Source organism: Gasterosteus aculeatus, chromosome 21 (assembly GCF_964276395.1).
Source record: "Gasterosteus aculeatus chromosome 21, fGasAcu3.hap1.1, whole genome shotgun sequence".
Classification (NCBI taxonomy): Eukaryota; Metazoa; Chordata; class Actinopteri; order Perciformes; family Gasterosteidae; genus Gasterosteus; species Gasterosteus aculeatus.
Window position 1 is genome coordinate 14,465,930 of NC_135708.1, and position 60,948 is coordinate 14,526,877.

The following is a 60,948-nucleotide window of genomic DNA, read 5'->3' on the forward strand; positions in this document are numbered from 1 at the left end:
TCATCTTAGTCAAAGCAGAATGATAATAAAGCACAGATGAAATGAAATTACGTTTTCACACAGACTGTGTGATTGTCCCGCTTGGGAAATTTGCAAGTCTACGCTTTTTGTTTTGCTTTTCTCTTGTATAAAAATGCATGGCATTCTGCACAGTGGGGAGTCGGCCCTGAGCCGAGGGCAGGTAAGCTGAACTGGTGCAAACTTTAAACCTGTGTATACAAATATAAAGCCACTGTGTGTGTTAATGCTGTGTGTCAATGAATTCAATACATATTGTACTGGTCCTAAGAACAAACAAACAAATAAGACAATATGGGATTTCCTTTTTCTTTATAATTAGTTTTATAAAACTGTCCTTTGGCTCCCAAACATGAGTTTTTGAGTTTTTTCTCTACAATCCATTTTTTTAAAATGAAATCCTCTCTGTCAGACTTGATCTGCTTCTCAAACAGTTTTTTTTAACATGGAGAAGGTGTAAAGAAATTATGAAAAGTAAGTGCTCTCATCCTTTCTGGCTTCGCAGCGGCTGGCGGTGCGCTCAAATACAGGCCACCCTGCAGGACCAGAAGGTTTTGCTTCTGGGGAAACCCCTTTTAAACACTGCCTTCATTTTTTCTCAGGATAATCAGCCCACCAGCCGCTGCGATCACAACATATTTGGTGCCAGAACGAGAGCGTGATCATCTTGCAGTCTGTGTGAAGGAGGGCGAGGATGCAGACACGGGTGTCAGCTGTTGTTGCCATTAAAAACAGAAACTCGTTGGATAAGAGTGAAGTTATTGGTTGCGTGTGAGGCAGGAACATTTACATCCAATCACAGTAATGAAGTAGACAAATAAATCTGACAATCCACAAGCCATATACCGATATCCTCGTTGTGAATTCTTGCCCGAGAAGATAAATGTGAAAAATGTGTTTATTTCAGAGACGAAAACTGAAAAAGGCCGATAAAGACTTCCTGCCTAGCGTTCTCCTTCAGCAGGCTGGATGTTTGCTGAATTGAGGGGTGGTCCTGAGTCCCATCAGGACGCCTACTCCGTGAGGCTTAAGAGGGAAAACAAAGCCATGGGAGGTTGAAATGCAAATGAGCAGGGAAAGACCGCAAGGGAGTTAAGGTTAATCGGGAGAGGTAAAGAGGGAGGCTGAGCGTGTGTGTGTTGGGGGGGGGGGGGGGTGTAGGGCGTCTGACACCGGCCCTACGGTCATAACAGCAAGGTCTGCGTAAGGGAGCAGCTGCCGTGCCCTCTGTTTTCCTCCCTGAAAAATATGGCCGGAATATTAATTGCGCTGCTGATTCTGCCTATCGCAGCTTTTCGTGACGCTCAGGTTGCCCGGCGAGGCCCGTGGCGCTCGCCTGTTAGCAACGATGGCCGTCTCTCTCAAGCGGCGGGTTGGACTAACTGGGAATCAAAGCGTTATCGGAATGCTTTATTGGATCAGACGGCACAACTGGCAACAGAACCAACAGCTTGTTATTTAAAAGGAGCATTCAACAGTTTGTTCCTCAGCTGCCTCCTCTCTGTGCGGACGTTATTACACAATAACGGAATAAAGGCTCTCGCTTTGATGCAATCTATTCTCTTTTCTAAGGCATCCCCTGCGTTTCTGTCTCAGCCATTCAGCCCATTGTCTGATTTGAGATCAGGTTTATTGGCTGTGATGTGGCACTTATACAAGAGTTGGGTTAATTTGAAGTAAACTCTGCACAAGTGGCTGAGTCGTTGTTTTGTGACCCTGTTTGTGTTGGATGAGCACACCGTGCCTCTCTCGGGAGAAGCCTGCAGGCATCCCACAGATCTGACACGCAGATCTGCACGCTCACAGGGAAAGAGAGAGGAAGGGAAAATGAAAAAAAAAGGAAAAAGATACAGTTCCCCAAGAATCCTCGCTGAATACATTACAGGGAAAATATAAAGTAACTTCATCAAGTTTTTTTTTTCTTCCAAAGCTGGGGTCAAAATAAGCAAAGATAAAGCAATATACTTGTGGCAAAAAATGTGTTTCCGATGGTAAATGCGCTATATATAAATAAAAGGCTGGTACGCTGCATTTTGAGTCTTCATACTGGAGTTAAATTTTAGGCCCTCTTCTCGGTGGCAACACAAGAGTATCTTTGTGGAATCAGAAAGTATTCAGGCCCTTTGTGGACGTATACATGAGGGCCCACAGGGATTTTTTTTGGGGGGGGGGGGGGGCTGCCCCCTCCCGCCACCGAGGCACCTCAGCCCTCAGCGGGACCTTTCAGATGACAGAAGGAGCGAAAATGTCAAAAGACAGTGCGAAGCAGAGGTGTTGGAGAAGAGAGGGGGGGTGGGAGGGGGGGCGGGGGGGGACCCCAGGGATCCTGGTGTAGGTGTATGCCGGGGGGAGGGGGAAGGGAGGTCAGAACCAGTGAGTGCCAGTTTAATCGGATAGGAGTTCATCCATGCAGAGGAGCTGGAGAACCATGCAGAGAAGCAACAGTGATCGCACAAATTATACACCGGTGAGAGCAGAAGACAGACAGGGGGGAAAATATATGGACGCGTGAGTGGAATGCAGATGATTCGTGACGGAGGAGGAAGGAACGGAAAAAAAGGAGGCATCACGGGGTGCTTTGAAAACATGACGGCTGGAGTCATGCACAGGTGAATGTGCGACGTACACCACCGCTGCTTAACAAACCCATTGAATGAGTAGCTTGGTATGTGACGGTGAGAGAGGAGGAAATATGTGACAGATGTGGACGAACGGTCACGTGATTTGTGATTACAAATACATACAGGTAGATCTACAGCCTCCACTACTCCTCCTTTCCTCCACCCTCAGCGAACAGTGAGGGTCACCCCTACTTTCCTATCTCCTTCCGCTCGACTGCCTCCCGCTCGTCATGCACTGTAATTAAAACCACAGGTGGGCCACGTAACACTGCCTGGCTGCTCCCAGCATGCAACAGGCACCATCTGGTTCAGAGGAGGGTTGTCCCCCCCCCACCCCCCCCCCCACTCCCTCCCTACAAACAGCCAGGGGTTAAAACATCAAAGGTTTGTATCTTTAATCGGACCTCAGTGGGGTCGACAGAAGAGGGAATAATATCTACTGTGTTTTAGACACAGAGCGTGAAACGCAAACACAAGCGTGAGTCTGTAATCCACCAGGTCAGCTACCCGCCATTCCGCAGGGACCTTTCCCCGTCATCTAAGCCCGCTTCCCTGGTATCGTGTCTTTCTAAGATGCCGGGCCTGCAAACCAGTTAGAGAGTATTCTCCAAAGACTCCTGATTACTTTCGCTGCAGTGCATGCTTTGCCAAAGCGAACATGCTCACCACCCCTTGAAACACGGCACGGCAAGTCATGAGAAAACATGACACTGACTAGGTCACAGCACATCACGGGGCTTTGGGATAGCATGAAATCCCTGGTGCATTTGTATGTTTTGCAGCTCGCCCTTTTCGGAAACTGCGAGATTCAACGTGAACTATTCTGTAAGGTAAGACAGCGCGGTAAGCTGTCTTTTTAAATCAATACTTCAGATGCAAAGTTATGAGAGAGGCAAAATCATCTTTCTCCAAGCCTTCGCTCTCCCAGTCAGTAATAGAGCCTTTAAACAAATCATTGTACGGCTGTCTCTAGACGCAAGGCGGCAACACTCATTTTTAATTATTTTCACTGACAGGGAAGTGTTACGGCGCAGGATGGGAACGCTCATTTGAGATCTGAACAGAGAAGGACAGAGTTTTACCTTGGCAGATTGCAGATGTCTGCCTCTGCTCACTCCGGTATGCAAAAGGTGCAAGCACTCACGGAGCGACTCCCGTGGTGGAGAGATTCACTTAAAGTTTGCTCCCTGCGGAACAATAAAGACGCCAAACAGCACTTCTAAATTTAGGCCCCGTCGATCTTGGGAGGTTGGTTCACCTCCTCTCCCCTCTCACTGATGTGGCAGACTGTTTCCGATGTGGTGACGCAATTTGCATTTGCATGTTGGTTTTACGTACCGGAAGGGTTACAGCAACAATAGCACCAGCCGCGGATGTGTGTGGACGCGTGTGCATGTGGGCGTGAATTAACTTAGTTGTGTCTTCGAGCATCTCTTGTAGAAAAGAGCCTAGCAGAGGTTGGTTTAAAGATGACTAGAGACAAAGGGAGGGAGCTCTGGTGCATTGTGTCCTTGTGAGAAGAACAATGTGAAGACCGCCTACAAAATAGACTGATGCACCATTAAAGCCACTTCTAATTATGCCTGTTTAAGCATCAATAGGAACATTTATCAATTGGTGGTGTGACCGGGTTTGAATCTCCAAACCCCACGAAGTGTAAGGAATGGTTAGTGTGTTTTCTTCTCTAACAATGCTGCACTCATTTTTTATTAGTTAATATTAAAAGGAAAACACAATCTATGTCCCCCTTGTGTAATTACGTAAACTAACAAGCTAAAAAGCGTTAACATTAAATCATTTTTTCAAACACCTTTTCTTATGATGCTAATGATATTAGCGTTTAAGCTACAATAACAAAAGCAAAGCAGTTCTGTGTCTTCTACATGGATCATCAGTGCCACAACTGACTTTTGTTTGAAAAATGACAAATTCTGATTAAATCTGTCACTGAAATTGTTATCCACGTTGTCTCGTAAGAATGAAAAGCTTCACCCGCACCACCTTACGTCTATGGCTACATGGCTGACCTGCGGTCATAACATCGCTGCACAGTGCACAAGGCCAGACTGAAATCCAAGCAAATACACCTTCGCAAAGTTCTTGTTAATACGGAGGTGAAATAAGTTGCAGTTCAGCCCAAGGAATTCTAAATTATGAAAGGCACGCTTCACCTGTGGGAAATCTGTGGAAATGATTTAGAAATAGCAAGCTTTTTCAGATTCACCGACCACTCACAGCTACGGCTGCTATATGAAAAGTGAGCGGTGCTGCTGCTTTCGATGTGATCACTGACCTTGATCGAGACCTCTTTGTGGAGAGGGACCTATTCTCTCTCCGGTATTTCCGGCTAAGCGTAAAAGTGAAGCCTACAATGGCACACTATCCATTAACACCTTGCACGACAGGGGGTGTTTTATATCAAAATGAGGCCCTTTTTTGGCCCTTTTTTGTTGGGATTCATGTCTCACAGTTCAGATATGATAATCCACTCTACTTGGACTTCAATTCACATCTCCTGTTGGCTTACAATTGATCCCACTACCTTCTCTCTTCGCCTGTTCTCCTTCCACACTTTCACTCACACTCACATCGTCCCCCATCGCTTTTTTTTTTCCCCCCACGTGTCATATTTCTCATCCCCCTCAAACACCACCTCCACCGCCCTCGTCTCGAGCCACGTTCCTGCTTCTCCCTTTCGCTCTCTACCGGCTCATCACCTCTCCTTCCGTGCCCAGCAAGACACTGCTGGAACTATCAGCTCCAGAATTCTGATTAGCCACTTTGTGGTCTTGGAAGGCTCGCCAAACTGCCTTTCCTGTTAATCAATAGTTCCATTGGCTGCGGTTAACACCTGTAACCTCTGCATTACATGGAGGGAAATGTTCAGTCCTGGAGCAGAATAGCAAACATCCAACTTATCCTGGCTTTAGCCAAATCCTGCTTATTGCCAAACATTCTACCCACTGAGCAGATAAGTCCTCTGGGATTACAAACATGGCGGCCTCTCGCTCAAGTTTATTTTTGAGAGAGCGAGGGATTGACGTAGGGAGTGAGTGAGTTTAGATGCTGATCAAAACAAACAAAAAAAGCCTATCCGTGGGCTGCTTTTGCGTCCGCTCCAGCCCTAAAGGTTGCCATATGGACGTGTAGGAGAAGTGAGGTACACTTAGATGCTGGGATAGAGGTAAATGAAATTCATACTCCAGTATCTAGGTCATTTGTAAAGGCCCAGAGCAACATCTCCTTCCCTGACTGCCTACCTTTTCCGTGTGTTGCTTGAGTCTGTGGAACATCAAGGAGATGAAAACACTCCGCGTCCTGTATATGCAACAGCTCACGCAAGAATTGTGTGCTGCATGCATATCAGCGTGGCCCTCAGAGTTTCTTTTGACAGTTTATGGATAGAATGAGATATTATTGTATCACTAAATGCTTCAATGTGTGTTTGGTGACATGATGCACATCGCTCACTGTCCTGATACACCGAAAGAGTGAAATCAGTCTCAATTCAGTATAAAAATGAATGACATAATAATAATGAAGTTATGAAATAAACTATAAGCAACCCTAATTTTTTCCATTGTGGTTGGGAAGGATGAACTAGATTAACCTCCTTAGTTTAACTTACATGATTTTTGGGACGCAATGGGACTGCAAATGAGCTGTGAACACATCACAATCATAACAATACCTCCGTGAGTTTATATAGCAAACCTTTAAGCAAACATCTCCATATCCAGCAGGTATTGAGCAGCATTAACATTCATTAGGACTTGCTTAGTATCGTTTTAGCTCTATTTTGGTCTCCACCAGCTCCTGGGGGAAATGTCTAGCTCTATAACGCACTAAATGCTCTACTGTTTTCACCAGATAGTTGCTAGGTTAGCAACCAGTATCTTGCTTAGTTAGCAACTAGCTGGGCATATAGTCTTGATATATATATATCTGAAAACGCTTGGCACAATGTGATTAAGTCTCTGTTTTCATCCAGTACGTTTATGCAAATATATTCAAGTATGGAACAAGGCAATGTTGCTGGAGCTCAATCAAGCTGTCAGCTCTGATGCATCAAGGCATTTCACTGCTGTTTGTCGCCTATGAGAGCGTTGTTCTTTTTTTAAATTAATCAATTTCTCTCTCTTCATCATGTGTTCCCTTTGGTGTCTTTATCAGTCCCTTTGGTGATAGATAGTTAGTTGAGGGGTACATAAAATCTAATGCAAACTGAAACTTGTCTAAGAGCCTTCTGTTGAAACCTTAAAGATGTGCCAGCTCACAGGGGGGTGTTGAACACTATTAAACAGCATGTTCAATGTAACTCTTAGTTTCCATTATTTTAAAATATTTTATTTCATCCTGTGGAGAACTGGCCAAAAATATTTCAAAGATATTCCACTAACTCTTCAGTAACTCAAGGGAAAGATTTTCATTTAATTTAGATCCAACGTCTGAGAGGGGAATTCATCAATCTTCCACTTAGACTGTAGTCCACTCTTCTTTACCGGCTCAATGGACCAGCTTGCATTGCTGCTACAACTATTATTTTCGAAAAGGTAATAATTTGGATGCCACTATTGATGGCCGGGCGCCCACAGAAATGACAGGGCCAATAAAAGGGTCCATTGGAGGCAGGGCTCCATTCTGGAAAGTTGCAAGAACGAGAAAGGAGCTAAAATGGTTCAGCCGTCACATATAAAACGACCCAGATCTTCATTAAAACCCAAGCCACTCTGTCTCCACTGACATGGAGGCCGTTCATCGGTACATGACTTTAGATTCGGGCTATTAGTGTATTTTACAGTTGCTGGTTTAAATCAGAAAGATACACGTGTTGATTAAGCTAAAAATGTGTTATTACATGTACATCTCTTTCCCAGTTTAAGTCAATGGGAAAGAGCATTTTTTGCATCACAAGTCGATGAATATAAAGACAATGAATCCGAGGGTTAAATTCTCTTTTACTGTCGGTGGCATCAACACTTCGGCTTTCATCCATTTAACAGATTCCATTTGCCTTTCTGCACGGCTCCCCAGCTCCTTCGCCGGGATGAACTCCAGTGAGATTAAATGGGGTCTCAGTGCTCCACCTTCTCTTCCTCCACGTCCTCACACCCGTCCTCCGTCCATCCCTCACTTCCGGTCTTTCGGCGCGTCTCCAGTTCCCAGGAGTTTATGCCTCACTCGGCCCTGACCCTCAAAGTATCATGGACCACCATTCCTTCGCAAACACACACACACACACACACGTCATAGGCACATAATACAAGCGCAAACCAGGACCATGAAGTTGTCTTTGGGGAGTCTCGACTGCACATAGTCACGCCTCAGCAGTATTGAGTCCTTGGTTGGTTAATTACGACGCAGGAAGGGTGACTTTAACGAAGGACGTGATGACCACAAGTAAAATACATCACTAAAGAATGAAGGTTTTATCATGTTTGTAGCACTTCCACTGCAGTGACTTTATTCCTTCTGAAATATCTCCCCTCTTCAGATATTTCAATTTTTTATTTGCATTCACCACAAAAAAAAGAACCACGGCCAAAACTTCACAATGCTTTTCATGTCCCAAACATACTTAACAAAAGCTTGGTAGCAGGCAATTCGGTCGAGCGCAGACACAGAAAGATGGTGTGAATAAAAACAGACTGTGGTCGTTGACGGGTTGAATGAAAAGTGGGTAGTTTCCTTGATGTCGAAAAAGGAGAAACAAGATCAAACTTTCAAATGACTTTTAATATTGAAACCCCAAAAACTGTTTCTGAAAGCTGTTCCTCGGCTTTCATTTTAACTGCTTACCTTGCTGAAAGGCCAAAAAACGGTGCGTAGCTTTAAACCGTGTGCACTTATAGTAGCTCTTCTGAACAAACATGAGAGAACACCTCACTGTAAAAAATAATTCATCTTCCTTTACGACTGTCAAGAAACACTAAGAATTACAGAAAAACACATAAGATGCTGACAGATTATTGACTTTGTGAGAGGGGTTTGGGGGGGGGGGGGGTCAGCATCAAGTGAAACATAACAACATTTACATTTTATCCTCATTAGACACATATTTTACCAAAACCTTGAGAATTAATTATTGGGCCCTGCTGCCAACCGACTCTGATTGATTTCCTATCTTTTCCCTGAAATTATATAAATTATATCACTCAAGCGTAAAGCAGTGGAATACAACTCTCGGCCGTGGTGGAATCGTAATGCATATTTTAGAAGAGCGTGTGCAGGTCTGAGAGGAGGAGCTTGGGGTGTGTGACAGGGAGATCAATTTGTTTTGTTTGTCTGCGGTTTACTTTCCGCCACTGTCAAATATCTGCGCTCGGTTTTGATCAGACGCCCAATGTTTTTACATTCGGAAATTCATAATCACTACACTTTGTGAATGATGAGTTTTCTCAAGTTAGAAACAGTTCACGATCCATCCATAATCAGTGTAAGAAAGTCCTGAAATAAATAGGATTAATGTGATTTATTAGTGATCTGTGCGAAGTCAAATGCAAATATAAATCGTAATGGAGACCAAATGTTTTGATTTAATGTGACAGGTCGGTGTGTCAATATTTCTAATTAAAGTGCAAGATCTTCGATCTTTGGTTTTATTCTTTGCTTCCATCAGTGCATCCTTTCCGGGTTTTTTCCTACTTCCTCTCACTGCTTTCCATTCAGAGTCGCAGGTGATATTCCCTCGTTTTCCCCGCTGGATTGTCATCAGCTGTCATCAACGGCAACAGACCTTGAACCAGACACAAGACGAGGGATTCCTCTGCCCTGTCTGAGCGCAGACCGACCGAGAGCCAGCCCGGTTCTGAGGAAGGGAGGCGCAGAGCGCCTTGTCTCAGGCCCACCAGGAGACCCTCGACAGCCAGCGCGCTGTGTCTTAAAATCTCTACCCCTCATGGTTCCACTCGCAGCACAAATCGCTCAAATGCTCCATTCATTTTTTTTGGGGGGGGTATATGTAAGCTTTGAGGCTTTTCTACAGAAAACTATGGATACCTCATGTGTTTGGGGTTCTAAAAACTGTCAACTCTCAGACATTTTAAAAACACATTTTATCAACTACTTCATGAATCCTTCTTTGAGAGTTAATTATAAACAAGAAGTTTAGTACAGGATATTGCCAATTGCTTCTACTGTATCTATATATACATATATTGTAAAATTTAGCAAATTATTTTGTGAACCGTTTTGACTGTACTTATAAACCAGAACCACAGTTAAAGATGGCAAATAAGTATATGTTAATTTATGTGATTGAAACACAGAGCCCTTGTAAAGGGTATATTTTTTCATAATTGAACGAAAGGGGACTTAATGAGGCCGATCAACAGGATAATGCTCTTTTTAATCGAGGGTGAAAAACTTAATTACAAATATATAATACAAAGAACTTGTTTGCATTGTAGTCACGTCCTTTTTAAGGACACATTTCATTTATCGCTGGTCCAGCGAGTTGAGTCACATGATTAGGTTTATCGGGATCCCTAAGAGGAAAAAGCCCCAACGAGATCTGCAAGGACGTAAGTAAAGCAGCGCAACAACCTCTTGGGTCAAAAGCACGAGGTGACGTCCTTTGTCCTGAAGGCGATGACAGATGTCTTGGACGTGTTCATCAGTGTCTGTGTTTTCACCGGCGGCTTCCTCTCCACCTTGAAGCCTCGTTTCTGTGCTCAGTTTGCTCCCTGAGCGCCGCACAGCCGTAGGTGTCGATGGTGACAGTTCGGCTAATAAGAGCAGCGCCTGTGCCTGTCTGAGGCTGCTGCAGGGAGCTTTTGGGGCGATGATTCATCAACGCACGCAGGCAGAAAGGACCCGAATGTTTGAACATGCATCCAGTGTGGCGGCTGCATAAAACGTGTTACTTTAGGCTCGATACGTCAATTGCATTGCAGGCCACAACTAGATTATTTAAGCAGATCACATTACAAAACTTATTTTCTAATGTGTACATTATATTGCTTAAAATGACAAACCAGTTTAAGTGGTGGGAATATATTTCAGTGTCATACATGACCTTGAATGTAGCAGCTTTGTCAATAGTGTATTTAGATGCATCCAGTTTGTGACACGGCGTCACCCCGACAACCACCACAACAACTGACGCAACCACTTCCACGTCTCCGAGCTACAACGCTTTGTCATAATCCAACACGTCCGTGTCACATGCAGTTTGACCCTTCGCCCAAAGCGATGACCAAACTCTGGAAACAGATGGAAGAAAACACACGCGTAGACACATGCAAGAATCTTCCGCTCCAGAGGTTTACTGCATGTGTGTGGATTTAACTAGAACAAAAACACGTTTACTATATCCTGGTATCTCAATAAAAACTGTCGATTAAATTAAATTTCCGTGTATGACAAAACACTTAACAGCTCCCGGTGACTGGATTTAGGGTCCAGTACCAGTGTCAGACCGTGACAAGCTGCATTCAGGGTGAACTATTGCTTTAATATTGTCAAATATGCTATATTGAACATGGCCCATTTGACAGTGCTGTATCTATATTGCTGCAGTATCCGGCTCTTTCCGAGTTGCTGCCAAGGGAGGACTTTGAGGTGAGCTTCTTTTCTCTCGAAGAAATTGCTTATTTTTCCACCGTAAACTGTACCTTTTGCCCTTGTCGGTCCTTTGGTGGCTCTGGAGTCATTTACCTTCATTGTACTTAATGCTCCGAGGTTCAACACAGTGGTGATGCACAGGGAGGTTCTGGTCCTGCTGCACCCAACATGAGTGCCAATCAATTTTTAATCACATTTTAATAAATAATCTTATTTTTGAATAATGGGGAAAAGGACTTGATGGAGAGTTGGAAAGCAGCTATTTGAAGTGACGGATTGTCTTTAATTCAATTAGGTCAATGGTTATCTGCAGACGCCATAAACATGGACCCCCAGTTTGTTGTTGAGGTTGCTGACCATACGGTACGTGGAAGGGTCACAATTAAACAAATTGAATGGGCAATTTATGTGAAATATTTAATTATTTGTTTGTGCATTTCCATTTAATTTATGCTGCAGCAGTAAAGTGAGATTAAAATGTCAATTTCAGAAAAACAAAATTCTCTCACACGTAATGGATTGGGGCAGTTTTTATGGACTGCACTTTTTAAAGGATAAACGAATAGCTATTTTGGCTATTTGTTTCACCTGTTCATGAAATAAAACTTGAATGAAACTTTGTTTAAATTGAAAACACAGCTGTACACATAATGTGAGAAAAACTGCTATACCTCGTGAAAAATACCTCAACAGTCATTTTTTGGCAGCGGTTACTGCCTGTTTACACAGAAAACACTGCGGTCCTGCCCACAATAAGTGCGTGCATTGATATACGACTGCGCATCCCGAAAAAGATTCAATCAACAATTTGTCTTACCTGCAAATATGTAAATGACAAGGCCGCTTCTAAAGAGCTAGTTGTGGGGGAAAAAAAGAATGCAATAAATGAGTGGCATATGGTTCCTATCGTCTCCTCGTTGGCAATTCCTATACACAAGGCAATATATAAAAGGTGGAACTGCAGAGGCAGCAGAAAACCTTAACTGGAGCCTTATGCTGCCTTCCTATAATGACAAAATGAAGTTTCGCGTTCGGGAGATTTGCTCCAGTGTTTGTTTTTAGTTCGGGGGGGGGGGGAAATGAAGAAAAAAGAGAATTCAAAATGATTGTGGTCTCGCTGTAAATAATCATAATCTGTGTCTGTGCCTGCGCCTCAAAGCTTAAACGAATATAATTCAGATTATATTTGTCTATTAAAGCGTGCTAAGCCCCATTATTACCGTGTCTCGATCCCGACTTGAGATGCGGCGGGCCTCTGAGTGCCAAGATGTAAAAGCTGTCCGATGAGTCTCAACGATATGCAAAGCTCCCCCGTTAATAATTCAGGCCTGAGTTTACAAATGGCACTGTTGCGCAGAGACGAATCAGTCGAGTCGTTGAAATGCTGTTTGGAGGAGATGAAAGTTTAATTTCTGTCCTAGATTACTCCTCCTCCTATCTAAGTAGGCCCATTATTTTGCCTCCACTGATGTTTTCCCACCCGTTGTAATAGGAAATGAAAGGAGACGTAGGCTGCAGTGGTGGGATACGACCGGTTATGTGCTCGTCGAAGGATACTCCCTGGTAAGTGACAGCTGGGCCGGCTATTTGCAACACTGTTTGAGGCAGCGTCATGTTAAGCTGCAAGCTGCTGCAGGGAAAACAGGGCCAGTAGTGTAAATGTTGCATGTTAATGTGTTTGTGTGTGTGTGGCATGTACTGTACTGCATGTCAGCAATAACAATAAGAGCACCTGTTAATAGAAATGATAGATTTCAACACAATAGATTGGACCACACACAGTGGCCCGCCCTTTGTTATCCTTGCTACTCTTTTTGTACATATATGTAAGTACATTAATGTTGACGGATTCAACGAATACAAACTACAGTCAGTTTTCCCACAGTGGGTCTTTGAGGTAGTCAAAGCATGCATCCCACTCGCAGTGCACTCTTCATCATCTGTAGCTATCTAACTAGAGAAGCTAAAACTGGTACCGTGAGTTGATCCAGGCGACCTTTTCATGTTTAGAGCCGACTCATTTTGAAATGAACACTTGGCAATGAACGCCGAAATTGCGCGCTTACACGTGGGGCTGAAATGACCAAACAATCGATAATTAATTTATGAATGCGTCACTCCGAAAAGGCAAACAGATTTTTTCGGATTTTCTATTTGCAGCCCTACACCTACCCTCTAAACACTATGCTAAAGAACCCTGTTTGGCATTGCACCCATCACGCTAACCTTGGAGGTATCCGTGTGTCGCTGCGTGTGCTCCTGTTGCTCAGTATGCTGCCTCGACAAGTGAGGAAGCGTCGTCAAAGGCTCTGAAAAGCTCTTTGATAAGCGCGGAGGGCCACCGCCCAAACTCTCTCTATCTGCCTCCCGCTTCCGACTTGCCGAGTTAGAAAACGGAATCAGATTTCATAAAAGGTGTATTTAAATTGCTGCTTTGCCTTAAGGTCTGAGCTAAAGTGAGAGTCTCAGCACCGCATCCCCTAAAATGTACCAGTTGTAGACCTCAAACTTTTTGATGCTGGATCTTTGGAGCGTTAGAGGGAAAAATCCAAGACACCATTTCACACATAGAAGTGCGACTGAATAAACATGCATACTGTGTGCCTGTCTGCACGCCACGTACCCACTCACACGCTAACACCAATGGGATAATCTAATTTTAAAGTTCATATAATTTGGAGGCTTAAGTGTCTGATGACACTATAAACAACGACTTGTTCATCATGCATGTCATGAGTGTGACACGGCGTTAACACAAGGGGATATTCTTAGCCAGACTTCAAGCTCCATAATGTAGTTCCTATGTGTGCCAAGCGAAAGCAGGTCCAGTTACTGATTAGGTTCCAATGAACAAGACGAGGAATGCATAAATATATAAGTACGGCGATGGAAGCAATAGATAAATGACTCATATTGCACCAATGCGCCACTACTCTTCTCTGCAATTTCAGTATGTTTTCACATCTCAGTAATGTGAAATATGACAAAATAACACAGCTAGTGAACAATGGCTGAAGGTTTTAACAGATTGGAAAAACAAAACAAAGCATTCACACTGCAGCTGCTTGATAGTTACAAAACAACCTTATTTTAAGGAAATTGTTGAAAGTAAGTACTGTGTGACTAAGAAAAATATTACAAGTCAAAACACACTGTACAATGCTTTGTTTATCACAAAAAGCTATAATATTTTTTACAACATTATACGTAATTCACACGTTATACTAGACCTCTGAACGTTTACCGAATGCTTTACTCACATCCATATATTTGCGACAGAAGATTTAACTTAGTATGTTGTCTTGCATGTGCCTTATGATTTGAATAACTTTAAATTACATCATTTCTCAAAAACAAAATAAAAAAGATCCGTTCAGTGGTGGGAAACAAATCCCCAGTTCTCATTGGTGTAAAGATGCATTTAAAAGTTTAAACTAAACTTGTGTGAGGCTTCAGCCGTCCAAATTAAGTTCCAGGGTTGAATCCTTTTTAGTGCAAAGTTCCTTCTCTAACGGTAATCACTGTCCTGGAAATCACAAAGGGGAAATCTGATGCAAAGATATTCACTCTGGCTGAGTCAGGCTGCTATAGCTTCATATTAACTCCACAAAGCCTTATTGCACAAAAGAAGGACCGCCATCAATTGCAGTACATTGGAAGTGTATCAAAGAACAATTTCTTAAATCAACAAAAGTGACAGCATATATAATACAGCAAAAGCCCTCAAGAGAAGGTTAAACTTAATGTCATATGTTTTTCAGCTTTTATGCTCATAATTACACTTCAATTTCCTGTCATATTTGCAATGTGTCTCTCACACACACACACACACACACACACGGACAACCTCTCTCGATGGAAGCTAATTTCTGCTGGAGAACTTGGAAAATATGCATTACAAAGGGCACGTGAGCAGCAGTTGTCGAGGGGAGCGGAGCGCGTCTCTCATTCACCTCCCCCCCTCCCATCCTGGATGTCCCCAGATGGTCGGAGGAGTCAAACTGGCAACCCTGCAGTCACAAACCCTCGTCGCAAGCCTTCGGGTCACAGCTGCACTCTTTGTTGATTGGCAATTTCTTCCTGGTGGAAACTTGATGCTTCACAACATAAAGTGCACTCCAGATGTTTGAAGTGTCATAACATAACAATGCAGGTGGTAGACTGACAGCGAGGTAGACTCCTCTTCCAGGGAGTATCAGCTGTCAGGTCTTCCACAGGGAAAAACGAGGCATATTTCATTTGGTGTCGCCTGGTCATAAAAATCACAAGGGAAGCTTGCATTTGTACACCCGTCCCGTCCTCCTCATGCAGTTTGAGTCAGCATGTGCCGCGACGACGTAGACCCACATCAATGCGGCCCTGTACTGAATCAACACATCTAATGTGTGACTTCTCCTGTCTTCCTACCAAACATCTCACACTCCTCCGAGAGCTCAGACACAGTACCAGAAGCTGCCTGTCTCTCTCTGCAAAACATTAACTCGCTCACACTATCAATTACTAACTAATGCATCAAATTAAATTGGCAAATTTGCATCTATTGCCATGCGGCAATGCTGTTACAGAACACAAACTACTAATTGACGATCGCTTTATGCCCGCACGTGGCTCACACATGTATTATATATGTATTGGCAATGCTTCAGGCGCTGTTTTCAGGGATGAGTGATGGCTGATGGATAACTTAATGCTCTTGACACAATGATCAAAAACAAATGATTGCGCTGTGTGCAGGTTGAAACTATAATTGGACCACTATTGTACAGTTCTCTCTTTCATCATGGAGGGATCAATAACCGCGCGCAAACATTACGGTTCGGAGCCAACGAGGCCACAGGCGAACGCCGGAGAAACACAGCGGCCCTGAATTCAATAAAAAGTTTGCACTCAGACCACAAATATTACCGTTTTTTTTAGCATATAACGAGCCCTTGAAAGACAGTTAGCCCTTGGTGTGCATTAGGAATTCAATGTTTTGTCTAGACATTTTAACATTTCATGCTTTGGAATAATGTTTTGGGGTATTTGTTTGAGTAAGGCAGGGAGAGAGAGTGAAAAGAGTGGAAGCCACAAATATCACATCAAGGGCTTGACAATGAAACTTTGGAGGAGTCAGAGGACACGAGTAAATATAGTTGACAATCCGCATGATGGGTTGTCAAAGTATGTAGGGTTGTCCTTTTCTTTCATACAACCAGCTTGCTTTAACGCGTTAGCATGATCTCACTGACTCATTTCACCAAAGTGGATTAGAGCAAATCTTTTGTTTTTGACAAAAGGATTTAAACATGATCACAATTAAAAAAACGACAAAACGACCCCGGCATCTCAATAGGGCCGAACGCGCCGGTGTTTTTTGATGAAAACTCAAAACAACCCAGCGCTCTGACTACATCACGGCAGCAGTTCCGTGATTGATAACGTCTGAATTGACCACACAGCAGCTCTCTTTCGTTTTCTTTTTTTTCGAGGCGCAAATTGTTATGGTTCTCTAATAAAATCCTGCTAACACCAAATTGTTGAAGAAAGTAATTTCATTGGTTCAGGTGGAGGAAATTGATATAGTCACACCACATGTGGATTCTATTCGAACAAAGTGAACATGACAAAGCTGAAATTAGAAAAACAGGGAGATTGATGGCAGCGAAAAGAAAGTAAAAAATGCCTCTGGTGGATCTAGTTTTGTCACACAAATACCAAAAGTTGTTTTTATTTAAGCCATACATTCACGTCTTACCATCATTAAATATATTCTGCTAAGGCTGTGCTTTATTTAACATCTGTTTCTAAACCATCAGGGTTCACATTTTTGTTAAAAAACATTTAAATGTCAAAAGAGCTTGTTTTTTTGCGTGAAAAATGTAATGTCGTGGCTCTATTTAGCAAAAGAGAGATTGAGTTGGACTTAAGTAATCTTGTCCTCAAACTGAGGTGAAACGCTGACTATGATTCATGACGTGACAGTTTCCTCATTCCTCAAATGTATTGTTTTATATCGGCTGCGCTTTCACACGATTCAATTATATAGTCGATATTGCAGGGCTGGCTTTCTACTGCAAAATATTCGACAATATGAGAACCTTGTGTGACCCATTTATTTTGATTTGGGAAAACAATTCTATCTCATCCCTAATGTCTGTCGTGGGTAGGGTTCATAAATCACCCCGCTGGCTGCGTGTGAATGTATGATACTGCTGTAAATTCAGCAATATCAAAAGAGAAATTAACATGGATTATGTCACTTATTCATCCGTGATATGTTTGAAATGAAACAGCTGCACAGCCTACTATTCATTTGTCAACCTCCCTTTATGATATTTCCACCACAGAATGAGTCAAAAGCTCAGGCTTTCTTTTACAGAATAAAGTCTTATAATCAGAATAATTCCTCAGAAGATTTTTTCTTTTTTTCCAAAGGGGTTAGCGCAGTGTCATTCACTGTATCTGTTTAATGCAAAACAGCAAAGAATAAGGGCGTAAACTGCAGCGCAGACGATGAATCAAGGCTCTGTGTGTGTGTGTGTGTGTGTGTGTGTGTGTGTGTGTGTGTTAGCGATACGCTGCCTATTGTCTTGCTCTGTTGTTTCCTCCCATGAAAGAGAATTATAAAAAAGACACTGCAAGAGAGAGCGAGAGAGCGAGAGAGAGAGTGAGAGAAAGTGAGTGCAGGGGGAGAAAGTGAGTGTCGAGAGATGTGTGTTTATTGCTTGTGGGAGGTGAATGATGGCGCAGCATAAAAACCCCACCAAACCGAGCAGATGGAGCCTATGTGACAGTAAAACCCCAAACGTCCGCTGAAGGTTTTTTACCAGTGACTTATGAAAGCTATCTGTCAAAACAAAGGCAAGAGTTAGCAGGATGATATGATAATGAAGCAGCATTGCTCCGCTGACAAATTATGCTCAAAAAAGTAAACTGTTTCTCATAAGAGCCCTCGGTGTGCGCGGGGGGAGGAGGGGGGGGGGCGAGATGGGATTATTGGTCCAGGAAGTGACGAGTGAGAGAAGTGGTTAGGTGAAAGTCCACAGGGAAAGTGGAAGAGGCGTAAATCCTGTCTTCTTTTGGGAGGGGGGGGAGGGGGGCGACGGCACCTTCAATAAAAGATCAACTGGCTCAATAAAATATAAATTGATACATAACTTCAGGTGTTAAATCTAAAAAAAAATTGTGAATGACCTGTAACTCCATTTTATACTACTTCTAAATGCACTAATTCGAATTTCACAGAGATAACATTGCATTCATTTTACAGCTTTAGCCCCACGTTTAGTTTGGATAGCGGGTTTTGACATGACAAACATGCTTGTTTGGTAAACATTGTCATATTGAATTGCAGAGGTTCTATTACTTTTTGAGAGGACGTGTTTAGGCCGGAAGAATCCTTTAGTTAAGTAAATTAAACGAGGGAGTTTGACAATAACGTCGATGATTAACAACTCATCTACCTACTGAGTGAGTACTGGCTCACAACAAATTGACAATTGACACAAAAAGCTGTTTCCTGAAATGAATTGTTGTGTTCCTGTAGCCCCTCCGCCTTTAAGACCACTTGCCCTGCATGACCTATCTTGGCGTGTAAGTGCGGTTCCGTTGGATCGCGCTGCAGGCCGGGTGCCGGAGAGCGACACAACAACAAAAAAAGATTGATTGAGCGCAAAGCTCCTTACGAATCAAATCCAAAACAGCAAAGGCACGAGCGGACTCGACACGCTGGAGAGGGGGGTTAAACGCGGAAAGCCCTGGCAACCGAAACCGGAACACAAAGAACAACGCTGGCTGGCTTAAAAAAACCACGGTGGGGCGACTGATAAGCCGACATGGATTGAGTGACTGGTGCGGGCTTGAGTACAGGTTGGAGGGTGATTAACTGAATCCAGGGTTGTGGGGAAAGGAAGGGGCGGGAAACCTAAGTGGTGCGTGAGGGACGGGTGTGTGGTCAGCAAATAAAAGAGGAAGTGACACTACTTTGACGTCTTGTGAGTCGTCGGTGTCGCCGAGGAGCGCCGAAGGTGTTTTTTTTTTTTACAATTGTTGTATTTTCTACTTATGTAAAGGAAGCAAGTACTTCAACTAGTCGTTGAGTAACTGTAAGGGGAAAGTTGAAACTAACAAAAAACTAGGACGCTTTTCAAGTAAAAACAAAGGCAGTTAAAGTCGAGAGACAAAAAGAGGTTGCGGCGTGCAGAGGGGGCATCGTATCTGCGGCCAAAGCCTGTGAAGGTAAGAAAGGGCAAACCTGCAGGAGGCTTTATGACTGAGTTATTGTCAATGTTTACATGCCAGGTGTCAGTGGTGTCACAGATTGCCATCCCAGTGTTCTCAGCAAGGCGTCAGCACAGTGGAGGGACTTCAAAGGAGGAGTAGATCCCTGCTGAAAACGGGGACATAGACGCATGCACGCACGTGCACACACGTGAAACAGCATGGCGATAGCAGGAGGAGCAGGAGGAGTTCAGTTGGTCAGGAACACAGCAAAATCACACAGACGTCGCTCAATTTCTGAGTGTCTTTAAATGTGGTGCTGGGCTTCAGTATCATAAGGATATCAGGATTGACAACTCGATGTGTGTTACTTTAAGGTAAAACCTGTACTTGTTTGTAAGGTGATGTGCACGTGTGCAAGAAAAAATAGTGATGTGGGCTTTTCCAAGGAAGTGTACATTATTTGTTTCCGAGGTTTACCCCAATGGACTGTTGGGATCGCGGGCTCTATTTAATTAGGATGAACTTTTCAAATAATCCATTATTAGCAAGAGCGGATGATAAAGGAAAATAAGAAGAAGTTTTATTACTTTCCTGCCGCATCACAATGCCTCAATGTTTTTTCTTTATATTTACACTATTTTATTTGTTGTTTGCACTGGGAAGCTGCTTTTGTAAATAGGTAAAATAGATAAGAGACAATATTTCATGGAATTGCAACAGTTTTTAATTTATTAATGAATTCAAATGACTTACAATTCTATGTTTTCTTTGTTTGCTATAGGCCAATTCATATTCCAATTGTATGCAATGTTTTATGAATTATGAAGCCGTTAGCTGCCGGTGAAATATTTTCCACATCATAAAGAATATGCTGATATATGCACAGCAGTTGTGACGATAAAGCCGAAGAATTTGATGGAGCAGTAAAGGTTTGATGTTTTAGAGTTTCAAGAGTTTCAAATCTGAAAAGAAAAGATAGAAATAAAGCCCATAAAAAGAAAAACCACATCTCATATGTTATGCAGGCGGAGTGGATGTGCCTTGAGATACGCGTTTTGCTGAGCCACACCGCAGTGTTTGATTTCAAACCACATTTTAGCTGATCATTATATTTTATTAAAAGCATCTCAGTTCATTATGCAAAAATAGCTCTCTCCAACGTTGAGGAGAAAAAGCTTTATATCAAAAGCCTCGCACCAAACTGGGTGAAAGTAGGCCCTTAATGTGTATCACAGTTTACACATTTATGAACCAAACAAATAAATGCTACGACAAGAGCTGATGCAGCTGTCAGACTAAATGTATTATTGCTGTGATATTACCTTGTCAGAGTTCTGCTCTTTCTGTTGGGATATTACACTCTCCTCCTGCGTAGGTGGCACTTCAGCTCACATCTTTCTTCCACTGACGGGTTAGATGGGTGAAGACGGGACACTGAATTCATTTTCTTCTCCTCTAATTATTTCTACTTAAAGATACTAAGTGAAAGAAGATGTGTTGTCCTCTACGGGAATTCAGCCGGTTCCTCCCCAATATTTTCCTGGGAGGCCCGCATGCCGAGGGGGCCCCTGTCGGCCACATATCTTTAATATTTAATCACGATAATACAGGAGCAAATCACATCAGAGGCAATGCATGCTGGATCATATTGTCTGATCCAATAGCATGCTCATGTGTTGCTATCAATTACAACTTTGGCACCCAACTAATTTGTTTGAGGGCCGGATTGGTAATTTGATTTCGGGCTCACTCACTTGATTTCCCTCACCCATTAATTTCATTTGCACTTGCCCATCAGCGGCAGCAGCACATGTTGAGTCACCCAACGTCCCAGAGCTCATCTTAGCCCAGTCTTATTAATACCGCCGGTTGTGGCAAGTGCCGACCTGACACTCACACAGCACGAACCCGCCGCTCTCATACGACGGCACCGCGGCCCGCGACTCCTCTTCAGTGCCTTGGAACCTCTTAACCTGCCCACTCTTCACCCCACCAGCCGGCCCACCCTCGTCCCTCTGCTCAGTAGGAACTCACAGCCTCTCTTTCCTTACACCTAGAGGCAATTTAGAATCCTTTTTTTCTAGTTCAAAACGTGCGTCTCTAGCTAAGAACCTCATTATAGTGATTATTTTTAGTTATTACAAACATTAGATGTGGAATAACCATTGTGGTTTTAAGGATCAGTGAAGGGTTGTAAACGTTCTTATGACTATAATAAAGCGATGACAAGTTAGTGTCATTACTGTAATGAGTCGATTCGAAACATCAAGATTACTGATATTACTGGAAACAACATTTATATTGTGATTTGTATTCCACAAATAAGGATCTGTCTATCCAACTAACCTTTTCTGACCCTGTCACCAGTGTAATCCAATCCAACCTTTATCTTCCAGTAAAGCAAACAAATAAATTATTCAATGACCAAAAGGTACTATTTAAATAACGTTTTAACAAAGATTAGAATTAGGAAATGCCATGGAAATTATTAATGGGATTTAGTGATATTCCCTGATGAAAAGAAAAGTAACAGTTAAAACTCAAAAATCACATTTGTATTGATGAGCCTACTGAAAAGCGTCATGCGAGAGACTTGTGGTATTGAAATTTTAACAAGGATAAATGGCCGAGACACAGTGACGTCCTCCGGGGAGTCATCTTCCTGTTCAACACTGCCGGTACAAATGTGTCTTCTGTCGTAACGCTTAAATGAACCGGCCCTGGATTCAAGTGCTTCTCTATATTTCATACTTAATAACACGCCTTTGAGTGAGCGTAATATATTTTCCGTATGGGCGCTTAGCGTTACGCACTGAATAATAAAAGGAAACACAAACAATTATGAGGTTTAGTTGCGCATGGCTGCCCATGATAATGTCACTTGTCGGTGAGGGGTGTTATGTCTTAGTCAGAAGCTGTGTCACCACGGGCCTTTGGATTCATGTCTAATAACTGTTGCTACATGGCCCTTTTTTTTCTTCTTCTTCTGATGCCATGCAGATGCTTTCCCTTGGCACACATTTGTGAGTCTCCAGGTCCTGTGAGGTAGAAATCTATCGTGAGCACACGTCTAGAAAACGGACGCAGTGGCAAGGAAACATGAGACCTGAAGACGATCAAAAAAGCAGAACTGTCCACAGTTAATTCTTAATATAGGGGGGCTGAATGTTTTTTTTGGAGGGGATATGACCCCCACCTGCCGAGCTATCAAATGCCACCAACCATCCCCCTACTTCCCACCCCTCCTGGTCAATTATCAGGGCCTCTCTCACAAATGAGAATGAACAAAAACACATCTGTGCTGGATAATAAGATGTAGTAATTAATGTCATCACTTCACATCTGAAAGGATACTGACTGGGTTTTGAAATGTGATAAAAGTAATCGCATTTCAAAACTTGAAGTTAGTTTCAGAGCCCTGTAACTCGGTTAGCGTGTGACTACGGAGAGAGCGAGAGGGATGCTCTCGCTCTGTGATTGATGAGCGCACACCAGGCAGGCTATTAAAATAGCTCCCAGTATTCCACAGACAAAGGCAATAAACATATTCAGGGTGCTGAATTCAAAATGACTTATTTAGGGAAAGAAAATACTTTTTTTTTTGCACAAACCCTAACCGTAAACATTAGATTAATGGGGGAATACTGTGTGTACATTTAAATAAGCCACTACAGTAACACAACCTATAGCAAATACACAGATACAAGAGGGTTCCCTTTTGCGCCACGATACGGCTAATGCTATTTTTTACGTTGAGCAAGACAATAACATTTTTATAATATAAAAAAAATCAAGCACTTTGTAGAGACCCTAACTATTAAAGTAATAATTTGAACTAGAAACATTCCTCTTTATTTCTTTGACTTAGATGGGAAGATGCTGCCACTGTCGTGTCTGTCCGATTTGCCTACCTGTACTAATAGCGCGTTAGAGTTTGCTTGACTGACATTGTACAAAAAGTCTAAAAATGCAGTGACTTCATAGTCGTTAATGGCTGCCTAGCAACCTCCCCGTGATTTGCATGGAGTTCTAATTAAACTACACAAACGTGACGTGACGTGTTAATTGGTGACATAATGGTAGGCAGGTTTGGTGTCTTGTGATGGACTAGCTGTTCCCAGCTAAGCTAACCATGGCTTAATAGTGACTGGAAGGATGCAATAAAGCAAAGAGACATATTTCCGAATATCTGTAGCACAGATTTAGCTGTGAATGCAGATATGCACCTATATGCGTGAGTCTGACTAAAAAAGTGTTCAGCAGTGGCAGATGAATTACAGCCGCTTATACAAAAAGAAAATAATATCTTTCTCCAAAGATATTTCTGCAAGTGATTAGTAATATTATAGGCATTGCAAAATGAGGGCGCTGCTGGGTCGGGAGAGAAAGACAAAGAGAAATCTGCATTGTAACAAATGGATAATGAATAAACGTGCCGTTCGTAGTGACGTCTCCGGAGATATCAGAGTACGCACATCTGCAAATTATTCAAATGAGACTTTAACAGCAAAGAGTGTTTTTTTGCTCAAATAAGTCAGAACTCTTCCATAAACATGCGCATTTGATCACTCCACTCACCGCACGCACGCCTACACATACATGGGTGGGAATGTGCATACATGTGCATTGTGTGCCCTGACAGTGGGGTACAGGTAATCCATTATTTAAAACATCTCCTTGGGCTTTAGCGCTCTGACAGAGAACCGCAGACCTGGTTTCTCCTCCGCGCATTCCCCCTCTCTCCCACATCCCCTCCCCACCGCAAAAATATTACCAGAGCTTCCCTGGGGAGAAGCAGCGGGGAAACGTGATCTGGAAGAGAGGGACGAATCCACCACAACAACAGCTGCTTCCAAATCACAACAACCTGGGGATGGGTTGTGGGTTATATTTTATGGGTGGAGAGGGACCACGGATGTTCATTTATTTATCTCCACAGTCAGCATCAAGGGGTGTGTGTAGGTGTGTGTGTGTGTGTGTGTGTGTGTGTGCATGCTTGCATCGACTGCGTTTTTGACAAGATCTGTCATAGCTCACTTTTTAGTTGTACAGGAACAGGCCTAAGGTCACTAGTCACTCTGCAGAGTGCTGAGACCTACAATGCCCCCGACCAGGCGTGCGTGCAAATGATGAATATGTAAAAATAATCAATTTCATGCGTCAAAATGTTATAATGAATGTTGGGAACGTAGAAAATCTTATTGAGTTGGTCTGATGCCATTTACTTTCCTCTTCACCAGCTTTCATAGACGCTGCTTCTCCACGGGTACAATTATGCTGAGAGCAATTTCATATTTCAAGTATGCAAATATCGCTACTGTGAGGCCACAAACAGGTCGTGCACGGAAAATACGTAGGCTGCGGGAAAGTAATCCTTTTGAAAGTGTCGTGCTGGTGCATTGTTTGAAATACCAATTAGCTTGCATGTTGCAATTGAACACACGTGTGTGGAGCGTGCCTACAGGGATGTGAATTGGGCTAAAAAGGCTCTCAGTAGACCCACATGCCTCTGGTGAGGTAAACGGTGGTTCGCGTGTTGGAGTTGAATACAAACACAATCATTAATAGTTGGAGGGCGCCAATCTATGGCACCAACCTTGGACATGTGTTGTTGCCCACTCTCTTTTTGCCGCTACGCGCCGTTATTAATTTCAACTACTTATCATGCTGAATAAATAGCTCGTGTGATATTATCTACCCATTGTGGGCCAAATCACTCGGGGATAAACTAACCAGCCTGGAGGAGGTGATAGAATGGGAAATGCTGCCAATGATCAGCAGCTGTACCAGGACACACCTGATCCCCATCTTTTTTTTTTGGGGGGGGGGGCGTATCACTTAACGCCACCTCGTTTATTAGTACATAGTCAAGATGAAATTTAAAGCTAATTATCTTTTCAACACTTCACATTTAAAGTCACATATCATTACTATACATTGAAATAAGAAGTTTGCTTCTGAACATCATCACAAAGTTTCAACTAAGATTATCTTTACTTTCATTTATCAGGTAATTTGCAACATTTAGCAGCGAGGGAGGTAAATAACGCTCCTACTGTATATCCTCTCACTGAGAATTAAGGTATGCTGTGTGTTCTGGCTGTTGTTGTCAGTTTGGAGCAAAGCCTTTACGAACACTTAGAGTCACTTCAGGTCTGGGATTTCACTGAGCTTCTTCACAGAGAACACCGTCCAGACAGCAGCAACATTTCTGCACAAATGTATCGGGGAAAGAAAATCAATATAGATATATCTTTTAGATGATAGTTACCAAAATACCTGCAAAAAGTCATAGAAAAACAAAATTCGTTGTAATGTGGTTTCCAAACTGGGGGTCATCAACCAGCCTTAAAAAAAAACAAGGGAGACAAAACCGACATGAGCCCTTGACGATACGTGGTGTTCAAACCACCAAAAGGTCAGCCAGAGCGAGAGAGAGATCAGAAAGAGAGAAAAAAGACACAGATTAAATGGTTTTAATAAACATCCTGTTAATGTGGAAATAAAAGCTTTTGCACTGTTCACAGCTTTAAAATAAATTAAAAAAATGACTTAAAACATGTTTAAGTGGAAAAGTTAAATGATATGTAATTATTTTATGAATAAAAACACACTCTGTTTTAGTGAGTTTATATATTATGATGAGATCAATACAAAACAATGAAGGAAAGACCCTATTCTTCTACATAGCATTGCTAAGCCTAGCACCAGTTTGTGGATAACCTCCACATATACATTTCAGAGACCCAACATCTATACATTTGCTGCACCATTTCTTATCAAAAGTATTCCACATTCATGAATAAAATGCAGCCTTTTATTGCACACATAAAGGACTAAGACAATATTTAAATCAGACGTGCGCTGTTGCGCTTCGGCTCCAGTCTCGAATGGCTGCCATACGTTTTGAAAAGCCACAAGATATCACAATGCTTGATGCATGTGAAGCCTTGATCTTTCTTTCTTTTTTTCGCACAAAGAGAAACAAAGCCTGAGGTTTTGCAAAATATGCTGTATATATCTTGCAGTTGCATCAACATTTTCAAGTTAAAACTCCAGTTAGAAAATTGAAACAATTATTTCTTAAAATATATTCTTCAGATGTACTTAATCACGGTGCTTTCCAGGAGCTTATGGTGGGTGGCACTAAACATATTTAGTGCCTTAATCTGTTGTTTTCGTCTTCGTTACACATTTGTTGCAGATTGGGTCTACGAAATAAATCATTTTTCATATAGTCATCAAACGCATCTTCTATTCTGTTTGTTATCCGCAGGCTGGACCCTTTGGCCGGACCTCCTCATCGTTCTACAGATGTACAAGACCTTCGCCATGGATTCCTTATTAAGGCCATTTTTGTTTTCCCCATCCGTGGATTTCATAATGCTCATTTTTAATTGTGAAGTCTCTTGCGTCATCCATGAAGTCCTGTTATGGATTCTTAAAAATGTGGTCAGCATCAGACGGGCTTTCCTGTTTTGGAATCACAACTATTTAACCTCATTCAGGGGCGCTGACTTTGATTCCAACCGACTGCTACAGTGACAGATAATAATATATTATATATATAATTGTTTCCAGCATACGGAGACTGTCGTTTGTTGCTATTCCTGTTGTATTTGAAGATGTTTTCTGGACCAGAGATCTGACAACCGTGGTGCTCGACAACTTTTCACTTGGGGGATTCTCTGCCATTGTCTCCTTCTGATGTCAGCCTTCTCGCTCTTATTACCTTTTTTTTCTTTTTCTCCCCAGTGTTTTTTAGTTGCGCTACGCCATCTGTCTGTCCTGTGCTTGTTAAATCAGTTCGCCCATTCACGCCGTCCTCTGCCTCGACTTCACCCCTGGCACTTTCCATTTAGTTCCAAAACCGCACAAAATGACATGCAAGTCTGAGTCAATCCAACCCGAGTTCTTGGATGTTTGTCAAACAATACTGGAACAACGGCATGATTTGTTGTGTGCACAAATCTCGACAGCCTCTACCCTCTTGGCATTGTTATAGGGGAGGCAGCAAAGGCGGAGACTGATATGGAGAAAATGTCCTATCAATCTACAGGATATTAGCTGCGAGACAGCAGTTCATGCTGCCAATGATGTAACCCTCTGTGCCAGTATGATCAAGTGCCACAATGAATTACTTCACATCAGCCTGCTTTTTATCAGATGATGGCACTCTGGTGCGGGTTGTGTGATTTCAAGCTTAAGATTTTTTTTTGTTGTTGCGGCAGTGTTAGCAGGGTGATTAAAAGTGTGCGTGAGGGGAAGAGGGAGTCAGAAAACAAAGCCGTGTGAGAGACTGTTATCGTACGGGGTTTATGATTTATGCAGAGGATATTGTTTAAAACCTGGAGACCCCAGCCAGTACTCCCCCAACACCAGTCACATCTTATTATATAAACAATGCTCCCATTCATGTGACACCCCTTTGAATCCAGTTGGTTGTGTTTGGCCTTTTTACACTGTGCTACTTATTAGCAAAGGGGTCCATTTTGCTCATATGTAAACACACGTCGTAAATGATTATGATGTTTATTAAAAATAAATTTGCAACAAACTGAAAAAATCGTACATATTTGTTGGTTGCCTCAGGATTAGTGACACTATTTGTTCAGACTTCAAACTACCCCAAACAATAATTTATTGTGGAAATATTGACAACGATTTCCGGCATAATTTTAAGCAGCCTATATTCTACCAAAAGAAAATTGAAATCACCATATTCTTTCTTCATTATAGAAGTAATCGTTTTACTTTTTGTTGCCCATTTCAACATCCCCTCCATGCTTGTATTTGTGAAATAACAGCACTTTTGCTCAGCTGAGTTGGCAATAGATAAGAGGCATGTGAGGGTGGTGGCCACCTTGGCACACCTGTGCAACCCCCCACTTGATGGACTAGTTGGTAACATTGCCAGAGTGAATACCTATTGACATCATCATGCTCAGGAGGAGATTAGAAAGCTGTTTTAAAGGTAAAATGAGAGATTATTGTGCATTTGCATCAGAAAAACAACACATAACCTTTGATTTAGTTATTTTCAGAAGTAATGCTTAATATATAACTACAGAGGGAGGAGAGAGACGCAGGGAGGGCGGTGGGAGTGTTGGAGGGAGTTACTGTAATAATATGGTTGCTCACTACTCTCTGGCTGCCAAATTCCAGGAATAAGTATTTGCGTCAGTGACGCGAACACCAGAGTGCACATCCTCCTTTGTCCCCTTTTGCAATCTGCAATGCAATCCTCCCACAACATTTTACAATAATTCCAATCTATCCATTTGCTGGCTAGAAATGCTGTTTTGCTGTGCCTCATTAACCTTACATTTATCACTAATATCCCATTACAGGCTGATTAATGTGAAATAAAGCTATGTGAACAGATGCTATACTAAATAAATTGACCTGCCATTTCTGATCTGTTTACTTTTAATGTAAGTGAAAGGAGAAGGTGACGAGGGAATATTTGCATCAGAGGCAAGATGCAAGTTGCTGCTGGTGTGTTGTTCAAAATCAATGTTGGAAAATTAAACTAGCAATTATTTTGTGTTATCTACTTCAATGACAAGACCTACATGCAGGTCAGAACGGTAATGAAAAGGTAAATGATTTATAATAAAGTGCTTTGACAACTGTAAAGTATAATGAAATGTTGCTACAACACTGCCATATCACAGTATAAGTACAAATCCAGATGTCCCTGAAACAAATCTTGTTTGTGAGAAGCAGGAGTATAAGTAAGGTGATTTTGACTAAATATATTATTCTACTACGAGTTATTTTTACCCACATATGGAAAAGTGTAGGTTCCTTGCCTATGTACAGTATGTAGGCGCTAAATAAAAAAACAAGACTCCTGAACTAATGATGATAACTACCATCACCGTCAATAATGCAGCATGATTTAATTTTTAAAATATTACAAATTTGATATGTAAAATGCAGTGACATGTTTATGCTTTGAAACAGATTAACTACACTGATACTTTCCCGTAATTTGTGAACAGGTGCATGGATAAAAAGCAAAGTTAGACATTCAAGCCTTTACGGACCGGAAAATAGAAAAACATATTTTTATATGGTCTGGAAAATAAATTAGTCAAGATAAGGTACTTCTCACAGAATCCAGTTCATGGCTAAATTTCACAGAGATTTAGGGTTTTATTAGTGATAACCTTCCATGAATCTACTCCGCACACTGATCCAATCAGAAACATTGGCTGCAGTTGATTGATGATTGAAAAATAATCAAAGCATACATCAAATCTTAAAATTTGTTTTCTGCTTGCTGCGGTTTCATCTGCACCAACACCATGTTTACTGACCTGGCAACATGTCATGTTGTTTCAAGTCCTCAGTCCTAAGAATACTCGCTCAACAGAAAAGGTCAGAAAAGCATGCTCATAGAGAGATGTCGACAGCTTTTAGCCCGTGGCTTTGGTTAAATCAAAGCCACATGCAGTTGCAGTCAAAAAACACTTCTGATTAACTCAAGCAACAGTGAGCACTGGCTCTGAGTAAGACCTGTAGGATTTGTAGCGTTGAGGGCATTGACTAAGAAAACGCAACATTTCCTCCAGAGGTATGAGGTGTGCAATACATATATATGTGTGTGTGTGTGTGTGTGTACACGATGTCCTTGTGGCAAGTCCATGCCCTGGGCTGTTTTTCACTGACATTGTCAGGAACATGTGGCATGAAGCAATACACCTGCGAGTCATGGTGTGAAGTCACTGGCGCCGCACACTTCGCAGTTCTTGGGCCCGTCCGCGGTTAACCATATTCCTAATCTTGCACGGAACAGCCTCAAAACAAACAGGAACCTCCAATAATTTCCTTGATGCTTACTTTTTTTTTCCAAATATCAATGCAATATCAACCCGACTAGACTTGTGTACTATTGTAACCATGGCAACAAACGCATCTGGCTCGGTTGTATGCTTTGCAGTGGAGCGCTGTGGCGTGTGTGAGCAGCGGATGAGAGACGGCCCAAACAGCTCCAAATTGCTGATGAGCTTATTTTTAGTCGAGGGGCTGCCCCGGTGTCGGGTTTACATGTGGGACTGGCAGAAAATGTAGAGCAGATTTCCCACTTAATACTTAGTACAGCGAGCCTTCCTGCTCCGTAATTAACCAATTAACAAGCAACATGCCCCACCAACACCGTCCCTGATTCAGTTTGCAATCAGGAATGCTCGTCTGCAAAGTTTTAATTGTGCCCGAGGCAATAACTTACTGTTTGTAATCACATTCTCTCTCTCCCCATATTGCACCATGGTGCGTTTGGGAGGAAGAAAACCTACTGGCGCAAGCTAATTCGGCAAGCCTCCATGCTGGAGGTGAGCGCAGTGCACATTACCAGCAGTGCTTAGGGTTTTTGCTGAACAACAGAATGAGAGTTAATATGCTTCCCGACTTATTAACACGCTGTGCATTTATAGCCTCCGATGAGAGACGAGAGGCAAGCAGGGGAGCTTTCATTCAACATGTCTCCCCCCCCGACGGAAGGACGTGTCCAGACCACAGCTCGTGGACACATGCAAAGGCCAAAAGCCCTAAGTCCATATTTAAAATATGCATGTTAGATCAATACTTGCTTTGGCGCACAGTGAAGAGGAGGCGGCAGATCAATTATTTTGCTGGGGAAGCAGCACGGGTTGCTGGCATGACGGAGGCAAACCGTTTGCCAGAGCCAATCATCGCTCAGGACGGAGACACGGTGCGCCGACTAGATGAATCATTAAGCCGTCATGTGTCTGTTTGACATCGTGACTGTCGGCTGGCAAATTATAGGTGACTTAATGTTCCTTTTTTCTTTGCTCTCTGGTCCACCGCCAGACTATAGGCTGAGCTAAAAGGCAGAAATACGCTCTGTCGGATAGTAGGTGCCACTAATTGTTCGGCTCAAAGCACTATATTTTCTTTAGGAGACCACCACGCACTTTTATAAATACATGGTTGATGCTATTGGCTATAGACATCAAGCAATTACAAGCATCATGCATTCTAATATGATAGACAGAGGAGAGCCTGGGATTAGCTTTGCACTACACACAAACACGCACACACACACACACACACACACACACACACACCCTAACTGCAAAACACAAACAATCTGGGGCAACTATTCCAAATGCAATTGTTGTGAACATGAAGCCAGCTAGTTTCAGGCATTGGGGTGAGTTTGGCCCACACATACCAATTAGGCCCGTTTCCAAAGCAATACTGCACAATGCTGCCCGGAGGACTGCAGCAGAACAAGACTTTGATTTCCCTCAATGTGATAGTAATTTCACATTCCTCTAAAAAGCAACATGGCTACTGAGGCTTGAGTCTCGAGATGAGCAACGAAGAGCAATTGCCAACAATATGCCGGTTTGGTCATTTGCATGCTATTTCTCGAACCAATGCGCAGATCTGCATCAACAAAGTTCGCCGTGGAGGTATTTGAAGACCGATCACGAACACAGCGGCCTCTGCTATACATCCGCGCCCCCGCTGAGGCCTCTTTTATTTGACCCGTCGGTGTCCCTGGGTACCTTCGTTAACCGCTTGCATTTGATCAGTTACCGCCGCTCGCTTACCCCCCCACACACGTCTACGGGTAATCCTTGCTCCTGGGATCAAAAATCAAGGCCATGACTGAGAATGCAGCCTGTGGTCTTCACGCGGACTAAACACCGTTGAGCCCGAGTCCCACTACAGCGCTTCAGACAGATTGAGGAATAGAGGGAGGAGGCATAATGAGAGCCAGGAGTATTCCTACACTCTATTTATAGGGAGTGCAGGATTGTTTTCCTGCGTTTTTACTTGTTTTGACGGGCGGTGAACTGCTAATGAGAGGAGCAATCTTTGCCTTGGCATGTTGTTGTATCACCTTCTGGTATGTTGGAAATTACTCGGGGGGGGGAGCCTGAGAGCTTTTTTTCATGACACATCTTTAAACTCAACGCGTCCTCCCCGTTCGATTTCACCCTCGCTTGCTTCCTGTCGTGAAGTAAAATCATATTTTTTTTTTGGTGTCGTTGGGGTTGCGGCAGCAGCAGCAGCAGCAAGACAGTCTATTCAGTCGAGTGATTCCGATTGCGGATTTCTCTGCGAGACGTGTGGGACAGCCTATTGTTGGAATAAATCTTATAGCCCTCTCATTTGAATCACCGGGAACGCTTGATGATTTGTCACAGGGGAGGAGGTAAACCAAAGTACCCCAAAGAGAGCAGGAGGTGTTACGGCGTGGAGGCGGCCATATTAGCCGAGATATTCTTCAGGATTATGTGGCCCTTCAACCCGGGCCAGGAATTTGTCAGCCGGAAGTGCGGATATGGCTCTATCAATAATCCATGGCATTGTGTATTTCCCAACTGATGCCATTATACGTCTGGGGAAGACAACACTCACCAACTCCATCATCTTATCTGAAGGGACCAGGATCTCATAAAGCGCTCTCAACATAGACATCTCATATAACGGGTAATAACTCCAGCCAGTTAATACAGGGGAATTATCAGGGAGAGACGCGACAAACCCAGCACAAATCCGGGCCTGCCAGCACAGTGTTATAGTTGTGGAGCAGAGAGGAAGAGAGAGGGAGAGCAAGGGAATGTGACAGAGGAGGGGGAGGGAACAGAAAAAAAGGAGGTGGGTAATGGAGAGTTTGTGTGGGATAAGAGGAGGAGGGAGAAATAGGAATAATAGGAAGAGAAATGAGTAGGGGTAAGGAGAAGTTAGAGGGGCAGTGAGTTAAAAACGAGCAACGTGAGGCCAGAAAGTAGTTATCTCTTTCTGAACTTTACTTTGTGGAAACATCAAAAAAGAGTTTTAAGTCTAAATTGGTGGAAGACGCTGTAATGAAGAGTTTAAACGATGTCCATGTTTAATCCATGTTGAAACCCAATGCCATTATTTCCATTACATTATCGCTTAGAGGTGACTGTACTTCTCTTCTTAATAATAAACAGTGAGTTTTGATGCAGACATTTAGATACATAAACTGACTCAAATCCATATTTTTCTTGCTGAAGCTGTGGTCGGGTCCTTTTCATGATGTAGTGACTTTGACCCTATCAAATTACTCTTATTTTAACTCACTATGAAAGTTGCCATATCGTCGTTTTAAACACGCCTCAGGGTTTTACTGTGTTGTTTTCTTGGGTTTTGCTATATTTGCACTGTACAGCACATTGGTCAGCTGTTGCATTTAAATGCTTCAGACATTCATGTGTTTAATAATTCAATAATTTGTTATCACTGTTTAATCTTTAGTGAGGAGTACATTTTGGACACACCATCACCCTAAAACATCATATGCACAAGACAATAACAATAATGTTTTGCATGTAGAAGCCCACAATGCACTGCTCAATTATTTAACTGCTTGGACACCCTCGTCCTCTGTGTTCTGTGTCACTGCCCATTAAATCTTAAACCATCTTGGCATCTGGCTGCAACCCTTTATCAGGCCTTTTAGTCTTAAATATGGGTGGGTGCCAGCCACCAGCGCCATTAGGGCCGGGATGGAGGAAATAATATATTAATGCCTCCCACCAAGCGAAGATATTCAGTGTTTGCATTTCAGGGGACAATAAAGAGGGCCATCTGTTCCTGTCATTGCCGCTTTATTGTTTCCCTCGGTGGGACACTCACGTTGGAGCAAAATGTTCTGTGCTCTAGAAGCCCGAACGTACGCAAACAGTCAAACTGCGTAGACAAGATCCACTGCACATAAACGCTTATCGCTTTCCGTCCTCACCGCTAAGTCTTGTACATCTTTAAGACACGGCTCAAAAGGGCTTTTGCATTTTGGATCTTTGGTAGAAGATGCTGAGGGGGCATGGTTTTGATTAAATTCTGTCCTTGTCCCTCATGTTGGCCGCTGTGGTTGCATGGAAAACATTGCCAAACGTTTTTTCTTTCATTCCGGTAACAGGATCATGAGAGGAGAAAGGGGTGGGACAAAGCACCCACTTTTAGTCTCCGGGCTTAAAAGAAAGAACAAAGTCTGTTTTTTGGCTCGGGGAATGAAAGGCTCCCAGCATATCTGTCGAGTTACATAGCAGAAAATGAGATCATATAGCTCTATAGTTAATGTCTATAGAGTGAATGTGTAGTTACAGCAAACAGTCGGCCAGCAGACACTCCAGGAAGTTACTGCTCCACGCCCAATAAAATACTCTGGCACATACCTCCACGTAGAAAAGTCAATTGTAGTTTGGACTGAGACATTTGTAGTTATAAATTACAAACTAACTGGACATGAAAGTGAATAAGAATATTTACCAATTCTTAACTCTTTGGGTGTTTGGCTGTATCTACTGAAAGAGCAAAGTGCATGTGATTTGTCAGTGAAAACAGATGCAGACTTACAGCACAACAGCATAGTCTATTATTTATGTGTAAAAAAGGAGAAATAAGTGGTAACACATAACTCATAAATATTTAAGAATATTCATGATTTATTTGTACTAGATATAGAAGCAAATTGATTAAATGTTCTAAGATACTTTAAGAGGATTTCATGACACTTTCATATATTGCAAATAATAATGTATAACTGCGCTGGATATTTAAAATCCCACAGACACAAGCAATGTGTTCTCACCAGTGATCTGCCCGAATGCAAGATTTGCAGGTGCTTTTCCATCACAGTCAGCAAGGTTAAACTCCAGAGAAATTAAACAAATTGGTCCTCCAATGCAGAATAAAACAAATGGGAGAACTTTAGTGCACATTTGAAACCCTCTTGGGTTCTAATTATGTAAAACTATAGACATCACAAGGCACTGAATTCTTTAATGAGCACTTGAGAGAACAAAGGGAATTTAAGTGCATGTTAATAAGAAAGGCGAGACAACAGGAGGAGGCAAAATGCCACAGTAAGAATCACTACAAATTAAACGGGGGCATTCGTTGTCTCACCACCAACGAGCAGCCTCCGACAGTTACAATCAGTACCGCCAAATATGTGAGAGGAATCTATTTCTCACCTTGGTTTGTGGCCGTGAGAATGAGCGGGCCGTTTATGGGCTAATAGGTCAATTTAGATGAATTCAGCGTCGGGGAATTATTGTTGTGCTGAGTTAGAGTGAAGATGTGTTAACCCACCCCCCCTCCTGATCATGGGGTTTCTGGTGGCTTGCACAGTGCCAAGTACAAATAACCGCTTGCATTGACTCAATAACTAACAACGGGATGTGTTAGCGAAGCTTGGTTCCACTGGCCAATTAGCATTGACAAAGACTCCCGTGTGTATAAAGCTACATTGGGATCCAAAATGGATCCCAATGTAGGGGTGATGGGGGGGTCGTCTAATCTCTACCGTTCCACTGAATAATGTTTTTTTTTAACCCATACCCATATGTCGGCCTTCTGGATCAATTATATGTCCATTAATATTGTTGGAATATTGTTTTGCATGAAAGAGAGATTTGAAGGAGATTTACCCTCTATTGGACTAGCAATGCACTTACTAATTAGGAAATATATGCACAGATGTTCAGATAAATTACCCTCAAAATTGTCATTCTAGCAACGTGGCCTCATTAAATGACAGTGTGCGAGATCAGTAAATGTCCTGTACGCTGCTAGCTGGCAGCTTTCTATATTTCTATTTGGGTTTAAGTCAATGAACAACTTGTGTTTCCAGATTCCTCAGTATATCCGTGGAACTTTTGTGTTCCTGAAGAAGATATCAATTTGTAAATTAAAACATTGGTACCATGACAATACACACTTGTTTTAAACGTGTACATCCTCGACCTAACACTCCTCACTAGATCTACAAACAACTACTGGCAAAGTCTTCTCCCAGCTGCAGGGCGGGGGGTGGGGGGTAGCTAGCCCCATGTAACGGAATTATTGTGCTTTGGCCTGAATATTTTTAAATTACCATACAACATTTATTAGAACACAACAGATGAACATATATAGGGCTCTGAAAACAATGCAGCATTTTTCAAATCAAAATCCCGTTTATACATTTAGCCTGCTGTTGCATGTGTTTGAGTAAGTAGGCCTCATGTATTGATTCGGGATTCATTAAATAACTGTATTAATAAATTAATTTAAGTATTATTTCAGTATTATCTGTTTTTAATGGGTTTCAAAAGGAAAAGAAAACTTGCTGCAGCAGGTTGATATTAGGTGGTGGTTAGCATGACAATTCTATTCTTTGTATTATAGCTAACATTTTTGTCCGTTGAGTGGTGCCTTATATTAAAATAAGAACCATTACTTACCGTTTACATGTCCGCTCAAGCAAAGTAGCGCATTCTCCAACTGACAAGTAACGTTCTTACTGTAAATGCACCGTTAGTTCATAATTGGCTCGAACCAGAGACTGCAGAAATCAAGAAAAATTAGTTATTTTCCCATTAACGTGAATATCCACAGCCATATGTTGTGGAAGCTCACAGTCACTCAAGGCGCACCTGCAGTGTGAGACCAATGAATGCACTTACATTCTCATTTCACACATATTTGCATATGTATGAACCTCTCCAGTGCTTTGGGTAACTGGAGCGAAGGCAGCCGTACAATATCAAAGTATTCCGAGGCATGAGCCAAACGTGTGCTCTCTGCTGCTGCAGATCGGTCAAAGTCAGAGTCTTTGTTTGGCCTCTATAGCGGCAGATCAGTACTTTACCTTTCACAAGCTTGAGCAAAACTATGGCACTGACAGAACAAGGTTACCACCTAAAGATGCTGAATCGTGCTAACTCAAAGCAACCCTCAAAAGACAAAATCAAAACAGTTTGTCTCGTTTCATGTGACAAATGGAGTATAAATGCCTGTCTGTTGTGTTTAGGTCTTGTGAATTATCAATATGTTTACTCCTCCGTAGCTGAATATGGAAAACTGTGGCACGGTTTACTCAGATCTTATTTTGTTTACTCTCACAAACCTCAAAGACACACTTTTCACTGTGAAGCTGCCTGGCCTTCACTCAATAATGAATTACACGACTTCAAAATGGTGTTAGCCCTTTTACCTCTCCCCCAACAGTCAAATTAAACCTAGACAGAGGAAAAAAAAGAGTATTTCATCCTATTATATTCAAATTTCACAGCAACATCTTTTGATTTCCATAGTCCAAAGCAAGGAAAGCCCCACGGCAGTGACGGACTGTCATCCCTCCCCACGGGGCAGCCGCTGCCCTCTTCAGCTCCCTAATGATGTGCCTGGCTTTTGAACGAAGAAAGCTGTTCCGTGGCTTTTCCGTGGTTAGACGGACAGACAGACAGACAGACAGACAGAGAGAAACAGAAGCATTGGCGGACAGAGGTGGGATGGTGTGTAGGTCTGGCTCCTGGCAGATGAAAGCTGTCCCTTTCAGAATATCTAGCAGAAGGGCTGCGGACTTAAAATCTTTATTCGACACACGCGGTGTTAAAAACCATGACTCGCTGTGGCAATGTGGCACACATGTACATTCCCCCCCCAACAAAGAAATGACTCAGCGCTGTTGCTCTCGTTGAACTGAAAACAAATATGACAAAAGGACAAAAAAAGACTCCCGAAGCAATCCACAATCTTTCAGTTCCAGCAGCCTGGTTTCCCTGTGTGCTCCCCACCAGTAATTGGAGACATGTTCAATGAAATACATATTGCATAAAATGACAGGCAGCTGTTGTTTTCCCAGTGTCACACTGTAAATACGAACATTCTCAATCTGGACTTGGCATAATCACTGTTTATCCATTATGTCCTCTTCCTCTCCTGCTGAATAGCCCTCAATCATTCAGTAATTGATGCTGTGGCATTTCACGCTCCAACCCCCTCCCCCCGTCTTGATTCCCCTCCTTTACTGAAATATCTTAAAGGCTTCTTATTCCACAATTCGAGGTTTAGTTTTATTTAACCCCTCCTGGAAGACAATTTGTTCTGTTTGGATGTAATTTGCTGGATTAAATACCCGAGGGAAAGTTTCTAGCTGAACACGAACCCCCCACTTAGCAGAGAAGTAAAGAACAGCATCACGAAGGACTCACTCACTCACTCACATCACTCCTCGTGATGCCCACGAGTGGCCACAAGGACTCATCCATTCTTTCTTTGAACTATTTGAGAAAAAAATGCTCACCTGGGACAGCCCATGACGGAGGAGGAGGTTAGAGTTCTAATTTTAAAGAACGTGTGGATCTAACAGGCACTTTTTGCCGCCCACACTGCCGAACATGGATCAACCGCTTCTTTCATTCCCCTCTTCCCGCCGCTAACGGAACTATTTTACTCCAGTAAAGAATCTAAGGAGTTCAACACAATAACAGGTGGATCTTTTGATGTGGGACATGATTTAAGGTTCACTAGTGGTGTGTTATCGACCCTTCATCCCCCCCTGTTCCTGAGCACACACAAGGGCTGGAAGCACCTTGAGATAACCTGGGTTTCCCATTTCATAGATGGATGAAAGCGTTGGAAAAGAATGCCAGGAATGTTCTACCGGAGTAGACCTTTGATTGTTTCTGCATGCCTGTGCACATTCCCTGTAAATCAATGGGTTTCAACCGCCGCGCGCTGCAAGACGTTTCGCCATTTCAGGCCATGGAAGCTCAGTCTGAAAGTCAGGATAGGTGGAACCACTTGCCTTAAGACCTCTTTGAAGTAAACCTAAAAAACGTGCATGTGCAGTGATGGGAAAGGGGGGGTGGTATCGCCTGGTGGACCTGTGGGAGATGGAAAATGGGGAGGTGGAGGGTGGAAGAGAAATTCAGGGAGGGGTTGGGTCGGGAGACCCAGACGCAGAAAGTCTTTTGGGATGTGAATGCACTTGGGGAATAGAAAATGCACCTTTGCATTTAAAAACACTCCAAAACTTTGCAAAATAAAAAGAGGCGGGAGCAGGAAGACGGGACATAAAAGAATATTCACAACGCGAAGGGGAAGAGAAAAAAGAAGCAGGCCGTTTTCTCCTTCTTCTTCCTCGCCTCTCTGCCAGGGAAGAGTCTCTCCCCGTTGATCACGATTTGCCGACTGAAGACGCATAAGGCAGTTGTTGACAGAGGCAGAGGAGTTTGTGATGGTAGTCACAGTTATTCCATGGAGATAGACGAGGGAGGGGCGCTGAGTGGGGGAGACGGCTCCTCTCGCTCTTGTTTTCTTGCTGACTCTCTTAACTGTGTTTACTCTTTCAACGCTCGATATCCAAAAGATATGCACGGCTGGTAAAACTTTCCCGTCAGCTGAAATTCAACAACAGAACAGTATTTAGTTAGACAATGCCTTAATATGAAGCCCAGAAAACATGTAATTAGTCACTGAATAAACGGTTCACTGCTACAATGAGTAACTGCTTTAGCATTGTCACCTGTACCACTATGACACACACTATGAGATCAGCATTTCCTCCTGTTTCCTCCTCCCTTATTTTTTATTGTAGGGTCAGCCCATCAAAATGAGGCAAGATTGAAATTGTCCTGCTCTTTCAAGAGCTAACTTGTCAGGTCTCTTCATTTCAGAGAGAAATAGAACAGAATAAAATGGCACATCAATTATCCAGCTCCTATATGAAGATCTACAACACCATTAGCCTGTCTAATGGCGTTGTGAGATGAACAAGATGGAACAGCTTGTGAAAAGAAAAATCAAGATTTTAAAGACTAACAGATGGTGGAAAAAGCCACTTTTAACAAATGACACGGAGACTTACATTTCCATCCCAATAATCGGAGTCCTATTTAAGGTGAACGCTAAGAGATCTTATTGTACAATGGCTTATGCTCCCTCGGGGGGGGAAGGCGGGCGCGGCGAGGCTCTGGTGACAATGCAGGAGTGGCTGCGATCACGCCCGTGCTTCATCTGAAGCGTCTGAGCCGTGATCGCAGGGAAACTTCAAGTAAAAAAACGTAGGAGCAGAGAGGGTGGATGAGAGATAAGGGGGAAAAAAACAACCGATTTCCATCAAAACAGATTGTCAAACCAGATGGGGACTATTCAACAACTGGGGCGGAGAGGACGGGGAGGGACTGTGATTGGCCAAATCACAACACAAACCAGACATGAGCATCAGAACAAAATTGTTCTCCTAAGTGCTGCTGTCATGTGATTCTGAATGGTTGGTTTGAAATGATTTTGAATTAAGTTTTTTTTTTTTTAAACTGAATATTAAAGTATGCAGAATGATGCAATTTGGTATTGAGCACTACTTTACTTGACCTTGTAGAGAGTCGCTTTGTGTGGAAGATTCCGCTCTTGAGTTGCAATCTTAGGGTCAGTCGTCATGGCTGCGTTTCATTTCCTGGACAGAGAAAGTGACTCTGTCCTTTCCTTGTGATGTCAGTGCCTTGCCAACGGTGAACTTGGGGGATATTTCCATTAAATCCTCCTCCGTCTGAGCCCACCAGTGCCCCTGCAATGTTTCTGCATGCTCCGACCATTATCATGGGGCCTCTGGCAACACCTGAGCGAAGCTCATCGGCATGCAAGCATTGATCCTCCACCAGGTTCTCCCCAAAGTGGATTGGCTGTAACGCATCCTTTAAATACGATATCTGAGCCAAAGCACGCTCAAGCCTCCAAAGAGAGGCTCTTACTGTCAGCCGTGGAGCACACGGAGTAAACACACAAGCTCATTTGCGGGCCAAGGGAGGAACTCTGAAGATGTTACGCGATAATGCTGTTCAAACAACAATTAATTCATTTAGAATATGTCGCATAATGAATAGAGATACTCTGACGGAGGGTCACCGCTCAGGTTTGAACCCTAGAAATGTATAAATTAAAGGAATATTTTTGACACTTGTGAAAGCCACTTATTCAGAGTTAGATGAGAAGGTTGACACTGCTCATATCTCTACGCTAAGTAGGGGTCTGAAATAGGTTTCCAGGTAGCTTAGCATCACAATTGAAATGGGAAGGAGGAGTTGTTACTCTGGCCTTGTCAAGAAGGCAAAACAGTTCAGCAATTCAGCTCTAATGCTCAGAAAAATGTTATATCTATATCTATCCTTAATATACTACCTGGTATTTCTGTCGGTTGCCTAGCAACCCGCCTCCAGTCACGAACTACTCTGGCACATGACCCCCTGTATTGTCTTTACGCACTGCTAAGCTAGTCAGCTGTAATTGCGTCCCAGTACTGTTTGGTGTGCACGCGTTGTCCCACTCGTGAAGATGTTGTCTTCATTCGCTTGTTTGATATTGACATGCTTTGTCTGGGCAACCGTAAAATGAATGACCCTCTTCCCACCTCATATTCCCTCTTGGAGCTTCTCGTGTCCGCTGGAGCAAAATGAGGGTGATCACTGAGATGAATTCCCAACTTCGCTGTGGTGGACGTCCAGGGAGGCCAACCAGAACACGCTCCAAAACAAGTTCTTGCTCTTTTGCCCTTAAACGTGTCCGTAGGATTCCCCAAGGTCCTTCGTGATGCCCGAGGCCGTTCAGATGAATAGGTGTTCAATTCAATACCAAACTCTCCAGCCGTATGTTTATGATGAGGTGAGCTTGACGTGCTAAAGCTTTTATTTCCGTTACCGCGGAGACATTGATCTGACCTCCAGTAACCTGCAATTTGTCCATATTGGCATTATCAAAAGGTGTACAAGCAGAGAATGACATAAATTCTGCCCAATAAAAAGGTTTGACACTGACCCTCTTGAAATGTATTTTTCCCTATAAAACATTTAATTGAGAATTACACAGGTTCCTTGAATCTTTCCTATTCTACTCTGCCTCTTGCAATACCTCTGAGTGTACCGCGAAGCCGGAGTTAAAAATATGTCAATAAAAGGGTCCCTACATGACAAATGCACACTTATATTCCAATGAGCTCGAGGAAACGACAGTTATCGGCCAGTTGCTACGTCTGTAAAGTCATGTTGTAAATGTTACGTAACCTGTCCTATTGTCTAATTTTCCATATGCATCCTTGTCCACGTGTGCTGTCTGTTCAGAACATGAAATAATTGGATGATTGATGAAGCATTCAGCTGACATCATGAGAATGACAACTTTACAGTCCGGACTTTACCTTCAACACTGTATCTACACAAGTGATGTTGCTATTAGTTCTAATGAAGAGAATATCATCCTACCTCCTTTTGAGAGAACAGTTTTGTGGATGTAGCATAATAACAACATTTTTTACTTATCTTACTTATTTTCAGCCCAACTATGTTCTTTATCCTAATCTCCTATGGTTCTATTGCACAAAGCAATTGAACCTAAAAAACCTTTAGGATTTCACGTAGAATCTTCTCACCGGCCATCTTGTTTACTCATGTCGGTCATATGAAGTCATCAGTGTTATAATTGGGACTTTTTTAATATCAATATTAAAAGTTGCTCACAGTCTCTTTAACGGTGATTGCAAAGTGCACAGCACTGAAGCACTGCTTACATAACGAATAGAAAATGCACAAAAACCCATGATTTAATAAATGTGAATGTTTCCCAAATCCAACATAGGTATGGATTCTGAACGGTGTCGAAGAAGACAGAAAGGTGATTTCCTTTTTTAGCTTTTGCGCTCTTAGAGTTCCCCGTTTTCTTTATTATATTGTGGAAGAATAAACAGAGGACTTCCCTACAAGTAAAAGTCCAATACTGCATGTAACTATTTATTTTATAGGACTAACCACGTACCTTGTGTTGTAATGTATATGGATGACTTTTGCTATAGTGTACAATCTTGACATATGTACAAAGAGATCCAGATAGTTACAGAGTTTTTGTGTTTAGTTTGTCTTTCGCAAAACACATTTTGAAAAAACACACTTAGTTTATCACCTGATTTTCGGTCTCGCTGGTCCGATCCGCCACAATCTGTGTATGAAATACTGCAGCTATTGAGTTTTTATCGGTTTCCATCAGCAATTTAACATATTGGTTTCATGCCTGTGGATGGTGATAGTCTACTTTCAATTGCTCTGGCAAGAAATGTAACCTTATTAAACCCAGTGCTAACTCCTTTCCAAATGATCTATAAAATGACCAAAACCAGAATTCACATCTACACCTATAAATAAATAGTATGCTGCTGCTGCTGTCATTTTTGTGTGTGTGTGTGTGTGTCTCTGTATGTGTCCTTGATTCAAAAAGGATCAACAACTCACAGTGTGGGTTTTTGTCATCCTCCCCAGCTATAGTAGTGCTGAGGCACAGTTTTTCCCTTTCTAATGAAAGTAGTTAAAGTGGTTATAGATGCTGGGTCCGGGATGCTTTCTCTCAGGCCTGCTGTGCCTGAATCTAATGTGTGGACCGATGATGTATTGGAACCATCACATCAAGGAGTTGTTCATATGAGCCTCGCTCCGAGTTGCTTGCTGTCTGTGTATAGTGGGGGGGACGAGGTAGTATTTTCTTTGGGGAATTGCGTGTTTCAGCAGTATGGATATTGCAGGCTGTGGCAGAAGGAATAAACAGACTTTCTCTGTCTTTCTACCGCTCTTTCTTCAGGGATTGGACTGTTCACAGAGGCAGTTCCGTGACTGATGTTTGTCTGTGTTATGCGTCTATTTATTTGTTTCGCAAACCCAATGCATTATTAACAAGACACTATTATCCTCTCAGCGTATTCTCCGTTTGCATCATTGTCTTTCTACTCAAGTGCAAATGAGCTGGGTCGCTGCACTGCCTCAACTGTAATACCAAAGTTTATGGTGAAATTTGACTCAAAGGACACATGACATCGTCCTGTCTTTCTGATGTAGTCTCGTGTTTCAGTGAGTGGAAGAATTCAACGTGATAAAAGTCTTTCTCATTGCAGGAGAAGAGGGCACAGGTGGTTTTATGTCGTATGGAGGTTATGCCTCCACGATTTGCCGACTAAATACCACTGTTCCTATGGCCCGTGAAATTAGCAGGGATCGTTTGGAAGGAAGCATATCGAGAAAAAAAAGGTTTGGAAGATGACATAAAGAGGTCTGGACCGTTATAAATGGTGATAAATTCTGCCATTCAGTGCGTATTTCCTTTTGACTCCAAGCCACATTAGATATTAGATTGAGCGGACCCGTAAGCCTCATCTCAGGAGGAAGTGCCTGTAGGTTTGCCCGGGAGAAACTTGAATAAAAATATTGCTGTGAAAGGTTTATTCACCCACACAATCACACCAATAGGAATTTCAGCCATAACAGGGACAAGGACCGGCAGAAAGCGAGTCGGTTGCAAAGGACACCTTTTTTCTGGAGATTTTTTTCCCCCTCATGCATACCAATGTATTTAGCTCATCTATAATCAAAGGAAAGGTTGAAAATCTTGTTAGGCTCTCTCTCCTTTGGCAGGACGTGTCCTGAGATTGATACAGCGCACGTATACACACTGGAAAGAAGAAAGAAGCATGAAATTGAGGAAATATCCAAACAAATATTGCACAGAACTTGGCTTCATTAGTTTAATTGTGAGTTTTAGAGATAATAACTTGATAAATGTCTCTTCTCATTAGATAGCTTTTTGTGGCTTGGAAACGGAGCAAATAAAGCAAAGCTCCTCTGCTTTTGAACTGCAGGTTGGGATTCAAGACGGATTTGTTAAAAGGTCCCAGAGTGTGCCGGCAGTATCAACATGTTTTCTTGACTGTGGGTATCTGAGTGGAAGAGTAAATGTTTGGTCTGCAGGAGAATGCATCTCACTTCTGTAGAAAATAAATGCATAAAGTTGGGGTAAAGTTTGTCCTCAGTGTACTAGATCATCACTGGAGCCACTGAGGAGGGAGCTCTTCGAACAGGGGATGCAACATTAACAAAAGGGGTGTTGAAGTGCAGACTCTGAAACTACACGTTATGTTTTAAGAAATCACATGTGGAAGAATAAGAATACAAATGCCGTGAAGCTGAGTTGACAATTTGCAGAGAAACTAAGTTAAAAGGTTCATTGCGTCAGGGTGGATGAAGAGGTGTTCTCACCTTTGCTTGTTCCAAAAATGATAAATAACTACTTGAAATAGAAATGATAGAAACCAAATCTTGCCTTGGATGAATGCTAAAAAAGGACTTTGTTGTCGACTAGAATTATAAATAATTTGTAATGATCTTTTAAGGGGAGAAGGAGGGTAACATTTGCGAAAAGGATAAACACATTTCTGTTGAGGTGTCGAACTACAGAGAGAAAATGACAAGCAATCCGCCAAATATCATCTATGTTCAAATGGAATAAAAACACCCACTGAAAATATGCAAAGGCAATGTGATTAAATGTTTGGAGACCAAAAGACGCGTTGAAATGAATGTCAAAGCCGTCCTGATCTCCAGATGACATCTTTCAAATCAACGGCAATAACAAATTCTTGCTGCTAAAATGATTTCATTTTTTTTTCTTTGGTGGGGGAGTTCCCGCAGCAAATTAAAGATAGGTTTAGACATTTCCAAACATTAGCCACTTTGCTGAAGCCTCTATGAGCCCAAAATAAAACTTTGATAAGGGTGCGTTCAGTGTACATAATTGTTGTTGACCCTGCGTGGGTGCGTACAGTCTGAAACAACCTCATTAACGAATAACTGGCATTTTCCAGGAGAGCCGGGAACCAAAGATGACATTGGTCTGATAAGTCCCTTACATAATTTATATCCCAAAGCATAAAGCATCTCTGCACCTTCACGCTGAGAAGGGCCCACTGTGCAGCCAACCTGTGATCTCTCTGCATGTGCTGTTGCATACGAATTTGAAGGACCAATCCTGAAAGGAAGAAGGAAAGTCTCAGAAGAGACCAAGAACAAATGCTCTAAAAATAAAAAATAAAAGGCCTTATGAGTTGAGGGCTTTTTAGTGACTTTTAATGGCTCCAAGTGGCCTGCAAAGCACAGTAAAATGCCATCTGTGCTGCCATAAAGAAGGGAGCCCACATTTGAAGACAAATTGTACTTTAGGGTGGACACATTTAATACTCCAACATGGCTGAAAACTTGGGTGAATCTATTGTTACAGCTACCAACAAAAAATACCAGTTGGGCTCGTAAACCTTGAATAATTAAGATATCTTTTATACAATAAAGTTGTATCAAGGAGCAAAACAGTGTTTCTATATAAGACATGAAATAACAACAAACAATCCTCATCTTGCACTTAAATTCTGTTGTGCGGAAATTACATGAAGCAATAACGTGTTTTTGTTTACATTTCTCATTTGCCGTGTGCGCGGGCTGAATGTTAATGCACAAACGGCTAGCTTAATTATCTAAGGGGATCATATGGAAAATTGTTTTCCATAACAGTATGGACATAATTAGCTATAGGCCAGTTGAGCCCACTCTCCTAATCACTGTGATTCAGTGGCAGTTTCTACTGCTATATGCAGTCCAATTGCTGGCATCAGCAAGCGATCAGCGGGACTTTCTCTTTGTTCTCAGCTACATTCTGCTACACACAAGATGAAAGTGTGTACATGTAAAAAAAAAAAAAAAAAGCAAATGGCCATCAGTAAAACTCAAGTTTCCGTACGCTCACATGTATGATATCATCAACTATGAATGCAACCACTTCACAGGCCGAGCAGTGGTTGGTTTTCAGTCCAACGCCACTGGAAGGAACAGCCACTTCCATGTCTTTCTTTTTTTTACATGTAAGGGTTAAATATGTTTTAAAAAGGCTCTTAACTCTTCTGACTTTTTTTTCCTCCAATGCCGTGCCGGATTTGTTTGCACCATTTAACCACGTCCAACCATTCAAGAGGGCTCAATCACTCAAGAATGTGGTCATTTTGAGAAAGAAAAAGTTTTAAAAAGTGATAGTTTGGTCGAAGCTTTGCAAGCTAAATTCTTTAGCCGTTGTAAGCTTGATTGAGAAACGCACTGCCTTATTTTCAAACCAGTCTTAACAAATCCCTGCAGCGTATCCTCTTTTGTCTTCCTCCAATAAGTAAGAAACTATATTTCATATTCACCAGACAATCCTCAGTTTTTGCCTCCCAAAGCTCCTTCTACAAATGCCAATGTCTCTGTACGGACCTTGGCAAGCAGACCAGCTTCCACACAGGAAGTTCAAAAGTGTTTCTCTTGTCTCCCATGACTTAACACCGCGACGTGTATAATACAACAGTGCCTCCCTCCACAGCTCTGCGAAGATCTCAAGATTGGAATTGTCCAAAATGAGGTGAAGCGACACAGTTTGCCCTTTGACTCGATACTACAACAGAGAACTCACCTGTGGTAATTGCATGTTGCTCTGCTAAATTAGACAACCTAACTGCAACTTACACAATTGCACAAAACAGGAGTTGACTTTTTGAATTACAGTGATTTTGCATTTGCTCAGTCCACACTTGAATTGCAACAACACTGATATTTAACATCAGATATTATTGAGGGATGAAAGGCTGGATTAAAATATGAGAAGCGGGTAGACAAATATGTTGCTGTAAGTAAATTGCTGTAAATCAACTTTTTTCTCTTCAACTCTTTTATTCAGATTTAGTAACACCCTGCATTTAGTTGGGTGGGTGGAGGGGGGGGGGGGCAGTGATATTGTCTGTGGGTTTGAGGTGGAGAGATTGAATGGAGGAAGAGGACACTGGTGGGTTTGTGTGTGTGTGTGGGGGGGGGGGGGATTATCACTAAAGTTTGATTTTCAAACAAATGTCAATTGTGATGAAACAATTGTTTCATCACAATTGTGGGGGGGGGGGCCTGCACTTGTATGGACGACTCCCTTGTTTTATCCTACGAGACAATCCCTTGTGAACATACATCAAAATGGGTCATCGTGGCGCAGGGGTTAGAAAAGGTGTTTTGGGGAAGCACAAGGTTGGTGGTTCGAGTCCAGGCTGCCCCATGTTCCATGTCGAAGTGTCCCTGAGCAAGACACCTTACCCCTAACTGCTCCCCAGGCAAAAATGTGAAAAAGCCATGGGTTTAAAGTGTAATGTAAGTCGCTTTGGATAAAAGCGTCTGCTAAATTACCTGTAATAATAATAATAACCTGTAATAAAAAATGTATGTTTGCTTGATCCTGGCTCGTGTTCCATGAGACGACGCTTTCCGTTAATGTTCCAATGTCTTGGAACTTGGGGTTCAATATTTCCATTCAATGCATGTTACTCTATAAACAAAAATACAACTCTTTTTTTTCTCTCTCAGGAAAAAGTCTTGTGGTGTTTTTTTTCTGTAACAAGTGCTGCGATACGTCAGTGCATTTCAGCACCGCGGACAGCGACTAAACACCCGCTCTCTGTTCCCCTCAGGCCTTTGGCCTCAAACGCATTTTTACCAGACTATCAGACTATAAGTATTTTTTTTCTCCAACCTGCTGCCTTCAAGTGCAAATTCCTGGGAATGAACAGCGATAAATGCGCTCAGCCTATACAATACAATATCTTTTATTAAGCGGGACATTTAGGGATTTGTCTATTATTTCCACAATGTACATTTGGTCAGCAACGTCACTGAACATTAAATCCGTCAAAGCTACGCAGATTCCGAAATGTAGAACACACAATAATGTGAATATGTACTTTATAAATTATATAATTATGCTTTAATAAAAGGGCTCTAAGTTGTCGCGGTGGCTGAAATATGTCGCCTTTTTTTCCTCTTTTAATAAACTCGTCGGCGGCCTACATTTGGCTTAGGTTTCAATATGTTCAGCATCCAAACGCAACACCATTGACGGCACGAAACATAAAGTAAAAACTTCCATTCGTGCAAAAAAAAAATGCCTTGGGCGTGAGAGCACTTCTTCTCTGGTTGTCCATAATTCCATATACTTCACGAAAACCATATATTCTTTAAGGCTATACAAACATAAAATAGAGCATGACACACTCGGCCTGTCCAGGACGTCAGTTCCTCCACTCATCATCTTCGCCCTTGTCCGTTTTCCCAGGTACACCCGTTTGTCTGTTGGCAAAGTTTGTTTTCCAAGCAAGGAAAAAAAAAAGAAAAAAATCCACATTCCCGACAAGCACACGCCCCTGGCCGATCAATACTTTTAATCATCCAGATTGCGTTAAAGTCGACTGATGGATTCGAATATATGAAACTCCAAGGAAACGTTCATATTTGACTAGATAGTGGACGAGTGTAAGTATACAGATATTCGTCGGCTTCCTTGGCAGACAGTTATTTAAGTTGAAAGTAAATGGCATGGGTTTTTTTTTCTTCTTTTTTTTTTCTTTTTCAGAGTCTCTTGCGACGTGGATCATCGCAGGTTAGATTATAGAGGAAACACTAGAAAGCCTGAGAAGGTGGAGTATTTCCATCCGCCCATTAAGGTGCCTCGTTCCAGCTTCAGGGAGACGCGGTCCTCCCGTTCCACCATCAGCAGTACTCCGTTGCTCGCCGCCTCTCTCGTAACGTCCTGGTCACCGGCGAATGCTGATATAACTGGATAATCGTTCTGCATCAGGTTCACCTGCAAGACAGGAGAGAGAGTTCGGTGTCATGCTCGGGTCTCCGAGTGAATGCTGACTGACGGCAACCCAACTGCTCTATAATTGCTCACCTGTATGGTTTGTCTGTTGTAGACCTTCACCACGTGGAAGCTGAAACTGTATATCCCCCTCCTCGGAGCCTGGAAAACACTCGCTTTGAGATCGAAATGGTTGCCGATGTTCACTAAAACCTGCGCGAGAAGGGCACGAAAAAAGACAAGGCATTAGATATATATAGATATATAGATATTTACCCCGTGCAAGCTTAACTGAACACAACATTTGTTTCCCCCCCCTACCCCCAAATCTAATCGTTTGCCCCTGCCACGCTTAGTGACTGCAGAGAGGCGTATCAGTCTGTGCCAAATGGTTTAAGGCTCCGCTTCAGTCGTAGTTTGGGGATGGTTCACACGTTGATGTGTAGAATAGGCTGCTGTCCAAAAGCAGATAAGTGGACCATCCCAGCAGAAGCAAAACAATGCATGTCAGTGCGACAGAGGCCCGAGACCTACATATGTGATCTATCTGCATGGATGAACACTCGTTTTGATAGAGCATCCCTCAATCCCACCAATTACGCAAGGCATTGAATTAACAATTTCCCAAGGAAATAGTATAATTCTATTATGGGTACAGACACTCAAGGCTCAGATCACCCACAGCGAGTACAGTGATATGAAATCAATGAAACATAACCTTAAACAAGTTCCGCTCCCCCAAAGCAAATATATCGCATGTATATTGTAAAGAGAGGGGGAAAAGGGAAAACTATTTTTGGAGCCACGGATCCGACTGATATCCGGTTAAAATTAGACTCCTGCAGAACTCTGCAAAATTCAGTGAACATCTGACCTGGTCAAAGTAGATGGTCATAGACGTGTTGCTCATCTCTGACGGCTCGTGGTTGGTTCCACGCACGGCGGAAAAAGCCACTTTTGCCCCAGCGGAGCGGACGGATATGCCAAGTGAGGAGGTGACCCCTCCGTCCGAGGAAGGGTTAGAGTCGCAAACCACAAGACATTTTCCTTCGAGCACGATGGGCTCCGTATCATTCTGGCCGAGGCAGAAAGCCAAGCCGCATCCCAAGAGAAGGACCAGTGCCAGTACGGCGCAGGGTCCCGGGCAGCGCGAGGGCACCATGGTCGGATCGTTGATCCCGCGCACACTGATACTACCCGGCAGCCCCTTGGAGGTTTGTTAGTTCTCGGTCACCTGGTCCGGACTTGGTACCTTCTCTCCACTCTCTCCCTTTCTCTCTCTCTCTCTCTCTCTCTCTCTCTCTCTCTCTCTCTCTCTCTCTCTCTCTCTCTCTCTCTCTCCTCTCTCTCTCTCTCTATTCCTCTATCTGCGATGCTCCCTCGCTTTCTCTAAGCACCTCTGACACACAGATGCACTCCGAGTCGCTGCGGCGGTAACTACCCTCCCTCCTGGGCGTCTGAGTTGTTTTTGGGAAAGTATTCAGGCAGCTGTTGTTCCAAATCCTGAGATGAAATTAAAATAATTACATCAGGCAGCAGTAACAAAACAATTTCAAACAGTTCACTCGTTTATCCCGCGTGCGTAAAATGGCTATCGTGCGTAAAAAGACAATCGGCAGTCAATAATAGCTAAATAAAATAAAAATCAGGTAATGTTACACATTTCGTACATTCCATTATTGACCAAGTCGAGAGTGCCACTGCGGGTGGTCTCTGATAACTGTGCGCCTCAACAATTTGGTGACAAATTATAGTGTCGAATTCAAATAGTGTAACAGTTATATTTACCTTTTGTTCTAATCGGTAATTGTTGCAAAACAACCACTTACCATTTTTTTGGTTGAGAAAAAGTAAATCACGACCTACCTGTGCAATCCATCTCGCTGGTATGCTCCCTGTCTCTGTCAGACTGCGAACTGAGTGCTCAGATCGGTGGTGCTACACAAGCATGAGTCTCTGGGCTCCCTTCCGAGGGACAACTCACGCCCATTCTTTGTTTGCCACTGCAACGAGACTCTTCAGAAGTATTCGGCAATTAAGAGCACATGGGCGGACTAAAGGGTTTGTTTACATATTCATTATTTGGATGCTGTGAACTCAGAGGTCCCACGGGAGGACAGAGATCCCTTGCAGTCATGTCAACGTCTGTCATTTACATCATGGTGTCTCATGTCCCACCCTGCTTGATCTAAAAAATAATGCGGGTTGCAGCGGATAACCTTGCTGCTACATGGTACATGCAGCATGCATGTTGGCTGTATGTAACTAATTGAAGACTTAGCGATCTTATAAGTCCAAACAAGATACTTGTGCCCCATCCAGTGGTGGGTGAAACAACTGCAGAATGCTTATCTAAAATCAAATCTAAGCACTAGTGTGATTAAAATAACAAGAGCATCTGGCTGGCATGTTTCATTACTTGGTGGGTGTGTACTGGCATATCAGCAAATCCTTTCTAATGCACATCACGTTTTACAAACTCTCCACGATTTGACTAAAAGAAGGGGACACTTCAGAAAATACGCACTTCACAGAGAATGCCCTGCACCTCTTTGTACTACCCTTGGCCTTTTTTCAGTTCTTGACATGCGATCATCCTTTGAAGAGCCGTGTAAAGGGTTCCTATCAGTGATCCCCGCCTCTGAGAAGTCTTAAGAGTCGGCCTTATAAGCGGTGAACCCTCACGAATACCTTTTTAATGAGCTGTCATTTACCGATGTAAAGATATGTGAAATGACTACATTATGCATGGGACTCACGTCTGCAACGGAAGGCTCTGTAAATAGACTGTTTTCAGCTTCACTAGCTCAAGAAAAAAGTGGGAGGGGAAGTCTGCTTTTCCTTAAACATAATTCATCAGTGCTGAATACAAGCAAGCAAATGGATAGGCGGAGAGGATGAAACCAAATCATTCTTTTAAGGTTTGCCTGTCACAATGAATAAGCATTCAAAACCTTGAAAACATTCACGATATGAGGCTCGCACAAAGTACATAGAACATCCTTGTGTAATGAAACACAACTTGCATATTGAACGTAATTGTGTTGATTCTTTCTCAGCACCATTTGACAAACATTGCACTGTCAAAGCAGGCTGACAGGCCATGCGGAAGAGTGACATCAGGTATCCAAGAGCCACAACTCACCCGAGGCCATCAGAAGGACACATAGCTACAAAAAAATCATCAAATGTCAAGTATGGGGGACATGAAAGGCAAAGGGATGTGGCCTACATGTACATGGCGTTGCCATACCAGGGGCTGCCGTTGCCCTAAGAGGGACTTCACTTCCATCAGGCAGGATGATCGGCTGGACTGGGGATGTGTTATGGTTATTTTTCCTGACAGCCAGCCGAGCCAACTAGCTTCCAGGAATAGGAGGTGGATTATGTGGTTGGACTTAAAGCAAGCAGTTTAAAAACCTATTCCAGTGTCTCCTTCTTCTATTACAGAAAAAAAAATTAAATATCCAAAAAATCAGAAGAGACCCAACCTGCATACTCAGACCACCATATGATTTCCACAGCTTAAAATACCCACCTTATAAAAAATATATTTCCGTCCATCTGTTTGTGTGCAGGTCTCTGTGCGAGTGTGACAAATAAAAACTTTCCTACAAGTAAACCATAATATCTTAAACCCTTATTATTGTTTTCCACATCACAGTTATGGTTGAGTCTACAGGAAAACAAGGAGCAATGTGTGTGTGTGTGTGTGTGTGGCAATGCACATGTATGGTAATGATTTGTTTGATTGCCATGTGGAACTGATATCTTTTCTAGGTTGGTTGGAATCTATTTATTTAAATGAGCGTTGTGGAAAGACCATTTGTTATGGTGCAACATTTTGATGACAGTCATAGAGTCATCATTACGTTTTTCATCTTTAAATGCCCTGATTATGTCAGAGTTATCTGTCCCTTTCTCTTAATTAATCAGACATAATTACAGAACGACACTCATAAAACTAATGCCAACATTATGGGATGTCTCATACTGTAGGTCGGTAGTCTACTGCGTTGCAAATGGAACCGCACAATCTCTGATTGGAAATGAGCTTTTCTCTGCTTTTATTTTGAAGGCAAATATCGGCCTTGTCCACCGGAAACTAGTTGCTGCCCAAGAAACTTGACCCGACGTCACCATGGAGACCGGACGCGGAAACTCGGGTAATTTAGTGACATTATCGATGACTTCATCGGCAGATTAGTTTAACTAACTTATCTTAACAAGACCAGACCAGCGCAACACATGGCGGCACCAAAAGAAGACATTTCCAGGACAGGACGGGCGGCGAGGACGTCGAAAAGAGCCGACAAATCGTCTCCGGCGTCCAGTCCGAACTTAATGGAAAGGTAATTTCCATCAAAACGTTCAGAACCTGTGGCGAGTCGAGGCTTTCTAACCCCGCAGGATGAAGGATTTATAGACTGTGTTTGTGCTAAAACTCAATCAAAGCACCGCACAAAAATCTGTACGAGTGAGGTAAGTCTTTTCAATGTAGATTCAGACAGAAGCAATTTAGCACAAATTATTTTTCTTCTTTCTCATAGTCACAGTTGGCATCTTAAGACTTAATGATCCAGTAAACAACTCAATCACCCCGATACGAGCATGGCACGTAATTGAAAATGTATACATGGAGTCTAGTAGCAAACAGTGATTTAAATATACCTTTTTTAAATTTTTATTTAATCAGTTTACCGGTGATTCTAACAAAAAAAGCAGATAGTCACTTTTCCGAAACCAGATAATTTTTTTCACTTTTGCATTTTAATCGAGTCAAATCGTTACTGCTACCTGTTCCGAGATATACTGACACAACGCAACACTATGTTTTATCAGTAATGCCAAAAAATAGTGGATGAAATATCTGATGTGTTGACACTCTATTTAGGGATCTTATAAAACGCTTGAATAGACAGTCAACTTGATTTGTGTTCTCAGAAATTGTTAAATATGGTTGTAGTTTGATATGCAGCACCAACATTTGTCCTTAAAAGACTAGTTACTTTATTTCACTATTTATTTTTCTGAAAACACAAATTCTCAAATTCATACCAAGACATGAAGTGAAATTGGATCTCCCTCTGTTGGATTCCTCACTTCTTGCAGCTTAAGAACGGTGTATTTCTCTGCCAGAATTCCGTGCGAACAATTGCGTTGGATGTATGAACACCCTCCTCTGTTGTTTTGTTGTCAGGGTATATTTTCACACAAGCATTTTTAAAAAAACAGTGAATTGATGTTGTGTTGGTTCAATACCAAGTCTGCTCAATGACGAAGACGGACGCGGCTCGTTCCGTTTCGTTGCCAGAAGTGCATAATAAGACCGCCTGTCAAGAGCTCATTTGTCTCGTTCAGCGATGCCTCCAAAGAACTGCGTGCTGAACAACAGGCGCCATGAAACCGCCGATGTCACTTCCTTGTAGTGACGTCTAATTACCGTTTTCCTCAGACTGCCATCTGAGATCCTGATGAAGATTCTGTCATACCTAGACGCCGCCGCTCTTTTCAGCATCAGCCACATCAATAAGCTCTTCTACCAGCTTGCAAATGATGAGTAAGTACCAGCCGGGTAGTGTTAATGCGACATAAACCGTAACGTCAAATACGTCACTTAGGAATACAATCCTTCAGAGAGTCCTTTTGCCTTATTCTTATTCTGCCTTAAATCGGCCAGTGCACTAAAACACTGAATTTAAGATTGATTTGTTTATCACAACAATCAAATCCCCAAAGACATTGAGTCAATCCTTAAAAACGAAATCTGCTTAATGGCGTCGGCAGATTTTTTATCCCTATTTTGGCATCCCATGTCTGGATTTGTATATATTATACATTGTACAAAAGCAGCTTCCATGTTGACGTCAAATCCCACAACTTTAATATGATATATCGAAAGAGTGGAGCCAGGGATTAGTGACCCTTAAAGTTTGCTCCTGCACATCAGGTAGTACCACATAGTAATTGTACTGAACTGACATGCATAAGAGAAGCTAATGTTCATGGTTCGGTGTCTTGAGAGGTTGTAATTGGTGCAGCCTGCACTAAACCGTTAATTCACCATGATGGGAAACAGCCATGCAAACCAGTGAAAAAATACCAGCTACCAGGTACTGCACACTGTCATGTGACCTCTTTCCAGTGCTGCTCAGAACACCCACTTTTCTACGAGTGATTTCCATGAAACCCCATTTACAATAATAACACATAAAGTAGGAACTTCAACACGTGACTCGGCTTCTTAACAGGAAATTAAACTTTTATCAGAACACAGCATTTTTCTCTACCGACACCCAAACAGAAGAACATTTACATTCAGGAATAAGTGGAAGAGGTTATATTAGAATGGCAGACCTGGGACAAATAAGCAAATATGACCTTATTCCATATAATTACATCATTTGTCCTTCTTATGAAGTTGTCCTCACTCACAGCTACCTCTCCCCTTTCTCTACCTTAATGAATACCAACGCCGCAGTGCTGTGTGGAACAAGATATACATAGCAGGGTTAATCAAGAACAAAAAGCGGGAGCCTATTTGCGCGGACGAGCTGTTGCTGAAGACGGCCGCAACGGAGGCGCAGGATCGGGCCGCGGGCTACTGGAAGCGCCTGCACTTCACGTCTGTAGCTGCGTACGAAATGAACAAGTGGAAAAGTCATCTTAGACCCATCAGCCTTCACACCGGGATGCCCAGCCAGACGGAGCGGGTCCTCAGGTAAGAGACGGAGAGACGGAAGGGACAAAAACTGCTTCTGAAAAGCCACTTTAATGATGCACCTGTTAAAATTAAAAAAAATGTAATATGCGGCAAGTACTAAATTTCACTTACCAGACACATAAGTAGCCTGTCAAGTGTTGTTTGTGAATAAACACTCAGATGAGGGCTTACTGTGCATTTTCAATCATTTGAGTGCCTCAGAGGGTAAGAAAAAAAAAAGAACATTATTTCTCCGGCAATCCTTGTTATTTAGTTTAATATATCACGGTGTGCGGCTTTACTTTCGGCCAAAAGGAGATGTGTTGATAGGTTTTTTTTTTTTTTTTTTTCATACCTCGCTGTAATCTGCCATCAGAAGCTGTTTTTAAAATTGGAAGCAAGCAGCTCTGGGAGGTATCATGGGAACCCCTGCCTTGTTTGTGGTTAGCAAAGAGTAAAACTTTGTACGGATCCGCCCTGTTAGGAAAGTTCAAAAAGGTGGAGACTAGGGAACAGTTGAAGCCGCTTCGCCATCAAACAGAAAGCAGGGTTTGTTTTTCATATCGCCTCTTATTGACAATTTCTTATTGAAGGTGAGAAAGGAGGCATCTGTCCCGAGCAAGATGTCTGCCCAGGGGGGGGGGACGCCAACACGCAGGGGAAAGCTCCCTCGTCGCTTTGTTTTTGTAACCTCTGATTAGAGGCTGTGCAGCACTCAATTTTCAGTTCTGCGGCGGTCGCTGTGGTACAGAGGGGGAAGCGGAAATAATTGTGTTTCTTGGAGATGCTGTCGGAATTGTTGAAATAAATTACTTAGGGCCGCCCCCACCCCTCACATTCATGCGCACACACACCCTCCCCTTCCTCCGGCCTCACACCTACTCAGACAATTCCCCGTGGGGGAATTTGTCTGTGAGAGACACTGAGGAGCATGCGATTTACCTCGGTAATAATCATTTCAACAAGACATCACACACACACACACACACACACCCACACACACACAGACAATGCAGAGCGAAATCCCCCTGGGTCATCTGGGGCCTCCTGGGCTGCTCCAGTTTTTAGCTTTGTTCCTCCACTTAATTGATATTGGATGGTGCCTGAGCGAGTCACCGGCTGAATCGCAGCAGGGGAAGCCCTGAATTACATTTCAGACACAACTGGATCAAGAGATTTATCACAGCAGCTGGGTTTTCATGAATTTGCTGCATATCATTTCATTGAGTGAGTATCTGTGTTCAGCTAGTAGTTTCTATCTTTTATAATGTCAGAAGCCCTTTTCATATCAGATTTCAGGTCTGCCTTGTGTTTGTGTCATACCTGCCCTATATTTTCTTTGCCGTGATCCGGTGTCGCGTCACGTCTTTCTAGAAACTTGCACGTCAGCTGGGAGCTGACGGCGTCCCATCACTCGGGCCGTCAGTGCACACGTGAACCGAGCTGGTCCCACTTCTGCGAGACCTCTGTGACTCTGTGCTGGAGCGGAGGAGGCTGCTTGGCCGACTACCAGCAGATTTCCACCCTTCAACTCCACGGCGTCAGGAGGATTGCCCTCAACTGCCCCGGCCTGAAGACGTGAGACAGTCGGCGTCCATCTCCTTGCTCTCTCTGTCTCACTCTGCTTCCTCTGTTCCCTCTCTGAATCAGACTGTTTTTTTTTTCCTTTCGCCTGCTCCGTCAGACCAGGATGGAGGTCCCTCATGGCGAAGTTAGACATGGAGGCTCTGGCTGAAAGCCCGCAGGTCATTGGACAGGACAGACTAGTCGAACTGAAGCTGCCACAGCCCGGCGTCATCATCGGGGTCTGGAGGGTAATTAGTGCAGCTATGACATTTTGAAATGATCATTCGGGTAATCGGAAAAATTAGATGTGTCGTTGTTTTTATTACTTAAAATGACAACAATGTACCTGAAATTCAAGGGACGGCTCTGTTTGCAGGATCAGCCATCAGTTGCATTTGTCATGGTCACCCTTCACTTGCACAGGCTGCTGGAAAGAAGCAGCCTGGGATCTTCTGTTCGGTAGGCTGCACTCAAACAGGCACCTTTTTATTCACATGCTTACATACAACCACATCCTCATCAGATCGTTAGGCCGTCAAGTTTTACTTACACTCCTATAAAGTCACAAGTGGACATTATTTTAAAGGGTCGTGTTGGTAACAACGTGTTCATATTTAGTTCTCCAATGAATGTGAAAGTAAAGAAATACTCACAACAACATATGTGATAACATATCGTGGAGCTCTTGAAGGTGATACATTGATCGTCTGAGAGGAGAGAGAAAACATCATTAGGACCACAAAGCCGTCTTGATAAGGAATGATCATTGTGAGCCAGCACCTACTATGAGCGGGGACTTCAGCATAGCGGGGCTGTAGCCCCCTCTCCTGGTTTCACGTTAGAGCACATGGGGATTCCTGTCCACAGAATAAACCTCTCACGTAACTCATTAATGAAATACTGTTTTCTTAATGTTTTTCTTCATCTTCCTCTTCTTCCCCCCCCTTCCTTTAGCCCCTACGTGGAGCCGATAATTAAATCCCCTTTTGATGACATAGACCCAGAATATGGTCTCCATGGCTACCAACTACACTTTGTTCTCTACAACAGTGCGTGCACGATCATGTCCAGAAGCTTCCCCCAGATCTTCTGCAGGAGAAGTACATTCATACTTATATTCACTAAGATACACTGTGCTGTGCTGAATGGACCATTTCACAATGATCTTTAATTGGAGCAGGTGTGATTCATATTTAATTCATATTTGTCAGAGTTATACTGAGCAAGGTTAATGCAAAATATCCACGATTGGTTTGCTTTGTCTTTTTTCATACAAAATATGGTTATAATGCCACTGCAGCCACGTGTTTAACACAGACAGATTTTTCTCTCAGGACATCAGCAGTGTGACCTTTTAACATCGACATTATCTTTGTCCTTTGTGAATCCTTTGCAGCATCCTGCACATTGCAGTTTGCTTTTCAACTCGTATTCACAATTAACTAGATAACATTTATTTGCTATGTTCATTAAAACAATTGTAATTGAGGATGATTAGGTCCAACATTGAATAACTGAACTCGTTATCTGCTTTTTAGCCTTCACTAATCAAGTGACAAAATTATTGTTGTTTTAGATTCACTCGTCTTTTCTTGTTTCAACAGCTCAGATCAGCGATGGTCTAATCCCGCTGCCTGCCATTAGCAGCACAATTAACTCGCAGCACACACCTCTATCCTGCGGCATCAGCCTTCCCTGGAGGTGTGAGGCCCTGCAGGGCGCAGTGAAGGTACGACACGAGCAGTTTCACCACGTAAAGAAAGAAAAGCAAGCAAAAAACATACATTACGGACTTATTGGTTAAAGAAACAACATGATGGTTTAGTTTTAATGTTCACAGACATATTAAAAAGATGGATGAATTTTGACAGTTTTCACTCATTGTATTATAAATAAAGATTAATACTTGGAATGGAATCCCACTAAAATCTCACAACGTCTTGCCAGAATTGCTGCATCATGAGTTTGACTCTACTGGACGAATTCAAGACCCCTTTCTGGTGTGTCGCCTCTCCTGTTTCCATGGAGCGCGAGAAGAATTCTGTCTCCTACGACTATGACGGGAAGCACTTCCTGATCCACTATCGCGACTCAGAGGGTCAGGTGAAGATGAACCTTGTCTGGATGAAGGAACAGAAGCAGTTTTTTGTTATTTCATTAGTTGTCTCTGTGTCTGTTTGCAAAGTCAACAAACATTTCAATAGAAATTACTGAACCTGCAGTATTTCTTGAGCAGGCTGTAAGGTTTTAATTACAACAGTTATTTTGATTAATGATTCTGATTGATCTTTTAACCTGTCAATTAAACATATGTTTGCTACGTGATCTACTTGTATCATTTTATATCAGCATATATACCTTAGCAGAAATGATGTACTGATATTTTTGATTTGCAGAAAATGTTGCTGTTCAAAAGAAGATTTTTTATTATTTTGTATTTAAATGCTGTAAATGCTGTAAAGTAAATAATAATAATTTGCTTTGAAAGTCTAATTACTTGTAACTTGGTGTTACATTAACATTTTTATAGCGTTTTGAGACAGTCAAGAGGAGGTAGGGGAAAGAAATGTCAAATGGGAGATTTAATAAACAATTTACTGTTGAATTGCCTGATTGAAGGATATTGAAAGCATCATCAATCTGAGACAAAACCAGCAGTATGTGCAGACGTATGAGGTATTTTTTTCCGGTCTTAAATCCGTAGTCAGAATCACACTTTTCACTTTTGTGTATGTGATTATTTATCACCGGTGACAACTGAGTTGGCCCTCTTGACTTATTCAATGCAATAAGAGTAATCAATTCTTTTCGCCGAACAAATAAAGCTGTGAGTTTAGATTGTTTGTTAAAGTCATTTTTCATCACTCCACCATGACATTTAATAAAAAAAAAACATTTTTACAACATTTTACCATGAAAATCATGGTGAAAATCATCGTCATTCACATAGAGTTATTTTGTAAATGGAGCCCTGGTGTGCGTGTATTTGCC

General features: G+C 42.5%; 2 protein-coding genes across 2 annotated transcripts; one reads left to right on the forward strand and one right to left on the reverse strand.

Annotated features, from left to right (window-relative positions):
- Nucleotides 1-48,636: 48,636 nt before the first annotated feature.
- cbln2b (cerebellin 2b precursor) lies at nt 48,637-51,890 on the reverse strand. The gene is made up of 4 exons (XM_040167632.2): nt 51,555-51,890; nt 50,563-51,191; nt 49,782-49,901; nt 48,637-49,691 (listed from the first exon to the last, which is right to left on the reverse strand). The coding sequence occupies exons 2-4, from the start codon at nt 50,848-50,850 to the stop codon at nt 49,494-49,496; spliced, it is 606 nt and encodes a 201-aa protein (XP_040023566.1). The 5' UTR covers nt 50,851-51,191; nt 51,555-51,890; the 3' UTR covers nt 48,637-49,493.
- A 1,890-nt stretch (nt 51,891-53,780) lies between these two features.
- On the forward strand, nt 53,781-60,562 carry fbxo15 (F-box protein 15). Its single transcript, XM_040167923.2, has 9 exons — nt 53,781-54,040; nt 55,144-55,248; nt 56,170-56,409; nt 57,766-57,969; nt 58,076-58,205; nt 58,334-58,416; nt 58,912-59,057; nt 59,562-59,686; nt 59,905-60,562. The coding sequence occupies exons 1-9, from the start codon at nt 53,937-53,939 to the stop codon at nt 60,169-60,171; spliced, it is 1,404 nt and encodes a 467-aa protein (XP_040023857.2). The 5' UTR covers nt 53,781-53,936; the 3' UTR covers nt 60,172-60,562.
- The last annotated feature ends 386 nt before the right edge of the window (nt 60,563-60,948 follow it).

Coding starts and splice junctions, on each gene's coding strand:
- cbln2b (XM_040167632.2), bottom strand. CDS start 50,850: ATGGTGCCCTCGCGCTGCCCGGGACCCTGCGCCGTACTGGCACTGGTC. Junction 49,902..50,562: donor TGACCATCTACTTTGACCAG/GTCAGATGTTCA, acceptor CTTCTCGCGCAG/GTTTTAGTGAACATCGGCAA. Junction 49,692..49,781: donor ACAACAGACAAACCATACAG/GTGAGCAATTAT, acceptor CCTGTCTTGCAG/GTGAACCTGATGCAGAACGA.
- fbxo15 (XM_040167923.2), top strand. CDS start 53,937: ATGGCGGCACCAAAAGAAGACATTTCCAGGACAGGACGGGCGGCGAGG. Junction 56,410..57,765: donor CAGACGGAGCGGGTCCTCAG/GTAAGAGACGGA, acceptor ACGTCTTTCTAG/AAACTTGCACGTCAGCTGGG. Junction 58,206..58,333: donor TCATCATCGGGGTCTGGAGG/GTAATTAGTGCA, acceptor CTCTGTTTGCAG/GATCAGCCATCAGTTGCATT.